The sequence below is a fragment of the Rattus norvegicus genome, chromosome 8 (assembly GCF_021556685.1).
Source record: "Rattus norvegicus strain SHRSP/BbbUtx chromosome 8, alternate assembly SHRSP_T2T, whole genome shotgun sequence".
NCBI lineage: Eukaryota > Metazoa > Chordata > Mammalia > Rodentia > Muridae > Rattus > Rattus norvegicus.
This window is the reverse complement of record NC_141541.1, coordinates 127,538,517-127,609,034: the sequence shown is the minus strand read 5'-3', so window position 1 is coordinate 127,609,034 and position 70,518 is coordinate 127,538,517. Positions and strand designations below refer to the sequence as shown.

The 70,518-nt window shown below is 47.5% G+C and overlaps 3 protein-coding genes, 1 long non-coding RNA gene and 3 other non-coding genes across 18 annotated transcripts; 1 reads left to right on the top strand and 6 right to left on the bottom strand.

Moving 5' to 3' along the window:
- Nucleotides 1–7,132: 7,132 nt before the first annotated feature.
- Mobp (myelin-associated oligodendrocyte basic protein) lies at nt 7,133–32,684 on the bottom strand. 3 transcript variants are annotated; one of them, NM_001389272.1, is given in 5 exon segments: nt 14,453–14,892; nt 15,103–15,312; nt 27,419–27,495; nt 31,778–31,813; nt 32,629–32,684. In NM_001389272.1, coding segments are annotated over 2 exon segments (513 nt in total). In that variant the 5' UTR covers nt 15,309–15,312; nt 27,419–27,495; nt 31,778–31,813; nt 32,629–32,684; the 3' UTR covers nt 14,453–14,585.
- A 10,710-nt stretch (nt 32,685–43,394) lies between these two features.
- Nucleotides 43,395–45,850, top strand: LOC134480248 (uncharacterized). Its single transcript, XR_015628117.1, has 2 exons — nt 43,395–44,222; nt 44,479–45,850. It is a non-coding gene; the product is annotated as an uncharacterized LOC134480248 (long non-coding RNA).
- A 1,309-nt stretch (nt 45,851–47,159) lies between these two features.
- Rpsa (ribosomal protein SA) lies at nt 47,160–51,018 on the bottom strand. The gene is made up of 7 exons (NM_017138.2): nt 50,989–51,018; nt 50,218–50,384; nt 49,555–49,673; nt 48,356–48,601; nt 47,810–47,938; nt 47,544–47,709; nt 47,160–47,319 (listed from the first exon to the last, which is right to left on the bottom strand). The coding sequence occupies exons 2-7, from the start codon at nt 50,348–50,350 to the stop codon at nt 47,225–47,227; spliced, it is 888 nt and encodes a 295-aa protein (NP_058834.1). The 5' UTR covers nt 50,351–50,384; nt 50,989–51,018; the 3' UTR covers nt 47,160–47,224.
- On the bottom strand, nt 48,157–48,305 carry Snora62 (small nucleolar RNA, H/ACA box 62). Its single transcript, XR_015628275.1, has one exon. It is a non-coding gene; the product is annotated as a small nucleolar RNA SNORA62/SNORA6 family (small nucleolar RNA).
- Snora73bl1 (small nucleolar RNA, H/ACA box 73B like 1) lies at nt 49,279–49,481 on the bottom strand. The gene has a single exon (XR_015628277.1). It is a non-coding gene; the product is annotated as a small nucleolar RNA SNORA73 family (small nucleolar RNA).
- On the bottom strand, nt 49,898–50,053 carry Snora6 (small nucleolar RNA, H/ACA box 6). The gene has a single exon (XR_015628274.1). It is a non-coding gene; the product is annotated as a small nucleolar RNA SNORA62/SNORA6 family (small nucleolar RNA).
- A 2,908-nt stretch (nt 51,019–53,926) lies between the features above and the next one.
- Nucleotides 53,927–65,952, bottom strand: Slc25a38 (solute carrier family 25, member 38). 10 transcript variants are annotated; one of them, XM_087561568.1, is made up of 9 exons: nt 65,731–65,952; nt 62,240–62,337; nt 61,908–62,029; nt 61,006–61,090; nt 58,645–58,785; nt 58,221–58,400; nt 57,625–57,799; nt 55,481–55,647; nt 53,927–54,650 (listed from the first exon to the last, which is right to left on the bottom strand). In XM_087561568.1, exons 6-9 carry the CDS (start codon nt 58,284–58,286, stop codon nt 54,528–54,530), a joined length of 531 nt encoding a protein of 176 aa, XP_087417694.1. In that variant the 5' UTR covers nt 58,287–58,400; nt 58,645–58,785; nt 61,006–61,090; nt 61,908–62,029; nt 62,240–62,337; nt 65,731–65,952; the 3' UTR covers nt 53,927–54,527.
- Between the last annotated feature and the right edge of the window lie 4,566 nt (nt 65,953–70,518).

Sequence of the window (70,518 nt, the reverse complement as noted above, 5' to 3'; positions counted from 1 at the left end):
CTAGGGTGGGGGACTCAGGAAGGGCTTGGCCAACTGTGGAGAGAAGAGAAGCTACTCTTCCAGAGTATCTCCAGGATGCTGAAGAACCCGTTTCCTTCAATCCGTTCTCCTGTTCTTTTCCAGCAAGTAAGCCACATCCCACAGCCATCTCTGGGGCCAAGCCAAGATCCTGTGATGCCCACTTCTGACCCTGCTAGGCTTGTTGGTTTATCAGAACAGTAAGATTCTGCGTTTGTAAACAGTTGACTATTGAAAAAAAATCTTCAGTGTAAACCTCGCCTGGTAGGGTTCAGGGCTATGCTGGTTTCTCAGAAAGCAATCTAGGGGTGCGCGAGCGCTTTCTGGGCAGCCCTGCTGGGTTGTCATCACGAACTTCCCACTCTGGCGCTCTAACCAGTCTTGCCTTCTTCCAGCATCTAGGATCACAGGTTGATTCCGATGCCAGAATATCCCCGAGATGTGGCAACTGTCCCCCATGGGGCCCTGGTCCTTCTTGTTGGAGAATCACTTTAGAATCCAGAGGAGCAAACATCCTTGGTCCGTGTTCCAAATAGACTTGTGCAAAAATACACGGTGGTCAGAGGTAACTATAGGGACAAAGTAGATAAAACCTCTAAAAACGTGTCCATGGCGGCGCTGAGTCAGGAGTGTGGGCCTGTCATCCCAGCACTCAGGAGGAGGAGACAGGAAGATCATGAGTTCAAAGCCAGCCTAGACTGTTTATCGAGATCTTGGTTCACAGATTCTTCTGGGAATTCCCACTTCATCTCCGTTTTAGTCCCTTGGACTTGACTTTAGTAAAGAACTTTATTAATCTAATTTTTCAACTTCTGAGAAACATTTTTATCTCATTTTTCAATTGTTAAGGACCACAAAAAGCTGCTGTCATCCCCCCCAGACCACAGGGCTACATCTCAGCGCTGACCACTGCCCTATCCCCTCCAGACCACAGTGCTACATCTCAGCGCTGACCACTGCCCCACCCCACCCACAGATCATAACACTTTCATGCTCAGACATCCCTAACTTTGCTCCACAACATCCAGGTTCTACAAGTCTCAGGTCCCCATCATTTCAACACCAATTTCTGAAAGGAAAGAAGCCCCAGTTTCTTAGGGAATCCCCCAAAAGCAAAGAGCTCAGAGCTGAGGAGATGGCTCTGTGGGTTAAGTACTTGCTGCCAAGTCAAATGACCTGAGGTCAATGCCCAGGACTCACAGGGGAGAAGGAATCAGCTCCCGCAGGTTGTCCTCTGACTGCTACATGCTCTGACACACACACTCACACACACTAACACACACACACAAATACACAAACACAATATTCACACGCAGATACACAAACATACTAACACTCACATACATTCACACATGCAGAAACACATTCACACACAAACACACTTACACATACAAACATTCACACTCTCACATACAAACATGTACCAAAACACACACAAACACACTAATACCCATATACACAGATGCACAAACATATTAACACTGACATACATTCACACATAAACATGCACACTCACAAACACAAACACACAAACACATACACAAACACATTCACACTCAAACACACTAATACACACTCATACACATGAAACACACATAAACACACTAATGCTCACCCAAACACAAACATGCTAACACATACAAGCACACTAACATGCACACTCACAAGTGTACACATAAACACACTAACATTCACACACAAACACACTATCTCACACACACACACATTCACACACTCACACACAAACACAGTAAACAAATAAACCAACGTGTTTAATAACTTTATGACTGAGCGCTAGAGCCTGGAGCAGTGTGATCAGATAGCTTCTTGACTAATGATAAAGATAGTGACAAGGGGTAGTGAGCTGTGTGTGACCGTCGTGTGATGGCTGGAGCGGGAGAGTCCGCAGAGGGAAGGAACCAGCACGGTGTGGGGCAGCGGGGATAAGAACAAAGTGTCGGGATACCTGGTGTATTTCGTATGTACATGAAAAAAATCACTAGCAAATTCATTACTTTGTGTGCGACTTTAAACACAATTTAAAAAACACAAAAGAATAACGGTGGTCAAATGTAAAATAGAAAACAAATAGGTTGCAGGCCAACCTAGTCTATAACTGGGAATTCTGGGCTAGCCAGGGCTACATAGTGAGACTCTGTCAATAAAAATAGTTTTTTAATCCTGTCAGATTTCTCCATTGAAGCTCTGTAAACTGAATTTATCTTATATATTCTACATAGCTCTTCTTTGGTAGTGACGCCAGGTATTAGAAACACATTTTTTATTTTGTTTATTTTATGTGCATGAGTGTTTTGTCTACATATATGTATGTGTACCATGTCTATACAGTGCTCATGGAAGTCAGAAGGGGGCATCCAATGCCCAGGACCTGGCTTTATGGACGGTTGTGAGCCACCATGGGGGTGCTGGAAACTGAACCCAGATCCTTTGGAAGAGCAGCCAGTGCTCTAACCACTGAACCAGCTCTCCAGCCCATGACTTTACTTGCATAGAGGCCCACAGGTAAGTAACTATCTGCCTTGCACCAGCCGGTGCATGCGGATGATGATAGTGAAGGGTAGAACACGAGAGAGCAATTAACCATGTGTGCGAGCCAGTGCGGCCATCTTTTCCCATTCATATCGTGAGTATCTTCGCGGTGGGAATATTTACACTACGGGAATTAGTAAATGCTAGGACGCTTTCTCTCTGGAGACCCCCAACAACTCTGGGCACATGCCTCAGTTTCTCCCAAAACGTAAGGATAATTAACATTCAGAATAATGTCCCGCATTGTGGCTTTGAATTCCTACTCAGCAAATTTACGGAGAACGGCTTTTGGAGTTGTACGAAATTTCCCCAGCATTTACTGGGGAATGTCCCTCAGAACCAATGTTAGGTAGAAAAACAGCACCGAACGACCACGACGCGACTTAGTGACGGATCCCAAGATGCATTATGTTTAGTGACCCACCAGCGTCAAGCAAGCTCCGGATAGGCTTGATCCATCCCCAGGTTTTATTTCTACAACAAACAAAATTTAGTAGTTTCTGGTTATTCCCATTAATAGGCTAATGTCCAACGCTGTGCATGTGTTAGCGCGCTCTGGGTTAATGCGCATGCTCTGTGTCTCGGGGGTGGCGTGGAGGGCGGAGACAAGCAAGCACTCAGGATGGCTTTGCTTTGCCAAAATGAAAACTAGATGAAAAGGCGTGAAGTTTCCTTAGTGGGTTGGTTGAGGCTCGCCCGTGGATTTGTCTCACCAGTGGGCTACTGTGTGCTCCTATCCGGTTCCCATTCTTCTCAGCTCAGTTACCATCGCGAAGATAACGGCCCTGGGCCGCTCACTGGAACCTGGTCCTCAGAAAGGTTGTCACGTAGATGTTCATTTAGCACCTTAGTTTCTGCATGTAGTTTGTGTGCGGTTAAATTCCTCTGCCTCTGCCTTGGCACTTCCACAGGGCCACAGTGTCCTCGGGAGAGGAAGCCATGGCTGCCTTGGGATGATATTTGGACTGCTTCTTCTTGCTGCCATGCAACACTCTAAGCCATCTCTTGCTTCCTTCTGACTGTCTTCCTCACCCCCTGCTCCATGCTCCGGACAGTTTCCACTGACGTGACCCCCATTTATGCACTTGATCTGAACTTTGCTGGGTCTGGTTGTGAGGCAATGGTGGCCTTTGGGGTCTTTGTGCATCTGCCTGGGCTTGGCCACCCTGGCTCCCAGCACGAGGCCATTCTGGTGTCCTTACCGTTCCTTCCTGAGTTCCCCCCATCATAATACTGTCTGTTTTACATCCCTCCACATTCCCCAACATTCTAGTGTCCTTTCCTACCTGCCTGTTCCTCAAAGGAAAATCCCAGAGCCTTATATTAACTTATCCCCTTTTCTCCCGTGTCAGGAGCCATCACAAGCCGGACTCTGTAGACCAGACCCAAAGTTAATTCAAAACACACATTTTTGGTGTTTAAGATTTATGCAGCCTCGGAAACAGCCCAGGCTGTTCACAAACTTCGAATTGACCCTCTCCTAACAAAGGTATGCCCTGCTGGTATGGTTAAGCCAGGCCTGTGTAGCTTTTAGCCTGGGTTATTTCCTCAAGCCAGAAATTATTTCTTATACTTTTATTTCTGAGAGGATAATTTCTAGTGTCCTTTTGTTCTGCTGTCATTTTTAAATTCTATTGCATTCTAGAAGAAAGAATGAGATCTGTGGCTTCTCCTTATGTAAGCAATAACCAGTACAGGATTGTGGGCTGTCAATATGTATGCATAGGCTCTTATTCTGGATTTACTGCCTGGTGCTTGACTTTTATAGTCCTTGGTTTGCTTTCTAGATTTACCTGCTCGGCATGGGTCTGTCTGACAGATTGGCTTTTAACTGCTCTTAGGACTTTGTGGACATACCAAGATTGACTCTCTTGCTCTCCCGTGGACCGACATTTTGGTTAATCTCATTCTACCTCTCTTAACTACAAACCACGATCTTTTAAACAAATTTGGGCATTTCTCCTTTCTCTAAAAGGGTGTGAGTTTTCCCCAGGATGGATGCCTAAAATTACAGTCGCTTGATTAGAGGTTTTAAGATACTTTGCCTTGATAGTGTCCCCAGAGTACATCTCAACGGTGTTGCGACAGTGTATAAATCCCCATCTGTGGCTTCTAGGATTTTTCTTGCGTCACCGCCAACACTTGACAATTTCTTTTTTATATTTGCCATTTGGATGGTCGCACACCATGACCTTGTTTTGCACATCCCTGAAGACACAGGAATCTTCAGACTGAACAACCTGAGCGGGCAGAATAGATACAGATGATCTATGCTTAGGGACCTTACAGCCAACGTTCAGAATGACAGTGACAAAGAGGAAAAGTCTTGTCAAAATAACTGAAGGTAAAAAGGAATCTTACCATGGAGGGTCAGAAGGTGGACAGAGATGCCTCTTCGGCGGTTATAGAGGGAGGTGATGGAGTGGCATCGTCCAAGTGCTGAGGGGAGAGAGAAACGATCAGAACTAAACGGGGACGTTCGATCCCCAGTTCTCCTGGCAGCTGCACCCCTGCATTTCCCGTTGGCCTCCTACATTCTTCAGAAGTGGGTACTCCTCTTTCATAGAGAGGACAGGCATATCTGTGAAGGGAGGCAAACCCCCGAGCTCGATAGCCTTTGGTCATACAATTGACCCGTGGATAGGGAGGTCAGCAAGGGGCAAGACCGGTGGAATGGCATAGCTCTGAAACCAGCTCAACCCTGCTCCCTCCGCCCTGGGGATGTAGCTTGTTGCTTCCTGAGAAGGAGCCTATTCCAAATATAAACAAAAGAAGAGGCACCAAATAGGACTCGGAAAATAAGAGAAAAACCGTGCGACTTAAGCAGTTATGGATAAAACTGGCAAATGAATCAGGGGGTAAAATGTTTGCCACCACATCTGTCAGCCTGAGCTTGATTTTGGGTCCCATGTGATAGAAGGAGAGAACTGGCTCCCAAAAATTGCTCTCTGACCTACACCCGTTCCTGCTCGTGTGCGTATGCACGCTTGTGTGCATGCCAAACACACCTGTGCACACATGCATGCATGTGTGTACATACATGCACACACACACACACACACACACACACACACACACACACACATGCACACACAGCGTTCAGCCAGCTTCCTCCACTCTGATAGATTCCAGAAACCCAGATCCAGGACTGATGCCAGCCACTTTCAGGTTGGCTCTTCCCTCATCAAGTAAGGAATCAAGGCACGCTCTCACAGACATGCCCGCAGCCCAATCTGACCTAGACAACCCCTCACTGAGACTCTCTTGTGTCAAGTTGACAACCATCGATATATTTAAATTACCATGTTATCAACCAATGTGGGCACCATTGATCAGCGACACGGAAACGAGTAGACTTGTGTCTGAACCTGAGGGTCAGTGCTTCTATTATCGTGTGACAGTGTTTAGCACTCTAGGTTCTATGACAGATGGGCTCCTGTCAACCATGAGTGGGCAGCAGAAATTGGTTCACCCCTAAAGGGCTTTAAATAAGGGACTGACATCTTGAGAGACAATGAATTGTGTATTTATTAAGGTATTTATGAATATATATACATTTACACAAACATGACTTTTTCTTTTACTCATTTACAAATACTGCCCTGGGCTAAACAAGCTAGCTACTTACCTTCCCTGAGTGAGGAAGTCACTCAGTGAGATTCTCCTGTACAGTATCCCCTGGGGGCTTGAGCCATCAACAGTGCCTTAGCCGCTAGCCACCTGAGACGCACTGTCAGTCGATAAATGTACAGGAAAAGTATCTTTCATTTCACAGAGACCGGAGTTTGGCCAGTCAGAATGGGGGTGGGAGGGAGTGGGGAATGAAGTGAACTGTTGGATACATAGCCTCCTTTCTGTCCCCTGAACCTACATGGGAGGAGACTGACTGAGTTCTCCTCTGACCTCCACAAGTGCATGTGGCATGTGCACACATCGTAAATAAACAAATCATTTTTAAAAAAGAAAATTCAAATTCATTCAAAAATGGGGGGAAGGGGGCAGTACACTTCACAGAGATGATTTGGAGTGATTCCTCCTCTCTGCCTTCGTCCACCCTGTGCTCGACACCACCCCAGAGTGAACTGTACACCTTGTTTCCTATGTAAGGTAAGCAGGAAATCTCGGCTTTGGGCAAGAGCTGCCCCACACCCCACTGTTGAACGTGAAAACTCACTGTAACCTACAGTTCTCCCTTCTGCTTTCCCTGACCAGTGAGAAACCCCCTTGAGTCATGGATATGTCTCCCACATTTTTGTCCCCAAGCTGGCCTCATAAATTCTTAGCTCCATCAGCTAATTGTCCCGTGTCTTTTCATCAGACATCCTGCCATCTTTGTCCCCAGAGCATTGCAGTACACTCAAAAGCCCCTGAGTTGAGCGGGAACCCATCCTCTGCTTCCTTGGAGGCATTTACATTCATGAATTCCCGCTGGTCACTTCCATTTCTCGAGGGGGTCACCAGCAATCCCCTGAGAGCAACAATAGATGCCACTCAGTCCTCAAAAGGATTCTTCCTTTCAAAAACTATTTTAAAAACTATTCTTAAAAACAAATAAGCATCTTTCTTTCAGTCGGCAAGAATTTATTGACGTCTTGTTAGTGCCAGACAAGGGAAGACAGGAGAAATCAAAGGGGCAGCCATGGGATTTACATTAAGCAAAGCATTGGAGCGAGAATTAAACAATAATTAAACAAGTGAGTGATGATTCCTGAAGACAAACTAGAATGACGGAGTCGGTGACCGTGGAAGAATCTCTGGGGTGATATTTGAGCCGAGGGCATCCATGTAGGACAGGGAGGTCAGAGCACAAGAGGCCCTAGGAGTGCGCACACAGCCCCATGGTGGATGACACATCCCGTTTGTTCACACGTACAAGAGAGAGAACAGGCAGAAGAAATGGTGTGGTCCTGCTAGGTGTGGAAAGGGCTTCTAAGTCCTGGGCAGGGTGGGCCCATCCTAGAGGAACCATGAGCCGGGTACTCTCTCGTTTCTCTTACCCCCATTTCCATGTGGATGTATGAAGTGTGTGTGCTCATGTTTGCAAGTGTATGTGCAGGAGCATGCAGGGGTGTGTGTGCATGGAGTCCCTGAGTTTGACACTGGGAGTCAGCCTATGTCTTCTAATCATATTCACTGAGGAAGGAAGGGTTTCTCCATCAGTCCCAGAGTTCATGGATATGGCCTCTTGCTTGCTCTGGCATCTCCTGTCTCCAGTTTCTGAGTTTGGATTTAGAGGTCCACTGCCAGGCCTACCCAGCATTCACGTGGGTCACGGGGATCCGAACTCTATCCCCCATGCCTGCAAGGCAGTCATCTCCCGGGCCGTGAGCCGGACTTCCTTGTAAATAGAAACGGCTTCCTTCCCTTCTACTAGCCTCCTAAGGAGAAAATGTTAGGAGGGATGAGGAGTGACGAGGGTGTGTGTGTGTGTGTGTGTGTGTGTGTGTGTGTGTGTGTGTATGCATGTGTATGTGTGTTATGTATGTGTGTATATGTGTGTATGTGTGTATGCGTATATATATGGTATATGTGTGTATGTGTATATATGAGTGTGTGTATGCATGTGTATGTGTGTTATGTATGTGTGTATATGTGTGTATGTGTGTATGCATGTGTATGTGTATATATGAGTGTGTGTATGCATGTGTATGTGTGTTATGTATGTGTGTATATGTGTGTATGTGTGTATGCATGTGTATGTGTGTATGTGTATATATGTGTATATGTGTGTATGTGTATATATGAGTGTGTGTGTGTGTGTGTGTGTGTGTGTGTATGTCTGTGTGTCCTTCTCTCTTTCTCTAGTTCCAGCTTTGTGATTATAACTTATGTAAGTTTGGGCTCAAAACAAGCTGAAGTTGTTGTGCAGCAGACCCAGACGGAGCCTGAATAGACATGGATTTTCTCCAACTCCTCTCCTTCCACCCTCCACCCTCCACCCCCACCCATCTGGGCTGAGTGGGGAAAGAGGCCCAAGTGGATCACCTCTGTGGCCCCTGCTGGGAAGGCATGTGGACTCTGAGTTTAGGCCAGGACTCTGAAGTGGTGGCCTTTTCATGATGACCTTCTACGGTTGAGGTCTTCAGGGAGGCAAGAATTAACTTGGGACTTGGAGGGGCTCTCTAGCATCTGCACTTGGGCAAGAAAACCGAGAGCTGGCGAATATCTCCCCAAGCTAATCTCAACGCCGACACCCACACGCCAGTCCACACGAGTACAAGGCAGTACAAGGCGCTTCCACCTGGCCCAATCTCTGTCCTCACAGCAAGAGTGCAGATGAGGTACAAGCAAGTGCCATGGGGGAGGGTTGGCTCCTATGGTCTAGAACAAGTGTCCATACCGAAGCTCATTCTTTCCCAAGAGTCTGAGCTACAGATCGTGGAAGCAAACTAGAGCAAGGAGACAGAAACTCAGCCCAACCCTGCTCCACATAGACAGTTGAGCACAAACTCCTTCATACCATGGATTGGCCTCCTAGTCTGGGAAGGACTCTTGGATTGCTAGCTCTCTAACACACACATGTGCACACGTACACACACACACACACACACACACACACTACCTTCCTTTATAGAAAGTCAAGTTCCTTTCCCCTTTTTCTTGACTTCTCCCTTACCACAGACCCAGATGTGGAGGGTCAGCCACGGAAAACACTGGAGCATCAAGCCTCTGCCCTTCCCAGGAATTTGAGGAATTTTGACCTGGAGACAGAAACTCTCCAAGCATTCTTTCTAGACCTATACAAGTGCACATGGGACTTGTCCAGGATGCCTCAAGGGAGGTGATGGGGAATGGGGGACAGGGCTGAAGCCACATGACCTTCCTAAATTATATAATTTGAGAGCAGTCAGAGCTGCACTGAGAGTCTGTGAGGCTGAGTGCCAACTGCACTGGGGACAAGTCAAAGTCAGTGTTTAGAGGGTTGTTCTCCCCCAGACTGGGGCAGGAGCTGGTGCTCACAAAGCCCTGTGTAACGCTGGAGACTGGGCCTGCAGAGGGAGAGGGAGGAAGATGCCCCCTTTCCTCTGTTTCTGACACAAGTTACCTACAGTTGACGTGAAGATTTAACGGGATCCCATTCTTATGAGAACATTGCTGCATTTAAGGATCATACAGCAACTCTGTATCTTACTCCAAAAATAACCTGAGCCTTCACCAGTGTGGACGTTGGCTCTGACCACTCCTGATTAAGAAGGTCAATGGGAGGCAGATGTCACGTGATCAAGAGAGGCCAGGCAGAGAATTAGGAAGGAAAGGAAAAAGAGCCAGGTTGTCAACCTGACCCAGGGAGAGAGGGGAATTGGAAGGAGGAGGAATGTGTGTGGATTGACTCTGTAATCACCTTTGCCAAAGACCCTGAGGAACTGTGCACCTGCCAGAGAGAAAAGGGCTCCAGATGAAACCAAAAGACCCATTCCCTGAGCTCTGGAGCCCGAGGGGTCCTTCCAGGACTCTGTGGCTAGAGTAAGGCATGAAGAGCTCCCTCCTCACCTCCAGGCAGGCTGCCCTAAGGCTCCCACACCATGGGGACTGAGGGCATCTGTAGTTGTTACATCAGCAGGTGTCCACCCCTGCGTCATACTCGAGGCCAGATAAGTCTGAGGGCAGATGGGTTGCGGTGAAGCAGTAAATCCACAAGCAGAGGCTGTCCATTCACGAGAAGTCCCTTCTCGGTCACTTTTTTCTTGGGGTTGACCTGCTCCTCCTTCTCAATCTGATTTACGGAGAGAAAAAGAAAAATTCACAAATTGGTAAGTGGTGTCCACTTCCTGCAGAATATTTAATACAACGGTGACTTCATGGACCTTTTTAAAAGATGTGTTTGTTTTTAGTGTGTGTGTGTGAGAGAGAGAGAGAGAGAGAGAGAGAGAGAGAGAGAGAGAGAGAGAAAACCATGAACATGCAGTTCTTGCAGATTCCAGAAGAGGGCGCTAAAACTGAAGTTATGGAGAGTTGTGAGCCACCATGTGGATGCTGGGAACTAAACTCAGGTCCTACAAGGGCAGGAAGGGCTGAGCCCTGAATGAACCACTTGTGACGTTATTTTTCTCCTCAGAAATCCAGCTTTGGAATCCCTCTTTGCTTTCTCAACTCTGGTAATCTCTGGTCAAAACTGAAATGTTGACTTCTTTTTTTTTTCTCCTGAACTGAGTCTAGAAAAGGTATTTATATATATGTTGTCTCCCTGTTTCTATAATATTTGGTTTCCTGACTGGTGGCAAGGGACCCAGAAGAACACAAAGATAGCATAAGTACATCCTGCTCCTAGAACAGAAACAAAAACATTTTATTATTTGTGCAAGAACCTGCCATCGCGGGTCACATGGCATCCACAGCTAGGAAACAGAGAGGCGAACGCTGGTACCCAGCCTGCTCTCTTTGACTCTTTGTTGCCAACTTGCCTGGATTTAGGGTCACCAAGGAGACGCACCACTGTGTTTGTGGACAAGCACCCAGAAAGGTTTACGTGAGAAGACAAGACTCAGCTGGAATGTGTTGGGTGACAGCCCATGGTCTGGGGACCAGGGACTGAATAGGGAGGAGAAAGCAAACTAAGTACCAGAGTTCACCTCTGCTTCCTGGCTGTGGATATCACCTGACCTGCCACCTCGGATCCTCATTCACCATGGTCAACTGTGTCCCTTCCAACTGTGAGTCAAAATGAACCTTCCTACCATGCTTGTTCAGATATCCTGTCACATCAGCGAGAGCCATGGTGACTGATTCCGCGGGGAAAACGTAACCGCGCGCACATCCGTGTATATGAACCCTGTTATAAAATTCTGACCAGGTTTACAGGTCTCTAATTTGATGGGGAACGAGCTACATTCAAAAGAGATACATAACATCTAAAAAATTTGTTACAAATATGTGGGCCCAGACACAAGCACTGGTCACAAGTTTATATCAAAAAGCTTGGACTCAAACCTGACTTTCTTGCTGGGTCAGACTGTGAGGTAAATTATCTGGTCTCATTCAGTCGCCGACGTCAGCCAAACCCTGAGCTGGGCTCTAGAGAGATGAGATTGCCTGAGCCTGATTCACACAGTCCTGGAAGGGAGACACACAGGTAAATAAATCCATGCCCAGCAGAGGGCAGCGTCTGCTCAGCAAGAAGTTTCAGTTCATGAGGCAGAGGGCTATAGCACAGATCCGTAAACTGTTAATGGAAGCCCCCTAGATGCAAGAGAAGAATGCTTTGCTTCTGGGAGACGTCTGACACTGTTGGTCCTGACCAAGCAAAACAGGAAGGTTGGAGGATGGTAACCCACAAGGATCAATCGTCTGTAAAACACCCGATGTCACTCTACGTAGCTTTGAACCTTTGAAGTCACAAAGATTTCCCTTGTAGCAGAACAAACAGCCCAGGAGTTTGTGAGGCTGGAGAGGCAAGTGCCCCAAATCCATTCCCAGATCACTGTGGGAGTGCAGGCTCCCTCCAAGAACAGACCGGCTCTACGTGCTCATCAGAGTTGAACGTATCCCATCAACTGACTCCAGGGCATATTTCTCAGTGAGCACCAAGGTGACGCCAGCATCTAACAATACCCAGCCGCTGCCATAGAGGTTCCAGAAGTGACTGGAACTTCTGTGAGTCTTCTAAAACACATCTGGGGCCACCCTCCAGCTTGACAATAAACCCTGAAGACACCAAGTCGTATCTCAAAACGTGTTTCCAGCAAGGTGGCAGTTCACGACATACCCACGTGGGTAAGCAGACTGAAACAGAAATGCACAGCTGTCTCTGCTGAAAGATACGGGTATAATCTATAGAATCCCAGACTCTACCAAAAAGCTAAGGTAAAACCACGATAGGCAGGATCCAGGCACAGAAGTAAACTATCCTTGTGTTTTTACGAGTCCTAATGAATGGCGGAAACTGAAACTGAGAAAAGATACGTTTTAGTTTACGTGGCATAATTTCTCCAGGCTGCGGACCTGACCTCTAAGGTGACCTCCCACAGTGGCAGCTCCCCAACCTTAGGATCCTGACGTTAAATCCCAAATCTTAAGGACACAGGAAGGAATAAACTCAGAGGGGCAAGCCATGACCACCTCCCATCAAAAAAAGAGACGCTTCTGCCTTCCACAGGGATGCTGAAAACCAAGCCCATTCATTTCTAAGTCGGAGATATTCTCCAGTCCAGGGAGAGCACCGTCTCTAAAGAGTTATTATAGATTCCGAAAAGACCTTTGTCTGAATTCTGACCTAGCTGCCCTGATTGAGTGTAAATTGCTCCCATTAATGGGCCTCCTGCGCCCCTGATTTGAAAGTCAGGTCAACAAATGAAATAAAAGATGTGGTGGTTAAATATCTATTCTAGAATATTACCTTGGGACCTCTGAGATGCTGGGAAGGGAGCTTTAGTATTGGGTTGGGCTCAGGGGGTGCATGAGAGGCACAGGCTGTTAGGAAGCTGGTCCTGTGTTCTTAGCGCCTTAGCAGATACCCAAAGAGGGACGGAGGCTGGGTCAAACCAGCCAGCCTGGGAGGTGTTTACTCTCAACTTCTACATTGTTTCCGCTCACAGACTGAACTCCAACCACCCACAAAGGCATTGCTTAGCTTTCTATGAAGCACTGCCTCTTCTGTACAAAGCGAACGTTCTCAGCCTCCTCCATTTCCTGTCCACTTTTGCATATCAGAAGTTAGCCAACTGAACCAAGCTTTTGACCCCAGTCCCTCGGAGGGACTTAGTCAATGACCGACTGGATTCACTGCTCTACTAAGGTCTAGTGAGCAACAGCCAGTAGACCCTTTGTTCTTGTATCTCACCAACGCTTTCATTTAGGGGTGTCAGAAATGCGGCAGCTGCCACAGAGGATGGGCGTGGTCGCTTATTTAGGGATATTGCAGTTAGAGTTGTTTGCTGTGTCTGAAGACACCACAGAATCATGCGTGAGATTCTCAGGAGGGTTCTCTAAAGCTGCGCAGGGGCTGAGTGAAAAGGATCAATGGATCAGTGGTCGACACAGACCCACCACACAGATCAACCTCCAGATAGTAAACAGCTGCCCACAGTGTGTGTGTGTGGGGGGGCAGGGAATAGAGGAGAAGTTTCTGTCTTTCCTTCAGTTTTGCTGTGGGCCTAAAACTGTACCAAAAAATAAAGTCTATAAAGAAGAGAGGAGGAGGAAGAGAAGGAGGAAGAAGTCACTGCCAAGCATGGCAGTTCACACCGTTAATGCAAGCACTTGGGAGTTTAGAGCAATAGGGTTTGTATAAGTTTGAAGTCAACCTTAGGGACAGAATAAGATCTGGGCTAACCTGAACTACAGTGTGAGTCTCTAAAAGAAGAAAGGAAACTGGTCTACCTAAGGCAGAGCAGATTGGTAAGTGCCTCTCTGTCTATCCTTCTCCTGTACGCCGCTCCAACCTAATTTTCTCTGTGAAGCCTCAGGCTCCCATGGCAGAGCTGGACAATCGCCATTCAGGGCTCCTTTGGTCATACATCCTGGCACGGCAGTATTGGAGTGATTACTGTGTACACCAGGGCCAGCTTCTCTCTTCTTGGTCCTCGGGAATCACAAATCATATTCCTCTCCCCAGTACAGTGAATAGAACCTTATTATCTACAAGGCAGGGCAGTTTTTACTGAGTGGCTGAGTGAACAAATGGATATCTGATGAAATGTGTCGGGAGGGTGAACAAGTAGAGCATCGGGTCCTCTCAGTTCACACACGCCCACACACAGTTCATCCGAGTTAACACTACTCCTCTCTGAGGCACAAGGGGGTTTAAGAAAGCTCAGACACGCAGCCTGCCACTGTAGTCAACACCATGCTGGTAAATTAGTGACTTCCAGTCCTGTGGTTTGACACAGACACGGCCATCTGAAGGGAGGACCAGTAACATCTGGAAAAACAGAAGCCACGCCAGGTCTTTCAAACAGAGGGGGTTTAATGCAGGGAGTAGATTACACAGGCTTGGTACTGTGGAGAGATCCCCCATGTTAGTACTTGCAGAGAGCAGCTACTGACCTTAGGCTAGGGGGGACAAAAGGCAAGAGATGGTGTTACCAGAACCTAGGAGCTCTGGTGGGAGACCCCCCGCGGCTGGTGCCTGGCCCTCTGAGGGGGCTGCTTCGTGCTGGCTGTTTAGACTTCTGAGGGGGCTTCTGCTTGGCTGGTGGTGGTCGGACCTCTGGGCGGGGACGCGGCTGGCGCTCAGTCCTTGAAGGGGACCTTGGCTTGGCTGGAATCGGAGGGGACCTTGGCTTGGCTGGCCTCGGAGGGGACTTTGGCTTGGCTGGCGGCGCTCTGACCACCACAGGGGATGCAGCTGGCTGGTGCTTGGGCTTCTGAGGGGATGTGGCACGGCGGCTGGTGCAGAGAGGGCCAAAAGAAGCTGGAGGCTGCAGCCCGGGCTCTCCACTGTCATCGCTTAAGGGATGCTGGCAGGAACTGGAAACAGCTGGAAAGCCCTCCCTCCCTCCCACCTTCTGTTCGCCCTCCAGAACTTTCTTCACAGGGAGGTGACATGGATGGAGCAGGGGGAATATGGTGTAGACCTGGCCCAGAGCCTGCACTTACCTGGTCTTCTGGCAGGCACAGCAGATCCAGTCCTCCTCCTTCTTCTGGTAAAAGCAACCGCTCTTGCAGATGCTGTACTTGCGGTCCACGATCTCACGCTTGGAGTTGAGGAAGGTGAAGGGTGGGCAGCAGTGGATGCTGAAGTGCTCTGAGAACTTCTGGTTCTTGGAGAGCCTGGGGCCCTCCTTGGCCACTTTTTGACTCATCTTACTGTAAACCATTGATGAAGAGAGGAGAGGGGAGACACAAAACAGCATGTGAGAGAGGGTCCCTTCTGCTCAGCAGCCACAGGTGATGCTGCTCTGCAGAACAAAGATGCACAGCTAGGGTGAGGGCGCTTAATAATGCGCTCTCTCTCTCTCTCTCTCTCTCTCTCTCTCTCTCTCTCTGTGTGTGTGTGTGTGTGTGTGTGTGTGTGTGTGTGTTGTGCATAGTTTTATGACAAGAGCGATGTAGGAAAGGCTATGGCAAGCAAGTGAGTTTCCTGGAGACTGGAGATAGCCCACCGTTTTTGCATGGCTGCGATGGGTGCATTCTGAGAGGCACAGCCTAGAGACTTCATTCCAGGATTCCTTCCTGCTGCTGATATGCCTTTCCTGTCACTATTACATAGCCTAAGGATTCCTGGGCATCAGTCCACCCTATTGGGCAGATGTCCTGCAGAATCAATATGAAGATGAACTTTCAAGTAATAATGCAGTTTAGATGAATTGATGACTTCATAATTCCTGATAATGATTTTGTAGAACTCCTGAATTAAGACAAGGGGGCAAGACAAATTCATGCCCCCTGTAGAATAAAAACTGCAAATAGAGCTCTGTAAACCTCCATGTGTCACTAGCTAATTGCACTAGGAAAAGAAAACAGGCTTGGAACAAATTTATGATCAAGGAAAACATTCCTTCTAGGTTAGGAATGAGGCCACTATCTCAGTAACTAAAGGCCATAAACTGGGATTGGGCAGTTTATTGTAGGTACAAGGATGGAAAATAAATTATTGACTAATCTATACAAGACTTCAAAATAATAAGATGCAAGGCAGATGATTTGTCTCCTGAAAAAACCTTGGTAACTTGTGATGTAAAAACTATTGCTTTAAACTTATAATTAACTTGTGGAGCTAGAAAATGGATGGTAAGTGTTTAGCCAGGTACTAGCCTTAGTGGAAAGAATATAAATGATTCTGCTGTTATTCCTTAAACCTTATCAATCCGTGACATGAACCGTCACCTTAAACTTGCTATGAACTTATGAACGTAAAAGTGTTTAGAAAGCCATATGATCAATTATCCTGTTATGAGCATTCTACCTGATAGTTGCCATGAGGTATACCTTGTTTGACGAGGTATAAGAACTAAGAACAAGATCTTCAAGATCATTCAGCCAAACCAAGAACCTGCAGGTGATGGTTGGTGTTGCTAGACAGCTTGATCTAAGATCTCCTGCCACTGCCTTCCAGAGATGCATTACAGGGTGCTCCACACCCACCTATGGGTTCTTGGGTCTTGAACCCTGGTCCCTGTCATAGGAATCAAGCACCCACCCCTGAGCATCTCCAAGCCTCCAAGGGACCTTGTCAAGTTACACATCTACCTTTTCTCTTCATCAGTGAGCTCTTTGCTTTCATGCCTGTGTTTAGCTTTTCCTAGTCCATCAATTTGCGCACGGACTTGCTGTGTGCTTTGATTTTTCTTTAGGCTTATGTTTGACTAGGAGGCATCCCGTGTCAACCTTCCTACAGAGTACAACTCCAGATATACACCACAAAGGTCAATGTCATCTTTTCAGCTTCACTTCCTTTTCTGTATGGGTGAGTTCTTGAGCTCATCAATAATTTCCAATCTGTTGTCAATATCCAAATGAATGAACTGTTTTTAAAGTTGATGTCTCATTTCAATGCATCAGCTATGGAGAATAACCATGTGATCAACTCTATGAAGTCAGCCTAGTGTGTATTTAGTATCTGTTAGAGTTCCATGTTTGATTTAAAGTACTGCATGTTTCTGGAAACCGTTTGCAATTGTCTAGTGTTCTAGTTAGCCTCAACTGTCAACTGCCAACCTGACACAGCCTAGAGGAAAGGAATCTCAACTGATGGACTGCCCAGATTAGGTTGCCTGTGGCATGTCTGTCGGGGATTGTGCTAATTGATGCTATATAGGAAAGCCACTATGGGTAGCACCATTCCCTAGGCACATGCTCCTGGGCTATGTAAGAAAACTAGCCTAGCATGAGCTTGAGAGCGAGCCAACAATCAGCATCCTCCACAGTGTCTGCTTCACGCTTGAGCTCTTTCACATGGCTTCCTTCAATGACACAGTGTGACTTGGAAACTGAAAATAAGCCCTTTCTTCCCTTAAGTTGCTTTTGGTCAGCGTGTTTTATCACAGCAAGAGAAGGAAAGTATTACACACTGTTTTCATTTTGTGCATCAGCTGTAATCACGATTTAATCCAATTTAATCCACCTGTCCCTAGATCCCGAGAAATAAGATTATTTCCAACCTTTGAACCTCACCAGATAGCTTCTGCCTGATCCCTTCCCACCCAACAACTTCCCAGTTCACCTCCCAGTGAGACCCTGCTCAAAAGGAAGCCTCCTTAGGGAGTCTTTCCAGAACCTTCCCTTCCCCTAATGCATAAGGATTCTTCCTCCCTCTTTGTGAACTGACTTGTGATCTAATTCAAGAAAATATAAAGACAGAAGAAGTGTGCAAACACCCAGAGGGATGAAGTATTAGTGGGAAAATAACTGGGAAAAATTATATTCACAATAGCAACAAAATGCTGAAAAACCCAGAAATAAAGAGAAAAACTAAAATGTCTAAATTTAAAGCTGCACAGATAATAACATGAGTAAATTTTAAAAACTGTAATTGAAAAGATCTAGGCCATAAAGAAACAAAAGTTTTTGGAAGTAAAGAAGTGCCATGCACTTCTTACTAAATCAGCAAGGATCTTAAACAAAGACCTTCAGTCTGAACCAACAGAGCAGATGAGACTCTGGCAGTGCAAGAGCCACGTGGAACTCACAAAGGAGCAAATGCCCTGAAATCCCAAATCACAGAATGGAGAACTGGAAGACGCTTATGCAGTTCCTCCTCCAGACAAGAAGCTGTTTGCAATTGGTGACTTCAAGAGAGGGTAGCATGAAGTGGCATTGGGTATACTGGGCATTCTCAAGGGCAGACCTCACGCTCAGAGCAGCGGGCCAACACAAATCAGACTCCATGTTTCTGGTGGCTGCGGGGAGGAGGAGTTGGGAGAGGTAAAAGATTATTATTGGAATACATTGTGTGAACTTCTCAAAAAAATGAGTAAAAGCATCAAAAATGAAGTAAAAATGTTTTAAAATCTAAAAACAGTAACAACTGTTCTCATACCATATATGGAAATGCATTCCTGAGGGCCAGAGTTTAAAATAATCTGACATGCTGTAATGCCAACACTCAGGGCAGGCAAGCAGGGGGTCATAAATTTAAGGCCGTCCTTGGCTACTTAACGAGTTCAGTACAGCTAGGTCCACATGAGACCCAATATTTTATAATGAATTAATTAATTAAAACAAATTAACATAGTGTAGCGATGGCCCAAAGCGAAACAAATGGCACCACAGAGTAGAAAACAAGAATTCAGAAGCAGATGCACACACGCAAGAAAACTCGATGCCTATCAAAGATGTCCGAGATCAATGTCAGAGGGGGATTCTTCATAAAGAAAGCTTGTTATGTAATTAGTATGAGTTGACATGACTGAAACAATCAAAACCTACCCCACATCTAAAGACACAATACCTGCAGGCAAGAGAAGCAATATCGGAATACAACATATATAAAATACAAAGAATTCTTTCTTTACAATTTTACATGAATGTTTTGCCTGCATGTATGTAAGTGCACCATATACATGCCTGGTGCCCCAAAAGGATAGGAGAGGGCATCCGATTCCCTGAAACTGGAGTTACAGAGGGTTGTGGCCCACAATGCTAAGACTCCAACTGGAGCCCTGCAGTAGAACAGCAGATGCTCTTAACCATCTCTCTAGCCGGGAGTCTCTCAAGTTTTTGTCAGTCTGGTAGGTGAAGTGTTTTGTGATACATGTTAGCTAAGGTAAATTAAGTTTCAGAACAGTTTCAATTTGAAACCCTGCAAGTATAATTTACTGTATCAGCAGATGAAAGGGAAGAAGTAGCCAGTGGTAAAGAAGGAAGCACCCGCTGGGTACCCGGTGATGGCTCAGCAGGGAAAACACCAGCTGTAGAGCCTGAGCACCTGCCTTCAATCCTTGAGCCCACAGAGCTGGCCACACCCAGCAGGGCTACAGCAAAACGGGAAATGGACACAGGAGAGTCCCTGGAGGCTCTGGGTCAGCTAGCCTGGGGTACACGACAGGGAACAGGAAAGAGATCCTGTCTCAAAAAAGGGTGGGGGGCTGGGGATTTAGCTCAGTGGTAGAGCGCTTACCTAGGAAGCGCAAGGCCCTGGGTTCGGTCCCCAGCTCCGAAAAAAAGAACCAAAAAAAAGGGTGGAAGGTGAGAATCGCCACCTGAGAAGTTGCCCTCTGACCCTACATATGCCCACACTCACACACATATCATATATACAGAGATTAGTTATTAATAAATTAGTTAATAAGTTAAATTAAAAAGAAATTGCTCAGTGAAACTCAGTATCCACTCATGGCCACCTCTCATTGTAGTGGGAATGGAATGTGGTGTTTTGAAAGCCTGGTCCCTAGTTGGACACCTGAGGAAGGAGCAGTGACCAGGACCATCACCCAGCGTTGTTTGAAATCCTGTACAAATGTTTTAGTTGAAAAACTGTGCTGGGGAGTTAGCTCAGTCAGAAAAGTGCTGGCCTCTCGAACTGAAGACCTAAGGTTAGTGCCCTAGAACCCACATTTTTTTTTTTTGCTTCTTTTTTTCCAGAGCTGGGGACCGAACCCAGGGCCTTGCGCTTCCTAGGCAAGCGCTCTACCACTGAGCTAAATCCCCAACCCCTTTAGAACCCACATTTTTAAAAGATAAATGGACAACAGCCAGTGTAGCGAGGTGTCTGTCATCCCAACAGTGGGGACCCCGGGGCTTGCTAGCCAGTCAATCTAACTCGATTAGTGAGTTCCATGCAAACAGGAAAAACTCCATCACAAACAACAATGTGAACACTGTCCTGAGAAATGAGATTCCAGGTTGGCCTCAGGTCTCCACACACATAAACAACTACACACACACACACACACACACACACACACACACACACACACACAAATATGTACATATATATATATATATATATATACACACACAAAATATTCTGAGGCTGTCAAAGTCGACAAGCAAACATTAGAGACAGGGAGAGAGAAAGAGAAAGACAGAGAGTCCAACAAGGTTCCTGACACAGTCTGGAGAGATGACTCAGGGGTTAAGGGCATGGTTGCCCTTCCAGAGGACCCAGGCTCGATTCCCAGCACACACATGGCAGCTCACAGTCATCTCTTGATAACTCCAGCTCTGTGGAATCTGGTGGCCTCTTCTGACCTCTGCAGGCACCAGGCATGTACATGGTGCAACTAACATACGTGCAGACAAAATGCCCATATACATAAAAATAACAAATAAATAACAAACGAATTGAGTATTTTTAGAAAGAGATTCCTGACACAGGCCAATTTACAAACTTCAAACATTTACAACTCACGGATGTAATATATACAATAAAAGAAGCAATTCACACTGACCACAAGACCACCGAACATCTATAGGTAGAAACATACCAGATGAATAAATGACAACCTTAAGAAACATAATCAGGGGTGGAGAGATGGCTCAGCGACTGAAGACAAAGGACCGGGGTTCAATTCCCAGCACCCACTTCAGACAGTTTGCAACATGTAACTCCAGCGTCAAAGAGCACAACATTCTTCTCCAATGTCCAGACACACACACAGTGCACACACACGTGCAATTACTCACACAGACACACAAAATAATTTTTAAAAAGTTTTAATCTACAAAACTTTTGAAAACTTAAAGAGAAATATTTAATACCATAGCATGCTTAATGTCGCAGAGTACATCTAAAGGGTTAATGTAATTCTCATCAGTATCAGATTTGCATGTAACTGACAAGGCCATACCATAGTTCCGGTGAAACCATGAAGACCCAAGAACAACTAAGATAGTTTCCAATACGAGATCCGTGTCCTTCTAAATATTAGCACTCACTATGAACTACACCAAAGACATATCCCCACGCAGACAAACATGAATAAGACATCCCCATCATTCAGACTATTGACACTCACTATGAAGTACACTAGCAGCGTGTAAGCTTGGGAAGAGACATAGGTCAAGGAAACAGGGCCGAGAGTTCAGAAGTAGATCCACATATGTATAGTGGCATGATCTATAACTGAGGGATAATTTAAAATGATCAGTGGTTGCCATGGTGATTAGTTTTAATCATCAGTTTAATTAGAACCCTGGAGAGAGATCTACATGAGGGATTTTCTAGATCGTGTTCAGCATATGAGCTTGTCTGTGGCAGGATTGTCTTGATTAAGTTAAGCAATGTGGAAAGACCCGCCCACTGTAGGCAGCACACTCCCTAGGAAGGAGATCACAGACTGTATAAGAAATGAAAAAGTGGGGCTGGGGATTTAGCTCAGTGGTAGAGCGCTTACCTAGGAAGCGCAAGGCCCTGGGTTCGGTCCCCAGCTCCGAAAAAAAGAACCAAAAAAAAAAAAGAAATGAAAAAGTATCTGGCAGTGGTGCTGTAGGCCTTTAATCCCAGGACTTGGGAAGTAGAGGTAGTGGTCTATATAGAAAGTTCCAGGACAGCCAGAGCTATATATAGTAAGACCCTATCTCAAAAAGGAGAAAGAGAAAGAGAGAGAGAGAGAGAGAGAGAGAGAGAGAGAGAGAGAGAGAGAGAGAGAGGAAGAGAGGGTTAAAAAATGCAAAGTGCACTGGGCACAAGCAGGCATGCATTAATTTATTGCTCTGTGCTCTTGACTGTGAACATGATGTGACCAAATGTCCCAAGCACCTGCCATTATGACTTCCCCACTATGATGGACTGTAACTTGAAATTTGGGGGCTAAAGTAAGTAATTCCCCCCCCAATTCACTTTTTCCAGCAACAGGAAACAAAACTAGGAAAGATGAATACTTAAGTAAAATCAAGGCAAACATCCTAGCAAGCACGTGGTGGGAAGTGTGAGCCAGGCAGAGGCACGTGCTTCGTGTACTGAACTCTTTTGGACTCGTGATTTCAAATGAGAGATACAGATGCGGTGGTTTGAATGTGCTTGGCTGAAGACGCGGCACTGTTTGGGGGCGTGGCCTTGTTGGAGTGGGTGTGGTCTTGTCGGAGTGGGTGTGGCCTTGTTGGAGTGGGTGTGGCCTTATTGGAGGAAGTGTGCCACTGTGGCATGGACTTTAAGACCCTCCTCAGTCAGTCTTCTAGCAGTCTTTGGATGAAGATGTAGAGCTCTTAGCTCCTCCTGCATCATGCCTGCCTGGATGCTGCCACGCTCCCACTTTGATGATAATACACTGAACCTTTGAACCAGTAAGCCAGCCCCAATTAAATGTTGTCCTTATAAGAGTTGCCTTGGTGTCTGTTCATAGCAGTAAAACCCTAAGAGAACAGGGAAGTCAAGCCACCTTGAGGGCTGAGAAGTAGGAAATGGGGTGTCAGGACCCCTGACCAAGGTAGACTAGAATATGTTCTTAACTCTGAGACAATATTCTTTCTAACACAGAAAACAGGAAAAGGGGAAGGAGAAGGGGGAGGAGAAGGAAGAAAACAGATCATAAAGACTACTGCTTCATGAGACAAAGAATTCACTGGAAGGTGTTGTCACCCTAAGGAAGGCAGGCACCCAAGCAGTGACTCCTATATGGGCACCTTCAAAGCAACCATCGCTTGTTTTAAGCTAAAACATTATGGTGCATGGTGCATGGTGCATGCAGGTCATTCCCAAAGGTGTTCCTGTCCACCCCTTTAATCTTTTAAACAGTGTTTCATGACTTCAACATGAGCATGCTCAAGAGTGAACTCCTTGGGGGGGGGGGGGGGAAGTGAACTCCTTAACTCAAAACGTTCATGAACGTGTTCCTTAACTGAGCGTGCTGCAGATGCCCTGAATAAAATCCCCATGCTTCCTTTGTCTAAGGACAGCGTGACTTTGGATGTGACTCCAGAGCTCTCCTTGCCTGTGGCTTCCTCTGTTCTTCCATGCCTTGGCTGTGCTTGTTATAGAAGTGAGCTCTCTGAGACATGAACCCCCCCACCTTTATTTATGTAATGCCTTACAGCTACAAGTTCAACATCCTGTTCTGGTGTAGAAGAAAATGTTCTAATGTAAAAGTATCCTAGTTTAGTAATCAGGATTTTTAAATCCAAAATACTCTATGAGTAAAAAAAATTTTAAAGCAGGCAAATCGTGGAGAAGGAATAGTCTTTTAAATAGACTGTATCAATTTGTTTGGGGTGTACGCTTCAGTGTTAGGCGGTCAGAGGTGTACACATCGCTGTGTACGTGGAGGTCAGAGGACAATTTACCAGAGTTGGTTCTCTGCCTCCCAATTACATGCATCCCACGGATCACACTCAGGCTGCTAGGCTTAGCGACAATCCCCTTCACCCACTAACCCATGTTCCCTGCCCAGCGGGCAGTTATCTCCAGATTCGCTTGATTGTAGTACTCAAAAAGAAATAACAGCAAGGGAATAGCAGGTCACAACCATTCTGATGGGCCCACAGATAAGGAAAAAGTGACGTCAGAAAAGAGAGATGCGGATAGCTAATAAGAGGTAAAGAGCAGGGCCCAGAGCAGTACAGGGGCGGGACACAGGCCGTGCAGGGGCGGGGCACGGGGGCGGGGCAGGGGAGGGGCACAGGCTGTACAGGGGCGGGACACAGGCCTGCAGGGGCGGGACACAGGCCTGCAGGGGCGGGCACGGGGCGGGAAGGGGCGGGGCAGGGGAGGGCCACAGGCTATGTAGGGATGGGGCACAGGTTTGCAGGGGCGGGGCAGGGAGGGGCACAGGGCAGTGCAGGGGAGGGGCATGAGCTCAATACTGCCTGCTGTTTACAATTATGCCAGTAACTATCATAAGACAGGGAACCCTGGGCTGTCAAAGAACCCCTGTCACCTCGCCTGCTTGTGCTCAGGGTCCTCGGGGGAGACAGATGAAACTCTTGACAAACTTGAAGAAGAGTTTCAACAGGGCAGAATAAATCCACCTGCTCCCTGAGGGACCATCCTAACTCTCGCTAATCTCTTGGGCCAGAAACTGATGCCTCTCTCTGAGAACAGATTTACACAATAAACACAACAGCTTCTGTGCTGAGCAATCCACTGCAGCAGAAATAGAAGACAGAAGGGTGTCACCACTGGCCGGATGACTAGTAATTCATGCCCGAGAGGGATGCTCTCCCCAGGGACGTGTGTCCTTGATGATGAGTGTGTTTACACATTAATACAATGGAAATTCGGCAGTTGATCATTGTGACAAACCAATGTCAGGTAATGAACTATACCATACAAATATTTATTTTGAATTAGGAAGCCTTCGTGCAGACAGCCACAAGATGCCAAAAATCCAACAGAAATTTGGAGACTATGTGAGACACAACAGAATAAGAGTTCCGTATCCAGTATCCTCAGGCAGTCGCCCATTTGGGAACACAAAGCCACGTTAAATGCCTTACTGTATCTCTTTGTTTTAGCCAACAAAGACAAACGAGTGTGGACTACCCCCACAACTGTCTCACAAGCTATGCCGGAGCCCTTGGTGAGCGTCTCTAAGGAGAGGAATTTATATAACATAAGATTGGCGACTCAAGCACACCGATAAACACACTAGACAAATGTTTAGGTGTGAAAACGTTAGTTACTACAACAGAGCAAGAAAAACACACAAGAAGTATGGTAATCTAAACATTACATAAACAACACACCATTTTAAAGCTAAATTTATACATGTCGTAGTCTATGGACGTGTGTGTGTGTGTGTGTGTGTGTGTGTGTGTGTGTGTTCACGTGTGCGTGCAGTGCCTGTGGAGACCGGAAGAGAGTGTTGGATCCCTAGAACTGGAATTACAGGTGGTTGTGAGCTGCCATATGGGTACTGAGAACCAAAGGTAGGTCCTCTACAAGAGCAGCCGGTGCTGTTAACTGTTGAGCTGACTCCAGCCCCTGGACACTGGAATCTCCTTGGGGACCTAGGGTGAGTAGATAATCATGTCCTGGGTCCACGGCCAGCTGAGGCACCTGCTGGACGTGTCTCTAGTTCAACAAAGTAAGTCTGGAGATAAAGTGTTTGAACGTGGTGACGAAGGCCACGTGGGCGGCTAAATGTGGAAAGAGAAGAGACAGTGTGACGGTTACTCTGGGTTCGAAACTTCCTGGGAGACCTCTCACCGGCATGTCCAGCAGGGCACTTCCACGAGGTTTAAGGAAGGAGAGGAGCTCCACCCTGTCTGTGGGCAGCAGCATCCCCCAGACTGGCTCGAGATTAATAAAAAGAAGAAAGCAAGCTGACCAGCAACAGTCATCTCTCTGTGCTTCCTGCTGCCAATGTGATGGGACCAGCTGCCTCACGCTCCTGCTGCCAGTGCCTTCTCTGCCGTGACAGTCTGACCGCATGCTCAAACTGTGAGCCAAGATAAACTGTCTTTCCTTAAATTGCTTTTGTTGGGTGTTGTGAAAAACATCTCTACCTGAGCCTATGGTTTTCAGGTTCCGTGGAGGAGTGGGAGGGAGTCTCAGAGCTGTGAGAGCCTATGAGCCAGAGGCAAGGAGAGCTTCAAAATGGTCACCTGACTTGGATTATGCCAGGGGAAGCTTAGTAGAAGCACAGGGGTGACTGGTGACCACAGCAAGAGTTCTTCCTTACATTGTTGAGGGAATTTCAACTAAGGATTCAGACAGGAAAAAAAAAAATAAGCAACAGGAACCAAACGTTGGAGAATGGAGGGTCAGAGAGGGTCCTGGGAGGGTGTGTGGTTCACAGAGGCCTTTGGGGAGAGGTGCTGATGTTTGGTGATTGTTGATCTGTCCTTTGTTTAGTTGGTGTAATGAAAGAGATGTGAATATGTAAATGCATTTGTGGAAAGATCTACGGAGGGGGAGATGGAACACAGTCAGAAGAAAGTCAGTAACATTCCTGAGGGAAAATGACACTGGGATGCCGAACACATGAGAAGGGGGCTGCTGAACACCTGCCTGCCCTCGTCAGAAGAGGGGAGACAGAAGGAGAGCAATGTTCGGAGGTTAAAAGCTCTTCAGGAGAGTGAAGCTAGAAGCTCTCATCCACTTGCTTCCATGAAGTCAGAGCATCAGCTGAGAACCAGAAAGGGAAAGATCTGAGGTAAAGTGGGGAGAGAGCAGCAGTGTGGACAGCACGCTCTCTGGGTCTAGAGGAAACCCTTAACCATTAGCCTTGATATGGTAAAGTATGGACAAGGTCCACAGCGTGGCAATGGGCGTAGGAGACAGAACAGCTAATACACTGGAGTGTTAGGTCCCTTGTTCCTGTAACTGCCGGAAGTCGAGTTGATGGATGGAGTTGTGGTGGAAAGAGAGCGGGGAGTCCTGCTTAAAATCCCTCAGTGGAGAAGGGTGAGTGAGAGAGACCAGCTGCAGAGCCCACAGGGACACAGCACAAGCTTCAAATGCTGGTTTAACTGGAGAGTAAAGGAGCTGTGAAGGAAAAGATTGCACTGACCTCACTCTGGAGGGATGTGAAGCACAAAATAATGCCACAGAGAGACAGACAGATGAAGCTAAGACAAAGACACAGATGATCCTCTGACTGAAGTCTGGGGGTCTGAGAGAGAGTCTTTTCACAGGAGGGCTATTGTGCATGGTACAGGGGGTTGTAAGCAGACAAATGGTGGCTTGGGTCATGGTCTCTCCAGCACAGAGAGTTTATTTCCAGACTGAGAATACCAGGAAATAACTGGCACGATCTAAGAAGCATTTAAGCTGCTGGGCATGGTGGTGCACACCTTTAATCCCAGTGCCCAGGAGACAGAGGCAGGAGGATCTCTGTGAGTTTGAGGCCAGCCTGGTCTACATAGTGAGTTCCAGGCTAGTAAGAGTTTTGTAGTGAGACCCATTCTCAAAAGATAAAGAAGAAAAGAAAGGGAGGAGGGAGCGAGAGAGGGACAGAGAGAGGGAAAGACCAGTAAGAGAGCACACCTTAAGGGAAGTTATTTCACTCAGTCTCTTGCTGATTTCCCATTCTTCTGTGACGTTCTGAATACCTGTAATCATTCATGCAACAACTTAGATGCAGAGCGGTACCTGTGTTTTCAAGCTCCCATCTGGCAACCAGGACTTCATTCCCAGCTTGTCTCGCTCTCATTTGATTCTTTGTTGCCCTGGAAGTGAGGTGATAGGGCACAAACTGGTCAGTTAGCGAACTAGCTACACGGTTGCAACACTCGGAGGCTCACTCTCACAGCCAAGATGGATCTAGAAAGACGCTGTCTGCTAGTCTGGGAATGAGGAAGGACGCACTGGTAAAATTTCATGCTAATTTGTAGGCTGCCTCATCACTATGGGGAAAAATGACACCCAGCTCATTAATTTAAGTAGAAAACCTTAATTCAGAGTTGGGAGACAGCTTAGTAAAGCAGTTGCAAACCTGCAGGCCTGAATTTGATCAGAGGGTTCTATCAGGGAAGAACTTCCTGGTAGCTGTTTAGAGGAAGGAAGTTCGATTTTACGGGGCACCTTTTCTCCCATGAGATTCTTATATTGTTATCACTAAAATGTAAGGTCTGAGCTGCGTGCACACACTGATCAGCAGGTGCTGACTCAGCGCAGGCCACTGGTACTCAACAAGTATTTGTTGATTGGGTGGATGAATGGATAAAAATGAAATGTGGTGCAAGCTGTTAAAAAAAAAAAAGAAGAAGAAGAAGAAGTCAGGCGGTGGTGGTGCGCAGCACTGCAGAGACAGAGTCTGGCGGATCTCTGAGATCAAGACTAGCCTGATCTACAGAACAAGTTCCAGGACAGCCAGGACTATACAAGGAATCCCTGTCTCAAAAACAAAACAAAACAAAACAACCAACCAAAAAAAAAAACAAAAAAAAAGATCTTTAAATTATTTCTTCGTGTTTTATTAATTTGTTTTGTATGTGGCCATAGTCTCAGCATCCTTTAGTTTCCTCCTGATAACACTGAGTGTTGCCACCGAGTTAACTACACAGCCGTAAGTGGCTAGCACCAGCTAATCAGCAACATTGCTGAGCACCAAGACCTTTCCCGGAGTGGAGTGGGGACTGGGAACCTGAATCTTCACGGAACACTGCGTGTGGGAACAGGTAAACAGAGGCATGAGGAGGAACCACTTCTCCATAGTCTCGGCACTGGGGAAAGCACGGTTGGAGAAAGCACCGTGGTCTGACGTCCCCACCGCAGTCAGAATCTGTAATTTAGTGGGTTATTCACTCGTGAGACCCTAGTCGCCTTATGCGGGAACTAAGTCTTCTTGAAGGGACTCAGATCCTAAGGGGAACGGATGTAGTCTTTTCAGTGAACTTGGGTCACAATATAGGTCAATAATTAATAGGACCATGGTTCCCTTCTCCTGGGACCTGTTGTAACCCTGTCTCATTATCCCATAGCATCCTTCTAGTGGAATAAAAACAGAATCCAGGTTGGTTTTAAGGAGACTGGTGCCTGAGTTGCTGCACGGAAAAAAAAAGCTGCACCATTTTTACCAAATACTGAGGAATTTTAATCAAATGTTTCTGGGTCACCAGAAGAGCAGGAACCAGGATAAACTGCTCAGCCAGCAGAAGGCAGTCCCTCCCGGAACCCAAGGGATCAGTCTAATCCCAGGAGCCCAGCCACCTTCTAGATGGTCAGAGCAGGTTAACTCAACCACAAAACTCCCCTGACCACCCAGACTTCACATGTCCTGAGCCAAAATTCTTTTGACTGAGAAAAAAGAGACTTTGTGTCTCCATTTTCCACAACAAGATGGTTCATCATGGGGTATATAATTAATTATTATAAAGCACTTTATCAGGTAATTAGATATCAGCTGCAGAAATAGCTCATCAATTAAGAATACTGTTTGCTCTAGCAGAGGATAAGGGTTTGGTCCCCAGCAACAACCTTATTAGTCACAACCATCCTTAACTTCATATCTAGGGAACCCAAGGTTCTCTCCTGACTTCCTTGGACCTCAGGCAGATCCGTGGTACACATACACACGTGCAGGCTAAACACCATACATATAAAAATAAAATAAAATAAAATAAAATAAAAGCCTTTGTCAAGCCATGCAGTAACTTCTATGTCCCAAATACAACAATCAGGATACCTAAGGCTAGTACCCGACCTGAACCCTGGCAGCTCAAACAGTCTGGGCATGGCTTTCTGTCTTCACAGGCTGGTCAAAGAGACTAGTGAGTGAAAAGCAGGAACAGATTTATTCACTGTGGCCAGGTGTGGTCCCAGGGTGGTGTGGCCAGGTGTGTTCACAGGGTGGTGTGGCCAGGTCATTGAGTGTCATGGTCATGTGTGGTCATAGGGTGATGATGTGTCCAGCTGTGGTCATAGGGTAGCCTCTTTCTACACCCTCACCTAGAATATAGGAGTATTTCATAGCTCACAGATTTTGAGAATAAGAAGTCTTGACACATCTTAGGAACATCTTGAAGCTCTAATTTTTCCCGCCTAGTAGAGGTCTGGGGAGGGTGTGGCATTGGAACACAGAGGAGATCCTTGGTCATGAACCTGCTGAACTTATGAAGCTCAAGGGCGCACAGCTGTGATGTTTGTTCATAGCAAGAGAAGGCTCAGCTGTGCACGTTTATAAGTTTCTGTAATTTCCATGAATAGATCTTAGGCGCTCCCTTAAAATCCTACTCATTCTTCCACAGAGCCCGAATTAAAAGCTTCCATGATCAGATTTGAGTATAAACTTCCATAGGTACAGTCAACCTAGTCCCAGCCCAGCCCAGCAGGATTCCAGGCTGTGAGAGGCAGGTGTCAGGTGTTATCTACACATTCTTCTGCCTCCTGAGCCTTCTATACCCTGACACCCAATGGTTTTGACTGAGAAAAAGGAGGGATTTAATACCATCCCTTTCTACCCCTGAACGATTCATCACAGGAATGCATATCTGTTTCTTGTTGGAAATAGGATCTTTAACCCAGACTGGTCTCCACCTCCCTGTGTGGCTGAGGAGGAACTTGAACTTCTGATCCTCCTGGCTTCGCCTCCGGAGTGCTGGGATCAAGGGTAGGTGCCACAGGCTTAGACAGTATATGCAGTGTTAGTGATTGAGCCTGGGCCTCTGCACACACTGAACGGGCACTGCTGACCCAGCTATGCTCCCAGCCCCGTAATCCTATAAGCACAGAATGCACCATCAAACTATAGGCAACTCTTTGGATACAGCAGTTTTCCCAGCAAGGGTGAGGTCTATGCTGAATACAAATGCTGGGACCATGGGAGGAAGTATCTTGGTCAAGAGTTTGTTGGGACCTGATCTAACCATTATTCCAACCCAACCCCATCACTCAGACCAAACACACACCGAAAGAGATTCGACAGTGTAACAGCTCAAAGCTGCCAGTGTAGCTCAGTGGGTCAATTACGTGCTATGCAAAGTGTAGGATCTGAGTTCAGATCCCACCAAGCATCTGTGTCCACTGGATGGAGACAGGCAGATCCCAGCAAACAAGTCTAGGTCAAATAACAGGAACCCTGTCTCAAAAACCAAGGTGAAATCATGTGCATTGACTTCTAACCTCTACACATGTACTCAGAAACCTACTCATGTATATATATTCATAATGTGTATGCCTGAACACACACACACACACACACACACTCTCACATGCATGCACACAAACCAACAAGCTCATCAGAGAATGGTTGTCCTGGGCACATCCATAGGCTAAAGGAATCTAAAGAGACAAGATAGCCAAAAGCGATGTGTAAGCCTGGACTGGCTGCTGAGAGCACTAATGAACTCGGGGACCTCCAGCTTAGATGACAGACCAGCACGCACAGTGTTAGCGTTCTGACGTTATTGGTGTGTGCCTGTCTTGGATGGCTGAGGAGGGTGTGAGTGGCATGTGCTTGCACATTAGAGAGAATGACCAGGCCAATGTGGTAACGTGTCACCAGCATTTGCATAAACTAGGTCCAGCCGGAATGCCTTATTCTGCTTGCAACTTTTCTATAAATCTGAAGCAATTTTGAGAGCCACTTGCCAGCAATCCCCTGCGTCCTAAATACTCCCCAAACGGCAGATCTGTTCACCTGGCTGCCGCCCTGCTTTGTTCACAGCTTTTGAAACCTTTTCTCCACTCTCTTCCTAATACTTTAGCCAAGTGCATTGCCTCATTCCCCTGACACATGATCTTCCTTTTACTTTTTCTCTCACCCGCAGACTGAAGATTGCCAAGATTTCTGAGAGATTCTGTATGAGGTGAAGCATTAACACAGCTCCACTCAGGGTGAAGATTTGGTCTTCCTGGCCACGCACCCCCACAAACAAGTCCAGCTGTGTGTCTAAGGGAAGCAACTGTTCCCAGATGAGAAGAAAACTCACTTTATTTCTTTTTAACTTTACTCCTTTTAAAATGTTTTTTGTTGGGGCTGGGGATTTAGCTCAGTGGTAGAGCGCTTACCTAGGAAGCGCAAGGCCCTGTGTTCGGTCCCCAGCTCTGAAAAAAAGAACCAAAAAAAAATGTTTTTTGTTGGCATATAATCTTTGGGTTTTGTTGCAACATTTTTTTTCTTTTTTTCAGAGCTGGGGACCAAACCCAGGGCCTTGGGCTTGGTAGGCAAGCGCTCTACCACTGAACTAAAACCCCAACCCCTTGTTGCAACATTTTTGCACACACATATAATGTATTCCAGTCACATCCCTTCTCTCTGTCTATTCCTGCTCCTGAAGACCCCCCTGCCGCCCCACACTTCCCAACTAGCCTCCCCTCTACTTCCGTGGGGTTTTCTTTTTTTAGGGGGAAGAGTTAAAATCCAGTGAGCTTCATTAGGGTTGCTTACAGAAGCATGCACCCATTCTGCTGCCAGGAGTGTGGGCAACTTTGCAGTGCTACATGGTTACATTAACTAAAGGCAACCTCTCTCTTCCCCATTAACCAGTAACTGTTTGGAAATCCTCAGAGAGGAGGGAAACCCCACAAAAACTCATTTTTAAGTCATGATAATCAATAAAAGAAGAAATCGGGACTAGGGAAAACACCAATAACACCATTGATCTTTCTCCAACAACAAAGGTATCCAAGCATGAAACTCCAAGGCCTTTCCAGGAGCAGATAAATCCGGGATGTTAAGAGGAATGTTCCTGAGGTTTCCTTTGCCCAGATCAGAATAAACCACTGTTCTCTTTTCTTCGGTCTCCATTGTCCTCCCTCCCCAAACTGTCATCATGACAGGCTTCCCCTGTGACACACAGGAGTGTGCACCCTTCCCATGTGAGGTATAGCGTGAACCAGAGCCTCTGGGATCCTCTTACCTGCAGGTATTGGCTGCTGTGAAAGGTTCCTGTGGATAGCGGGCCCTGGTGGAGCTGGGCAACCTCAGTACATGTGGAATATATAGGGAGAGGTTCTACGTCTGGGTTTTCAATACAGACGGTGTTTTTGATGGGTCCTCAGCCAAGATGTACTTTACAACAAAAGCTACACAAAGGCCGCACAAAGGCCACACAAAGTTTAACAAAAGGCTAAAGAAAGACCAAACAAAAGCTAAAGAAAGTTGAAACAAAGAGTGAAACAAAGAGAGAACAAAGGCCAACAAAGACGGGAACAAAGGCCAAGACAAAGAGTAAAAGAAACATCTGAACAAAAGCTAAAGGCACGTCACACAGGCACGCACCCACCCAGCATCCACACCATAACCAACCTGCTCACTCCAGCATCCCACCACCACATAATCAACACCCCACGCAAAGCCTCACCCTTCTCCAAGGCCCATTCCCCCCACCACTCTACACCACTCTACTCGTGCCAAGTCCTCCATATCAATGCCGGCTCATCCCACAGAATGGCCTTGAGCCCGCTGTGCTAGAGACATGGTGGGATACACTTACATCTTTCCACAATGCATTAACTATATGCTTTCAAGTATTATTACACCAGCTTCCTTGGCTGCCATTTACTTGGTAATCCTGACTTCCTTTGATAGCAGGCCACTGGCAAACACGGGTTTTATATGCCAAATTTATAATGACTAGTATTAACTCTCAGATCAAACACTACAATGTCATGCTACAATGTATCTCCAGCTATGCGGGTTATAAACTAAATTCAAAGGATTAAGGAAGCCACAGGGCTAGAGAGGCTCTGCTGTAGACAAAGCTGTAAGAGGGGAAAAAAAGAAAGAAAGAAACCGGAAAAAAGAAAAAGGAGAGAATCCGGCAGCGGTGGAGAGGTCATCTTGTGTGCTCTATGGATGCTTCATAAAGGCGATTAAAAAGGCAAGAAACAGACATGGGTATGAGTATATTTAGAAGATATGTTTATAATTTTTATGTTATAATTTTAATTGAACAATAATGCTTTTTTGTTGCCCCCCCCCAAAAAAAACAACATTTTGCCCTAGGAAAGGTAAGTTTTATTAGCCAATTCAAGGACCTAGAGTTGGGGACAGGGCAAAATTGTTTTTCTTTTATGCAAAAACAACAACAACAAAAGGCTATGCTCATGACAGCTAAAATGGGGTAGGGTTTTGTGTTACGCTGAGCAACCAGCCTGTCTCCTTGGAATGTGGGGTTTTCACAGGAAAACTATGGCAACTCATGAGAGCTAACTTTAAAATGGGTGTCACGCGGGTATGGGCAACTGGTCTCTATAAACATGGGCTTCCATGGGAGAATTGGCAAAAGTATATTTAACCACAGAGATATTAATCTCCAAAGATGGGGAAAAGAAATAGAAATTGATGTTTTCAAGGATACATGTAGATAAATAAATAAATCTAGGCCTTCGACCTCAATAGTTGGGAGACAAAGGCAAAGACAGGTAGGTTTCTTGTGAGTCTGAGGCCAGGCTAATCTACAGAGCAAATCCAAATTAGCCCAGCTAGCTCAGTTGATAAAACATAAAAATCATAATCTCAGGGCACTGGGTTCAGGCTCCAGTGTTGATTAAGGCCTATTGTAAATAATAAAAGTGTTTTACCCAGGAACCAAATGGTCAAAGATGGGGTAGAGACCCTGGATTGAGATTAAAATTTTCTATAGGTGTGTTCCTGGGACAGAACACTCTGACCAAAAGGGACTTGGGGAAGGAAGTCCTTAAACACCCAGCTCACAATTTATCATGGAAGGAAATCATGGCAGGAACTCAAAAACCTGAAACAGAGACCAGAGAGAAATATTGCTTCTTCCCAGGTTCATGCTCAGTTAGCTCTCATACAGAGCCCAGGACCACCTACCTAGGGAATGGTGCTGCCCACCGTGGCTAGGCCCTCCTATATCAATAATAGTCAAAGACACACACACACACACACACACACACACACACACACACACAACATAAAAATGTAGTAAAAAAAATAAAGAATAGGGGCTGGGGATTTAGCTCAGTGGTAGAGCGCTTACCTAGGAAGCGCAAGGCCCTGGGTTCGGTCCCCAGCTCTGAAAAAAAAAAAAAAAGAACCAGAAAAAAAAATAAAAAAATAAAGAATAACCAGGCCCGAGGACACAGGTAAAATATGCTGTAGATGCAGTACCCTTCCCTGGTTCCCATAGAGGATTCATAATACAGCAGTAATGACAGTCAGGTGGAATTGCATCCCCTATATGTGTATGTGTCCCCTGCTCCCAAATCCCCATACTGAGGACCCAAACCCAGAACCTCTATGGCTGACTTTATCTAATGGGGCCTTACGGAGAAAACCAGGATAAAATGGGCCATTGAGATGGGACACCATCCAATAGGACAGCTTTCAATATGACATGTGACAGGAAAGACCGTGGGAGGGGCCAGGGAGAAGATGATGACCTCTGTGAGCTGTGGGAGAGGCCGTCAACAAAGTCTTCCTCACAAGCTTTGGAGCCAGCCCTGCTGATACCCTGACCTCAGCTTCCAACTTGGGAGAGACGTGAAGGCAGAGTCACCTGCTGTCTTGGCCACTATCATAGACCTTGCATGTTTGGCTACAGCAGCCCTTGAACAAGCCTGTGTGCCCCAAGGGCCGGCAAGATCTACTGCTACGGTATTGATTTATCTGAATAGCTCTGTGTCATGACAAAAGGCTCCCATAGATCGCTGATTAAGTAAAACACCAGAGCACCTTACAACCAGACGCCAACTTTCTTTGGACTACTTAATTTTCCTTACTTTTGTTTTCCTTTGTTCATTTGTATAGAACATTTGGGATTGGGGGAGGGTATTTCTTTTATTAATTATTTAAATTGGAGACCATAGACACTCTTACCAGCTCATGCTCAGCTAGTTTTCTTATAAAGCTCAGGACCACCTACCTAGGGAATGGTGCTGCCCACCGTGGCTAGGCCCTCCTACATCACTAACAGTTTAGGAAATCCCCCACAGACATTCCCACAGGCCAATCCCTCAATTGAGATTCCCTTCTCAGATGGTTCTAGACGGTCTAAAGTGGATAATTAAAGCTAACTAGGGTGCTCGCTTCGGCAGCACATATACTAAAAAAAAAAGCTAACTAGGACAAGCTGGGGTTGCCATGTGTGTGGAGGTCAGAGGCCCATGGACCTCCCACATACATACATACATACATACATACATACATACATACATACATAATGTACTGGTGGGTTTGTTATTTTCAACTTTGTGTGTCTCTATTTATTTTCACTGTTTGAGACAGGGTCTATGCAGCACTGGCTGCCTTGGAACTTGCTATGTAGACCAGGCTAGACTGAAACTCACAGAGATCTACCTGCCTCTGCCTCCTGAGTGCTGGGATTTTACCCAGCTTGTCATTTAAATTTGTAAGAGTTGTCTTATGATTTGAAGCAAGTCAACTACTGCGTGGCCCTGACTGTGTCCTAACTCATCGGATGGAAGCAGATGCAAGGGGGCTGGGGATTTAGCTTGGTGGTAGAGCGCTTGCCTAGCAAGCACAAGACCCTGGGTTCAGTCCCCAGCTCCGAAAAAAAAAAGAAAGAAAAAATAAAAAAGAAAGCAGATGCAAGACGGTGACATCCATACATTCGTTTTGCTGTATAAATATGAATGTGAATGTTTATCAGAGGATAAGCGACAATAATAAATTGATTGCTCAGACCTGAGAAAAGCAAGGTTATGATGTTCCTCATTTGCTGTCAGTCTGCTTTGGGCCTAGGTCTGTCCCCATCTACAGTGCTGACCTCGGCCTCACAGATTTCCAGCTTCTTGAGTAAACAGGGGACTGTTATGCCAGCCACTCAGACAAAGCTCCTGTGTGTCCCCAAGCTCCACACCCAGCCTCGCTGTCTGCCTCCCTTACACTCTGCAAGGGCCCAGTCACAATTGTTTCTGGTCAGCAAGGGCCTATGTGGGAATGGACATCATGTTCCCTAAGCAAGGGACCGTGTTTTCCCGTTCTGCTGTGTTAGAAGTCCCTCGACTATATGTCTGTTATAACGAATCCCCTATTACACTGGAGAAAGAGCCCGTGGGGTGGAGTGGCACTGTCTGGGTCTACCTCCAGGCGAGCCCAGACGAAGGCTGTGCCTGCAGGACATCAGCAAGGATTCCAACTGCCAATGTCAGCTGTCCAGAGATGACGTGCAGTGGGGCAGGACCCCTGCAAATGGAAAAAGGAAGAAAGCAAATTCTCTGTGTTCTAATCCTGTGCTTACCAAGAAGCAGTGTCTGCTGGGTGTTTTAAGTGTTCCTAGAGAAGTAGCCATACAGCCTGTGGGTAAAGATGCTTTGGCAAGCCCAACCCCAACCCACGTGGTCAAGGAGAGAGGGAAATCCCACACACTGTCCTCCTACCTCTACACATGCGCGCGCGCACACACACACATACACACATGCACACACATGCACACACATGCACACATATGCACAAGTGCACACACAGAACACATAGACCACATATACTCAGCGCAGAGACATACAGCGCGCACACACACACATGCACATGAAATAGAATGGGGAGCAGTTGGGCAGAGCCTGAGGAGAGTTGCAGGAATGGGAAGAGACTGGGAGGAGGCAACAGGGACTAGGATGGCAACACACTGCACACAGATAAGAACTGCCAAATGGAATTTAACAGCGGAGGCCTCTTCTCTTGTGCCACACGTGGCTGCTGGTGTTGGGCTCACACAAGCATATTTTCCTTCAGGAAAGCTGTTTGAATGCAGGGTGACTGCATGCTCACACTAAAAGACAGAGGAGGGGAGAGGGGAGTTTCGCCATCTTTGCTTTGTTAACCTTGGACAAAGGACCCTATTTGTAAGTAGAGAAATTCTTTATGTGCCTCTGGAATCCTGTTTGCTAGTCCCCCAAACCAACCAAATAAGTATATGTTTTAGTTATCACTTCACAGCTGCTGAAACCAAAACTTTTTAAAAGACCTTATTTTATAGTGAGGTGCATGTGTACATGTGAACACCGTACCCACAAAAGCCAGAGGACGGCATCAAACCCCTGGGGGTGGTGTTGCCCCAGCCAAAACCTCTTCAGATCACAAAGTAAGGGGGTGGAGATGCACTTGTCTCTTTGTTACTTGCTCTGTTTTGTGGGGAGCTTAGGGGTTATTTTGGTTTGAGTTTGGGAGGGGTTGTGTTTACAGGGTCTCACTATGTAGCCCTGGCTGTCCTGGAACTCACTCTGTAGACCAGGCTGGCTTTGAACTCATGGAGATTTTCCTACCTCTCCTCCCAACTGTTGGAGTTAGAGGTGTGTGTCTTGTGTGACACAACCAGTCTCGTTTTTATTTTTTTTTTCATCTTTATTAACTTGGGTATTTCTTATTTACATTTTGATTGTTATTCCCTTTCCCGGTTTCCAAGCCAACATCCCCCTAACCCCTCGTTTTTATTTTTAAGACTGAGTCTTGTTGTGTTTCTCATGCTGACCTCGAATTCACCACCCTTGCTTGTACAGGTTGGTTTGGGATGTCAAGTTGATACAAATTAGAATCAGCTGAGAAGGGAGTTTCATCTCGGGGATTGGTTGTTAATTGAGCCAACTTTGTGGGCAGTCCTAGGTCCCTGGATAGGGGGTTCTGGGCTGCAGAATTATGCAGAGTCTGGGAGTGTGACTAAGGGAAGAGGTAGCAGGCAGCGTGGGCACGCTCATTTCTCCCTAACTTGACTGAGGCAAACTGTTTCCGCCTCTGCGATTTCCCTGCGATATGGGTCAGTAACCTGGAATCATAAAACTCTTTCTCCCGTGTTGCTTTTAGTCGGCTTTTCTTTGATTTGTTTGATTAGAAATTCTTCCTGCCTCAACTGTGATTATAGGCTTGTGCCACAGGAAACAGAACGAATTCTGGTTAGAAGGGGTCTGTGCGGGCAACCACGGTACTGCACTGCCCTCTAGTGGCTAAAGTAAGTCAGTACCAACGGTTAAAGGGCATAGAACGATGACTATTCAACTAGGCTGGTTCTTCCCGGATTGCCCCTGACCTTATGGCCACTTAAAGCTGTGATATTAACCAAAACAGTTCCCAAACCTCATCAGGTACCACAGCAGGTGACTGACATGCTGACAGAGATCAGGAACTAGTCAGAATCTGGGCCAAGTTCACTGACTGTTCAAGAGTTTCCATGCTGTGGCAGTATTGTTCCTAATCACTGTATTAAATATCCAGGATGACCTAGGCATGAGTTTACCTATCATCCCAGCACGCAGGAGGCTGAGACAGGAGGTCTCTGTGAGTTCAGGGCTGGGGATGTAACTCTGTTGGTACAGTGCTTGTCTAGGATACAGAAAACCCTGGGTTTGAACCACTGAATAAAACCCAGCAGGGTGGCTGTTGTGTGACTTTTCCCTGGGAAACATGTATTCGTTTAGATAAAGCATTAATAAAAAGAGAACAATTCCACCTACCCAAGTCTAGTTCAGTGAGCTAACAAGTTTATGAATGTTATTTACAAGAGTTTGGGTGAAGAGTTACAAGAACATGGATAACTCCAGGGAAGGTGGATCACCACTCCAACTTAACAACTCACAAAACCAGCATCCCTAAAGCCCCAAGCAGTTTGCAGCTTGTCTGAGAGTATATTTGTCCAGTAATTATGGCTGACTTTATAACCTTGGGGAGGGGAATCTCGTGAACCTTGTAAATTTCAGGAGCCTCCTGAGACTTGTGTGTTTACTTCCTGGGTCTTAAGGAGTCCCCTCCTCCCACTCCAGGAGCAATGCAGTTTCTCACAACAGAACCTGTGTCTGTAACACCAAAGCCCTCTTTTTTTTTTTTTTTTTTTTTTTTGGTTCTTTTTTTCGGAGCTGGGGACCGAACCCAGGGCCTTGCGCTTCCTAGGTAAGCGCTCTACCACTGAGCTAAATCCCCAGCCCCCACCAAAGCCCTCTTAATCTTGATATTCAGACCAGACCCTTTCACAGGTACTTCTGTATTTCTTGTGGTGGTCGATGTGTCTTTCTGGTTCAGGTTTCCAACCTGGCTGACTATGGATAATTACTGGTGGGTAATTCCCAGGTACACTAGACCTTGGGAGCAGTGGGAAAACAGCTGATGCTCCTCTACCTAAGTAGTTCCAGAAACTAAAGTCACCCTCCAAGTAGGTTTAAATTTGCATCTCAGTTTCCTATTTGCTGTGAAGATCTCTTTATTTTTATGTATGGGTACTTTTGTGTGTAGGGATTCATGTGCACCAAGTGTGTGCAGGTAGGTCCCCAGGAGGCCAGAAGTGGGCACTGGATATCAAACACACACACACACACACACACACACACACACACACACACACACTCCTTTTTTTTTAGATCTAGACACAGTAGTGCACACTTGTACACTTGTAATCCTTACACTGGGGAGGCAGAGACAGGAGGATCCCTAGGGAATTGATGGCCAGCCAGTCCAGCCGACCTATTTGGAAAAACCTAGACCACCTAGAGCAGAGGATCTCAACCTTCCTAATGCTGTGACCCCTTACTATATACAGTTCCTCATGCTGTGGTGACCCCAACCATAAAGTTATTTTCTTTTTTTTTAAAGATTTATATTTATATATACTTATATTTATATTTATAAGTATATTTATATATACTTATATTTATATATACTGTGTACACTGTAGCTGTCTTCAGACACACCAGAAGAGGGCATTAGGTCTCATTACAGATGGTTGTGAGCCACCATGTGGTTGCTGGGATTTGAACTCAGGACCTCAGGAAGAGCAGTCAGTGCTCTTAACCACTGAGCCATCTCTCCAGCCCCATAAAGTTATTTTCATTGCTACTGTATAACTGTTGTTTTGCTACTGTTACGAATCATAATGTAAATATCTATATTTTGATGGTCTTAGGGGACCCCTGTGAAAGGACTTTAACCCCCAAAGGGGTCATGACCCACAGGTTGAAAATCACTGGCCTAGAGACTCTGTCAAAAAAAGTGATGACATCAGAGCCATGATACTGGGGACATCATCTGACTTGTGCACACACAATCAGCTCATGATACTAGGGCTGTAGTCTGACTTGTGTACACTCACACACAATCAGTTCATATAATTTTTAAGCCACACCAGCACTTGGGAGGCAGAGGCAGAGGCAGGTGGATGTCTGTGAATTTGTGGCCAGCCTGGTCTACATAGTGAAGTGATTCCCAGGCCAGCTAGGGTTACATAGTGAGACCCTATTCTTTAAAAAAGAAAGGAAAGGGTAACATATGCTTTTTAAATTAAGTGGAAAGGAAGCATCACACATATTAATCCCCACCCCACTCCCAAAGCTGCGATGGAGTTAAAGAGGCAAAAGATGAGGCAACGGGACAACTCAACCTCAGCCCAACCCCAGCACTCAGGAGGCTGAGACACCACTTCTGCAAGTTCAAAGCCAGCCTGAGCTACATAGTAACTTTCAGACCAGCACGGGCTGTGTCAGTGTGAAACTCATCTGAAATATAATTTGAAAATTTAAAATATATGTGTATATATTTACGTGATGGTCTGAATATGCTTGGTCCAGGGAGTGGCACTATTAGGAGGTATGACCTTGTTGGAGTGGTTGTGTCACTGTGGGTGTGGGGTTTCATCCTAGCTGCTTGGAAGCCAGTCTTCTGCTAGCAGCCTTCAGATGAAGATGTAGAACTCTCAGCTCTGCCTGCACCATGCCCACCTGTGTGCTGCCATGTTCCCACCTTGATGATAGTGGACCCAACCTCTGAATCTGTAAGCCAGCCCCAATTAAATGTTGTTTTTATAAGAGTTGCCTTGGTCATGGTGTCTGTTCACAGCAGTAAAACCCTAACTAAGACAATTTACATAGTGTACAATATTTTACATATATACATATGTAAAGTATAATATATATTATATAATTTGGGGCTAAGATGGCTTAGTGGTTAAGAGCACTGGCTGTTCTTATAGAGGGCCCAGACTTGGTTCCCAACACTTATGTGGGAGGCAGGCCCACAACGATTCTATACCTTCAGTTCCAGGAGACCCAGTGTCCTCCTCTGCCTTCTGCCAGCCCTAGGCATGCACAAACATACATGAGGCAAAACTCTTACATAAAGCACAAGTAAACACTAGCGTTATATCTAATTGAAAAATTTAAAATGCTACCCATTATTTTGTACAACTAATTGACATTTCCAAAAAGAGTTCTGGCCTTTGGAAGGAGCTCTAGAACTCATCTCTTAAGCCTGTAGCATTTATGCCTTGCCCATTAATGTCTTTGATCTGGAGACTTAAGCCACACCAGATCACCTAATGACAGGAGGCTGCACCATGGCTGTACCCAGAGGAGCAGGACTGTCATCTGTGTGCCTGTCAACCATGGTCAGAAGCTAATTGTAACTCTCCATGCCAAGGCTCAGATACACCTGGGAGAGGCTCCCCAGATACAATGTTCATGTCCATATCCTGGCCTAGGAGACTTCAACCACATTGCTGAGTCGGCTGCAGGGAGCGGAGGGTGGAAGCTTGCAGGTAGACTCCTCTGACCATGCCTCAGGACTTCTCAGGGGATGAACAAACCTGAAAGTGGCCACAACTGCCTCTTAAGCTTGCATTAAAAAAAAAATACATACATACATACATACATACATACATACATACATACATGTGTGTGTACATATGTATATATTTTTATATATTTAATAGAATAAAATTGAAATATAAATAGAATTATAAACATGTAAATATATTATAATTTTTTTAGTTAAATAAAATTTCACTTTATTTTAAAAAATTAAAATAATAGAGTCAGGTGTGGTGGCACACACCTGTAATCCCAGCACTTGGGAGGCAGAGGCAGGTGGATCTCTGAGTTCTAGGCCAGCCTGGACTACAAATTGAGTTCCAGGACAGCCAGGACAATGCAGAGAAACCCTGTCTCAAAAAACCAAACTAAGGGGCTGGGGATTTAGCTCAGTGGTAGAGTGCTTACCTAGGAAGCGCAAGGCCCTGGGTTCGGTCCCCAGCTCCGAAAAAAAGAACCAAAAAAAAAAAAAAAAAAAAAAAAAAAACCAAACTAAACAAATAGATAAAATAAAATGAAGATGGTAGTCGAACTACTTGAATGAATGTAAAGAGAGATTAAGGCCGGTGCCTCAAAGCCGCAGGTGTTTCTAAGGTGTACGTTGTCAAAGTCCCATTTCTTTGTAGTGTGCGTCGTGAATCTGTAAGTTCTCTCCTGCTTCCGCAGAGGTGTGAGTGTTGCTTCCGGGCACAGGATCCTTAAAGGAGGCAGCGCTAGTACAACTCACCCTCCCTCCTGCCTAGGTCATCTAGACACTCCTTGGAAAACCCGTCCTCCATTGTCTGGATTTGTTTCCTTGATCCGTACAACAGAGGGTCACACATCTGCTGGTCTCCTGGTGGCTTCTGCCTCTACTTTCCTCCCAGCCGTGTCAGAACCTCAGCTCCAAATTCCTTCCCAGACTCTGCAGCTCCTTCAGGGACCTTCACACCACCAGTGACTCCTGACCCAACCCAGGACTTCACTGGCCACACCCTCAACTCGTCCAGGAAGGCTTCTGGACCCAAGGGTCAGCCCAGACCCATAAGGTAGGAAGGCTAAAGTCTAGCTGGCACCTTGGGGAGACTGTTGAGGACCCTTGGTGGGGAAGGATGGTCAGGAGCACTGCAGGGAAACCTGTGGGCCCTTGAAGCCCACCGAGGCCACTGTGAACTGGCTGGGAGTGGGAGGTGACGTATGGTGGGTGTGCATTTGTTAGAGGACACGAGGGACAGGGCGGAGGCTGTTGGAGTTGACTGCGGTCTGAGTTGACTGAGAACGTTGGTGATAGGCTGGCGACCGTTAGGGAGAGAAGGGTGTGGCTGGGAACTGATGGCAACTGGGGATAGGCTGAAGGCTGTCAGAAGCTGACCAGTGAACCTTGGGGACAGTCTGGGAGCTCTTGGGGGTGGGAGAGGCTTGGCAGGTGACCGTTGGGGACAGGTCAGGAACTCTCAGGACCAAACTGTAGACATTGGGAGCTGGCTCGGTTGGGGCTACTAGGAATGCATGGAACCCTGAGGTAGGCCAAGGGTGTGTGGATCATCTAGGACAACGGAAGCCAGAAGGTGGGAGCCAAGGAGCAGGCGCAGTGGAGACACATACCCACCGGAAAGTACTGCCCCTGTGGCCTTCACCCAATCTGGAACCTCGCAGGGTGAGGACCCATCAACTTCCCACCCAGCTGTGGAACCAGGACTCATGGGCGAGAGCATCTGGGGCGCAGAGTGCCAGGCCTGGGACTCAGCAAAGCTCAACCAGCATGGGGCTCAGATAGTTTCCAAGTCCCTGAACACGACTGACAGATCCAGGAGGCCCCTGCGAGTGGACTGCTGCATCCACAGAAGCATGAAGCTTTGGGTTGGACTCAGATTCCCGTCATACTGTGATGTTTCCAGACCTTTCTGAACACAGGCTACAGTACTAGAGGTCGCTGACAGGCCAAATATCTGACTGCTGATGCATTGTGTAAACGGCAATCCAGGTAGCTTTGCACCCTGTTCCCCGGAAGTACTGGCCTAGGCCAGTGGTGCTCAGGTCAGGTAGGGGTGTGTGCGTATATAAACATTGTGCTAGTGCTCACTGAGGCCATCAGATTCCCTGGAGGTGGAGCTCTGGCCCTCCGCAAGAACCAGTGCTCTAGACATTGAGCTAGCACCCAGCCAGGAACTTCCCTCACGGCCACTCACCACTTTTCTTTAGTCTTCCTACATTCTCACTCTTCTCCTTCCCCTCCACAGGCACTGCTCCAAGCCCTTGCCTAAGATCTCCGTGGGAGCCCAGAGGACAGCAGAACCAACCTTCTCTGACCCTCACACCCAGGGCCTATATCTGAGGAGTTGCTGCAGAATGAAATTCAGGAATTAAGGAGAGGGATGGTCAAGTTTACAAGAATTCACTCTGCAGCGCAGTTCCTGGCACCTGACCTGCTTTCTACAGAGAAAACACTCGGAATTCATGCCCTGAAGAGCATAGATCCAGGCCCCGATCCCAGCACCTTCGCCAGTCTTCAGAAAGTGAATCCTAGAGGATGGTGACTCGGCCAGGGGCTCCCCTTCTTCCTCTCCCCTTACAGGCTCTTCTCCATTCTGGCTAAGCATGGAACAAAAACTTTGTTCTAGATCTACCAGTTCCATGTCTACGACCAGTGCACAAGAACCAAACTATTCTGCTTCTGCTAACTCCTCCATCTTTAGTCTACCAATGACTTGGTTCTTAGGATTCCCTGACACTTGGAATCTCCCTGTTCCATTTAAGTGTTACTTGACAGTCTCAAGTTCAGAGAAGGGACAACAGATAGTGGTTCTGTTGTGTCTGAGAAATAAGGCCAGCAACTGTGTGCCCTTGCACTGAACTGTGCCTCTTGACTGGCATGCTAAAGTGATGTCCTTTGTAAATCCTAGGGCAGAAGCTGAGTCAAACTCAGGAGCTCTTCTTAGTTCTCTCCATTTTTTTTAAGTTTGCCAATTTCACAAGTGTTATTTCCTCTCTGATTACAGCACTGTTGACAGCTGCCGTTTGTCCAACTGACGTGCAAAGCCTGGGAAAACATGGCAGTGGGGTGTAGCTTTGGCTCATCCTGGATGGGCCTCAGACTCCAGTTGCCCTGTTGAGCTCCTCTAAGGTCTACCCTGGGCTAGAAGTGTCAAGGGCAGGAAGTGCAGCCCTAGGGACTTCCTCTTTGTAGCCATCAGCTTCAAGGGCCTTGTTCTCTTCCCACTACCTTTTACCTTCATTTTTTTCACATCCTCCCCTCAGGGTTTGTGTGCTCCCCATGGAGAGGCTTGGCCATTATGAACATAGCCTATCAAATTTAGAATGAGTTAGAGACCAAACTTCTACCTGGCTGGGACCTCTCACTGGGAACTTCCTCTGGGGACATTTAGATGATCTAAGAGCCACCTCTCCTAGAGCCCCTTTGTTTTAAACCGGATATAAAGTGCTTGGTGCACACACATGCACCACCTTCACAACAGAGGCCTGTCTCGGAACTGGAGCACTTCCTGGAGGTGGTTCCTAACTGTCCAATCCTACCTTGTGGCTGTGCAGATGGGGTCGGCCCTTATCATGTACTACTAAATAGCAAAAGAATAAAGCTGCCTGTTTATAATACCCAAGAATATTGAATATTCAAGGGATGGACCAAAAAAAAAAAAGGCAAAATTCCCAAAAAATGTCATTGTCCCATGCCGAAAAACTTGGTATTCCTGCAGGGACTGCAGTGCTCTCAACTCCAGCCTAGCCACAGCAGATATACAACACACATGTCTAAATCAGAGTTCCGCCTGTCAGTCTGAGGCAGATCACCAGGCCAGCAGCAGAAGCAATTTCAGTACACAAAATGTTCAAGAGCTCCAGCAGGTGGAAGGCAGGGCCACAGTTCCTGAAGGAATCACCTTTGATTTGCTATTTGTTGTACAATGCACTTGCCACCTAACATACCAGACTAGACAATACTGAGACCCATGACTGTGGACTCAGGCATCATCTAGAGAATTAACCCCACTACCATTTAATGTCTTAAACTGTTCATTTTAATGCCACAAACACAAGAATGCTATTTTTGCCATGTTCTAACAAACTTTATAAAAGCTAGGAAAGCACTTCATAGCCAGTTAGTCCTTATGTACCTGTAATACCACAAATACTTGTGAATTCCACAGGCAGCAGGAGGAAGTGCGCAGGATACAGAATTATCTACCCTCTTTCCCCATGCATTCTCAGACTTTCCACAAACCTGTCTTAAGAACTATGGTTCCCAGTCTTGAGTTATCGGCCCATTCTTCATTCTTCCCTCCCAGCCCCCCCCCCCCCAGCAGCATGGCAGGCTAAGGACCACCCTTCCAGACCAGATCCTCTCCACAGGCAGCTCAGTAGGGGATGGACACACACCCCTTACTGGGTAAATTTAGGCTCCTTCTAAACTCCTGAATACTTAACCCTTGCAATGCCACCTCACTGCAGCTCATGGAATGTCATGCCTACACCACAGCCTCGGTAGACTGTCTATCCTTACCTCAGGACCACTGGACAGTCCTGTCTAGGAGTGCCAGCCAGTATTAACTTTGTTCTGGGACATATCTCAATCTGGTCATGTTCAGTGGCACAAGCCTTCCCTCAGTGTGAAGGCAGAAGGATCTATGAGTCATGACAGAACAGAGACCCTGTGTTAAAAGAACACCCCACCTAGATCACATGTATGAAACTTCCAGAGGCACCAAGCAGCTCATGACCGTGAAGCTAAGGCCCACAGTAGAACATTAAACATACATACTGTTACTGCAGTTTAGTATTCCCAAGCTTAAGTAGTCAACACAAACAGGTCAGTAGAACCTGGAGAGAAATGTCCCCTTCCCTAGCTCATGCCTGTTCTATAGCCCAACACCAACCCAGGTGTATTCTGCAGTAAAGAGCACAGAGGCAGCTTTCAGGAACTTTATTTTCCTTCCACCTTTTTTCCCTTCGCTCAGGCACCTGCAGAGGAGCTCAGGACCACTCAGTGGTGGCTCCAACCCACTCAGTAGCCTGTGCTGTGGGAGCTGCTGACCAGTCCTCAGTGGCCGGCTGTGCACTCCAGTCTTCTGTTAATAAAGTACAAAAAAGGTCATCAGCTCTAGGAACAGAGTAACTTTTCCCAAGTCATCCCAAAAGCAATGTGTCAAGACACACTGCGCCCACCGGCACACACATCAAAGCACACCCAGAGTCAGAACAGTAACGCTCTCGTGGCCACTGAAGGCTTCACCATTACTCAGTCTACACTGCTCAGCTCCCTGCAGCCTGATGCCCTGGCCTTGATACACACCTGTGGGGAACTGCTGAATGGGCACAGAGGGCACCTGCACACCCTCAGACCAGTCGGCCACCTCAGGCTGAGCAGCAGTGAACTCAGGCGCTGGTGCCGTCCATTCACCCTGGAATTCCTCCTTGGTCACAGCCTTCTCAGCGGCAGCCTGCTCCTCCTTCTCAATCTAGTTTTTTAAAAGCACAGAATGGACAAATTTAGCTTCACTGAACCACACCAAGGTGTCCCATCTACTTAGTGGCCACCAGCATTTAATAGCGCCTTACCTCCTCTGGGTCCCTGTAGAAGTAAAGATCAGGCATAACCTCCCATGGGTGCTCCCGGGAGATGGTTCCTCGCATGCGGAGTACTTCCCTGGCCAGCATCCACCACATGAGACCCACTGAGTGAGCTCCCTGCAAGAAAGGGGGAGTCACTAAACATAAGGCCACTCCCTTACCTCACAGGCCCTGTACAGAACACCCCTTGGAACCACGTCTCACATTCCACACACCCAGATGGCAGCACACTGCCCCAGGTACAGGAGCACTGGGCACACCTCATAAATTGACTCCTCCCCCCAAAAACTAACATTCACTTAGGAGAATACACAGGCCCATAGTTCATACATCAAACTTGTAGCAAAGGTTACTATCAGACCCCACTCACTGGACCAGAGTGGGGTGTTAGCGAAAACCTTGCCGCTCGTTTAGCACACTACCTACACTTAGGAGTTCATCGACCAGCGTGTGACCTCAACTCCAAGCTCTAACAATGTGCAGGGGAGCCCAAAGGCTTCCCCAGTGCTGTCATCAACTCTAAATCCAAGTTACCTTGTTGTTGCATGGGATGGCAATGTCCACATAGCGCAGGGGAGAATCTGTGTTACAAAGAGCAATGGTGGGCAGGTTGACGTAAGAGGCCTCTGTGAGGGGCTGGTGGTCAGCCCGGGGATCAGTCACCACTAGAAGCCGGGGCTCCCTGAAGGCTGCTTGGATCTGGTTAGTGAAGGTCCCAGGTGTGAAGCGGCCAGCAATTGGAGTGGCTCCTGTGGCAGCGGCAAACTTCAGCACAGCTCGCTTTGAAGGGAGATTGAGTCAGCGTTATCACGAATGCTTTCATAGGGAAACTGTAGATACTCACTTCAAGTTACCTATCAACACCAAAGCAGCACTTTATTGAAGCACATTCTTAGGCTAATTGTAACACTTGCATGTCCATATGCTTAGTCTGAGGCACCTGATTCATCTATGAAGCAGATGATGTTGGTGATTTCAAGCTTTTCACATGCCCCATGCCCCTCAAAGGACCACCAGCAAACACCTCTGACTTCTGGACAAATTTATCAGGACACAGAGCAAGCATATCATCCCTCGTTTCCCTGTAGTGGACAGTTCCTTTTTATTTAATGTAGGGGTGGCTTGCTTTCAGTGTATGTAAGTGTATCACACACCCACACCCACACGGAGGTCTGGTACTGGACTGAAACAAACTGAACTGTGGATGGCTGTAAGCCACCTCAGTAAGGTACAGAACTGACTAGGGGACTCTTGAATCGACTCTTTACCAACTCAGCCACCAGTGTACCAAAAACTGTCTTAACACTCCATCTCATTTTTTTTTTTTACAACCGATATACTCAAGCTAGCAAAGACTCTTCTTGGCTGGCTATTTTGTGGCTGACATTGCTTTACCCTTAAAGTCAGCAACAGTTTCCTCCTAAACACACAGCACTGCCTGCCACTGAGTGACATAGGACTGTTTCCTGCATGGTTTGCCTCCTCAGTCATCGTCCACAGGACTCTGAGAAGTTGTAGGAATATGCAGGTGCGAGCACGAAGCCCAGCTTCATCTCCAACGTTGTGGAAAGGGACTGTACATCACTGGGCAATGCCTCTGCTCCCCGACGCCACTAGGACAGAGCCCGGGGAGAGTGACCTCCCGGGTTATCCACGTTGGAAACTCTTGTGTACTCACTCCCAACGTATTCTGCACATTTTTGCCCCCAAATAAAACAGCCTCTCCCACACACCTGGCCAGTGTTCCTGGAGGAGATGACGCTGACATCAGCAGGGTTCTCAATGGCAACAATAGCTCGAGCGGCTAACAACAGCTTCTCCCAAGTCCTCTTCAGGTTGATGATGTAGATACCTAGGCCAGCAAACGGGATTCTTGTGGGGGCCTTTCCAAGACAGGGTCTGTGGAACCCTGGCTGTCTGCAGAACAAGCTGATCAGAGATTTGCCTGTCTGCCTCTTGAGCACTAAGATTAAAGGCACCACCACACCTAGCCACAAGTGGATCTTTAAAGTGGGTGGCCCAGATTTGCTAACCTCATTGCTCTGTAAAGGGACACTGCAGGAAAGCAGAGTATGTGTATGTGGCAGTGACCACTACCAAACTCCAGTCATAGAGGCAAGCTCTACTGGTGTTAGCGAAAATCCTGCCGTATGTTCAATGTAGCACACTTCCGACACTCAGAAGTTCACTGGCCAAATCTGGCCTCCACCCTGAGCTTTAATAGTGTGCAGGTTCAGCCTGTCTCTTCCCTTCTGTCAATCCTCCATGACCCCTGGCCCTTCCTACAAAACTCTCTTTAATACAACTCACAAGCCAGGGCAGTATTTCTCCAAGCATTCAGCACCAGCACTACCCACTAGGACAACTTATCAGGACTATCAAGAGCAACAGCTGACCGTCACTTTTCCTTTTGTAGATGTACTGCTCCATCTGAAAGTCAAGGTTGGTGCCACCTAAGTGGGTTCCTGCAGCAAGGAATTTGAGGACATCCTCCTCCTTCATCTGCAGGACGTCAAGGCCTCCGGACATTGTGTAAGTTTCCCTTTTAAGTTACGATGGGAACCTAAAAAAGGAATGTCGTCCATTTTTCTCTTAGATTAGAACCCACAAGATTACGCTGCCTCCGGAGAGAGGGATTAAAGGTTTTTGTATGCCACATGGCTCGGTACGTCTTAGTGAAGCTGACTGTATTCTTATTCCTCCGTCGCTTGTAACTTTTCTGGCCACCTAATCACTAAGAAAAGTGGCTTAGGCAGCAAATCACAAGCATTAAAACTGGCCAGTAGGAAGTTAGCGCTTACGTTGGCACACTGGTCAAAGGGTACTTACTAAAGAAGTTTCGTCTATGCACAGAGAAGGCAGCCATATTTGGTGTGCTTCGGGTTTTGTATTTTGAAAGTGATCGAAAGTTTCCGCCCCATCTCTACGCGCCCCACGAACACTTTTCCCAGCATCTTGCCGACAGGCCTCTCGAGCCTGGCACGAGCCGCAGAAGGGCCTCGGAGTAGCGCCCGCCCCACCTCACCACGGGCCACCACGTGGCGCCGCCGCCAGTAATCAAGCAGCTCCGACACACGCAGCCTCGGGACCCTCCCCGCACATCCATGTGGCAGGAAGCTCGAGAGCAGGGCGTCGAGAGGCGCCGAGGACCCCCACATGAGACTCACCAAGAACAACGCCGTACGGACCCGTTCCAGGGTAGCGCGGAAAGGACGGGTGGCCGGAAATGACGTCCTTAAATAAGCCACAGAGAGCCAATAGCAACACACGTTAAACAGAAAGAGGGCAGAGCTTCCGTTACGGAAAGGGAGTGTGGCGCACGCGCAGATTCAGCGAGCGGGTCCGCTGCTGCGCACGCGCGGAGCGGAAGTTAAAGTGGCCGGCGCCTGCTCGGTTCCAATCGTGGTGTAAATCGTGGGGTTGGAAGCCTGAAGCTTATTTTGATGGAAGATTTCTAGAAATCAGGCCTGTGTACAGCAAGCACAGCCTGAAGGACTGCTGTGTGGTCTATGGAGGACGGTTTACCGACGGGAAATTCAGACTTTATCGCAGAGATGTTTTCTTGAAAGTATAAAGTACAGGACTGTACGCATAAAATTAGTTTTTGGTCAAAGAGAAAATGCAGTTCGTAAGTTTATTCTATCTAATGGAATACTATGCGGCCATTTAAAGATAGATAGGTCCTGTGACACAAAAGAATTGGAACGAGAGGACAACTACGAACAAAAATGACACCCTGTGTGTGAAAGAGGTCGGTCAGTGAAAACAAAGTATTTTCCCTCACGGCTGGCCTAGGGCATGGACGGTATTTTCTCCCCCATTTCTTTGACACTATCAGCACCACAGCTGAGTGAAGAACAGACTTCAAGCCTGGGCCACCTGTGTCAGAACTAATTAGAGGAGCACATACCCACCAGGCCCTCTGCTCCTTGAAGAAAGCACTGGCTCCTTCCTACATTTGGGGGACAACAAAATGGTGGTTACCCAGTAAGCTATTACAAAAGTATTGAAGGGGATGGGGAGGAATTTGAATGAGTCATTTATTTACAGTGCATTTATACTGTATTCCGTGTCTCAGGTAATCTAGAGATGATTTGGAGTCAACGGGAGAGTTGTGGTTATTAGAAAATACCAGTTTATATTAGTGACTTGAGCACCTTTGGGTTTGGCATCCATAGAAGGTTCTGGAACAAATTCCACAGATCCTGAAGGATAACCATATAGGCAGACAACAAAAATAATAAATCAAAAACCCAGAGGGCTGTGGGTTCAGTTCCGTGGTAGAGTGCTAACATCATAAGGCTCTGGGTTTGTTCAGCTCCCAGTACTTCAGAGGGATAAATGCTCTGGCCTGAGTGTGGTAATACATGCCTGCTCATTCTAATACTCTGGAGGCTGGGGCAAGAGGACCAAAGTTTGAAGCTGTAGTAATGCCCTGTCTTAAAAATAAATATAAAAAAGTAAAACTAAAAAGAACAAAGTATTGGGGTTGGGGATTTAGCTCAGTGGTAGAGCGCTTGCCTAGGAAGCACAAGGCCCTGAGTTCGGTCCCCAGCTCCGGAAAAAAAGAACCAAAAAAAAAAAAAAAAAAAAAGAACAAAGTATTTAACTTGCCATATCACGAATGTGCATCAAGATATTTTGACAAGGAAAGCAGAATATTCTAAAATCTATTAAGTGATGTGTTCAGGCCAGGTAGTGGTAGCATATGCCTGTAGTCCTAGCCAGCACTTGGGAGGCAGAGGCAGGAGGATCTCTCTAAGTTGGAAGCCAGCCTGGTCTACAGAGTTCCAGGACAGTCAAAGCTACAGAGAGAAACCCTGTCTTAAAGAAATAATAATAGAAAGTGAGTGGTGGGTCTGGGATTATAAGGGGTGGATGAGGATATTGGGGTGTGTGTGGAAATGTTCTAAAACTAGTTTAGGGTCATGGCTGTACTTTCAGACAGGGTCCAACAAATGGAGGATGACTGAGCTCCAGTTCTGTGTCTGGCTCCCATTTTGGGAATGACAAGCCTGCATCCCACACTGAACCAGTGTTCTGTTTGCTCTGTTGATGCAGATGAACCCAGAACCTTGCATGTATAAGCACTACACTCAGCCACACATCCACCCCAAACCACCAAACTGTGGGCTTCAAACAAGTATGCAGCCTCTTTAAATACGTAATCTAAAGGCACATTTGTTTTTCCTTTGGTTTTTGAGTCAGGGTTTCTCTGTGTAGCCCTGGCTGTCTAAAACTTGCTCTGTATTACAGGCTGGCCTTGAATTCTGAGATCTTCCTACCTCCTGCCTGCTTAGTGCTGTGATTAAAGGCGTGAGCCACCATGCTCAGCTCCAAAGCTGTTTTTTAAAATTAAGTTTTAGGAGCTGAAGAGATGGCTCAGTAGTTAAGAGCACTGACTGCTCTTACAGAGGTCCTGAGTTCAAATCCCAGCAACCACATGGTGGCTCACGACCATCTTCTGGTGTCTCTGAAGATGGCTACAGTGTACTCACATATAATGAATGTCTTTAAGTTTTAGGGACTTACATGGCAGGTCAAAAATTAAGTCACCCCTAGAACTACTTTGCTATTCTGAGGGAGACATACTATTTAGGTTTGCTAATTAGAACTTTTATATAGAGAGAGATAAATACAGGGTTTGATCGTGTAGCCCTGGCTGACCCAGAACTCGGGAGTCCTACCTGTCTCTACCTCAAGTGCTAACAGTGTGTTCCTTATATGAGCACACTGTCACTGTCTTCAGACACACCAGGAGAGGGCATCAGATCCCATTACAGATGGGTGTGAGCCACCATGTGGTTGTTAGGATTTGAACTTAGGACCTCTGGAGGAACAGTCAGTGCTCTTAACTGCTAAGCCATTTCTCCAGCCCCCCTGCTATGGTTTTTGTTTTTCTGTTTTTCAAATGCTGTCCATCAGAGTACTCTACTGTGCTCATTTGAACTTTAACTATGGAGAGTGTGGGATAGCACAGATTGCCAATAGTACATCTGAGCCTAGGAAGGGCAGTCCTGGTCTCTGGGCTACAGGGGCTCCCTAGGAACAAAACTAACGTACATCTTGCTTTTTGTTCTGTTTTTGTCACAGACAAAACACATCTCCACCCTGCTGAAGTCTTTATTTTAAAAGTATTACATCTGTTTGTTCATTGGGTATGGGTGCTTGCCACAGTGCTCGTTTGGAAGTCAGAGGACAACTTGCAGCAATTCTTTCCCGTACCTCGTGGGTCCAGGGCCAGTGCAGCCTCTGTCAAGCACCTCTCCTTGCTGAGCCATCTCTCTGGTTCACCGCAGCTCTCTTAGGCCAAGTCTTCCCTAACTTGAGACTCCTGCCCTCAGACATGGCAGGAGGCCCACACCTCTCTACTGTGGGATTCCTTCATTACCAACATTCTAAGTTGCCCTGTAATGTAGGCAGGTAGCTGAAACAGAGCGACCTAGCAGAGGCCTCCTCTCAAGTAGCATTGTGGGGCAGCCAAGCTTCCAGCCCCTCGTACAGCACTGATGGGGAGTGTGCATGGAGCCATGGGCACTGACAACTCCAGCCTGTGGCTCCAGCTACCTATCTGCTCTCTTTGAATGCAGCACTTGTGCCTGGCTCTTGAGATGTTGTGTTCTTCCCCTGACTCCAGGAGAGTGAGCTGCAGCAACCATGGCAGGAACCAGCCGGACAGCAGATCTTCCTTTCCAGCCCTCTCTCGTCAGGACTTGAGGCCCATCTTGGCCATCATCTCTTCATAGACAGTCCATGCCATAGCAGCCATCAGAGTTCTACGGAGGGCCCGGGGAACACTGCCATGAAAGAAGCCACGCAGCCCATGGGTCTGTGATGGAAACAAGTGAGAAATCGTCAGAAGCAAAGGGCAACACCAGCACCAGATGGGGTTACTCCATTTTAGAACCTTGTTGTTTAAATGTCATGCCAAACCTATGAATTGTGAGCCTAAGGAGATAACCAAGGAACCTCTACTTTTACTGTAATGTTGAGGTCCACTCCTTTAGATCTGCACTCCCTACAGAGACTTCTTAGTTTAAAAATCAATAGTTAGAGCTGGAAGTTATGGAACACACCTTTAATCCTGGCACTCGGGACTCAAACGTAAATTCTGAGTTCAAGGCCAACCTGGTTTATATAACAAGTTCCAGGACAGCCAGAGCTGTGCAATTTAGGAACCAGGAAGATCAGGAGCTAAGAGCACTTGCTGCTTTCCATCGTGAGCACCCACAAGGCAGCTCACAACTGTCTATAACTCCAGTATCAGGTGATGCAATACCCCTAGCTTCCACAGGCACACACACTTGCTCATATAGACATACATACACATATGCACACACACACACACAAACACGCACGCACGCACGCACACACGCCCGCATGCACCTAAATAAAACAAAGAAATTTTAAGAGAACAGCAGTTAAAATCAGACCCAGACAGCTAAAAAGCTCTCTGTACTGGGAACTCTTAGCTGGAAATCTTTACACAGGGTTGTGTGTATAGTGTTTTTGGAACACCATTACTGCTGAGCCATTGCTGCAGCCCCTGGGAAGCACAATTCTAATGCTCCCCAATGTTGCTAACACACTGGGAGAGGGATGTCCAGCTGCCTGAGAGACAGCCCCAACCCAAGAGCAGCACACACTTTGCAGCCTTACCTTGAGAATGAGGGTGGCCACTTGGCCAATGCACTGACACTTCACTGTGGAGAGCTGCATATGGGTTTTGATTACGTCTGCAGGTTGAGTCACCAGTGAAGCCAGAATGCCAGCAAATACCCCACAGCTGAAATTAACAAGGGGCATCAGAGCAGCATCCAGCTCGTCTGAAACAGAACAAGAGCAGTCTGAGGTTAGTAAACGTAGGTTCTTCAGATACACGGTGAAGAGGCAGGATTACCCAGTGTGCTCAAAGCAGATCTGACAAAGGTCTGTGATGTGTCTGGATAATGGTATCTGTCGCTGACAGCTATGGAGCACCTGACTAGAACAATGCAGGTGTAAACACTCCCTGACTGGACAGTGCAGGTGTGGATACCCCCTGACTGGACAGTGCAGGTGTGGACACCCCCTGACTGGACAGTGGAGGTGTGGACACCCCCTGACTGGACAGTGCAGGTGTGGACACCCCCTGACTGGACAGTGGAGGTGTGGACAACCCCTGACTGGACAGTGCAGGTGTGGACAACCCCTGACTGGACAGTGCAGGTGTGGACACCCCCTGACTGGACAGTGCAGGTGTGGACACCCCCTGACTGGACAGTGGAGGTGTGGACAACCCCTGACTGGACAGTGGAGGTGTGGACACCCCCTGACTGGACAGTGCAGGTGTGAACACCCCCTGACTGGACAGTGCAGGTGTGGACAACCCCTGACTAGAACAATGCAGGTGTGGACACCCCCTGACTGGACAGTGCAGGTGTGGACACCCCCTGACTGGACAGTGCAGGTGTGGACACCCCCTGACTGGACAGTGCAGGTGTGGACACCCCCTGACTGGACAGTGCAGGTGTGAACAACCCCTGACTGGACAGTGGAGGTGTGGACAACCCCTGACTGGACAGTGCAGGTGTGGACAACCCCTGACTGGACAGTGGAGGTGTGGACAACCCCTGACTGGACAGTGCAGGTGTGGACAACCCCTGACTGGACAGTGGAGGTGTGGACAACCCCTGACTGGACAGTGCAGGTGTGGACACCCCCTGACTGGACAGTGCAGGTGTGGACACCCCCTGACTGGACAGTGCAGGTGTGAACACACCTTTTACTAACTTGATAGGAAAACTTGAGTTTTTATTCATCAAGAAGATTAATATATTTCCAATATTTAAAAATTACCGATTAATTCCAACTTTAAGAGACTTTTATAACTAATGGGTGAGAAATTTTTTTTTACTTAATGTATATTAATTGTACAAGATGGGTCAAGCCTGGTGATTCATCTTAATTCCAGTGCTCTGGAGGGGGAGACAGGCTGATCTCTGAAAGTCTGAGGCTAGCCTGGTTTACAACAGTGAATTCTAGGCCAGCCAGGATTATGTAATAAGGCTGGGTGTCAAAACAAAAACAAAATACCACCTGTTTGTTTCCTTCCTGTCTTAAATTTCCATTGTAAATGAGGTTATAACCTGCAGGCTCACAGTTGGTCCCTGGGGAAAGGAGCCAGTCTCCGCACACACTAACTGCAGCTGGTGAGCAGTCACCAGGTAACATGTTCACTTCTGCAGCTGTCCCCACACTTTACTAAGTTCAGGTCATCCTGCAGAACGGGTTTCAGGCAACTCTGCTGTGTTTGGAGAGAGAGCATTTACCACCCACAGATGTGGCCCATGTGTGGTCCACAAGCTCACTGGTGAGAAAAGTCTGCAGCAAACACCTCAAGTTCACAGTTCTACCTCCACCCAAATGAAGGGCTCAAAGAACAGGGAATACAGAAAGGGAAGGAAGTGAAAATATTTTCCTCAGGTCCACAGCTATCAGTGTTCCCAAACTGGTCTGACAGGGACTCATACCAAGTATACACTGACAAACAGACTTGCAGGCTGTTCCCCAAAGCTGCTGTCCTAGAATCCCTCAGGTTGTGTCTGTGGCGTGCTGTTGCAGAACCTTGATAAAACACACTTGTCTCTCACCTAGCCTTCCCTCTTCCCTTAGAAGACACAAGGCTTCTGTTGGGGCAGAGTCTGACACCCTACCTCTGCATCCCAGCTCCAAAGTGGCTCCATTCCTAAAGTGCTAATACCACCCCAGAGAAAAAGGCAAAACCCCAGTGGCTCTGCTACTCCTCTGCCCACCTCGTTTACCTGCGCCATGGAGCACTGTGGCCCTGGTCTGGCTGTAAAACATCAGGTAGAGCCCCGAGAAGGGGGCGTCACGAAGCAGAGTTGCTGTCAGGCCCCTGAAGAGGCCACGGCTGCCCTCGCTACAGTAGATGCTCCGCAGGGCTGCATAGACGCTCTCGTAGCTGTAAGCCCCACTCTGCAAAGGGAGGGCAGCTTTAGTGACAGCACAGGCTGGTGGCATCTGAGCAGTGGCCTAAGCAGACTTCCTGTCACATACCAGCTTTGGTGCACATGGCTTGCCCTGCCTACAAAGGTGAGTTATCTTTTATTTTTTAAGAATTATTTATTTATTATGAGAACACTGTCGCTGTCTTCAGACACACCAGAAGAGGGCATCGGATCCCATTACAGATGGCTGTGAGCCACCATGTGGTTGCTTGGAATTGAACTCAGGACCTCGGGAAGAGCAGTCAGTGCTCTTAACCACTGAGCCATCTCTCCAGCCTCCAAAAGTGAGTTATCTGAACATATCTGACTCTAAGTCAGACTATGCACCCAGGGCTGACAGCAGTGCTCATTACCCAGAACCCCCAAGGTTCTACAACTATGAGACTCACCTCATAGCGTGTCTTGACCACTGTGATGGGTGACATGCAAACTCCTGCCACAGAGCGAGATCCCATGCCCAGGATGACCGATTCCAGGGCAGTGGGAGGATGGCCTCGCAAGAAATACTGCTTAGAAGAATACAGGGTGCCAAAGTAGATTCCAACGCCAGGGACACATCTCACAATGGACTGCAGGGACAGGCAGAGGGAAGAAGGAGGGAATCAAAGACTCAAAACTGCAAGATGCCTCTGGAGGTCCCAGGGTGATCCACATGCAAAGTGTTTATGGTGTGAAGGGAGCCAGTGAGAAGGGCAGGGACAGGACAGGCAGCAGCCAATAAAGAGTGGATTAAAGCAGTTACAGCTGTAGTTAGTCCCCACCCCACCCAACACCCCCACTCCCGAAAGCTCTAGCAATCAGGGAACACCCCACCCTCTGTGATCTTTCTGCTGAGGGGAAGGGTGTAGTTTAACATCACTTTCCATCTTCTAGTGGCTGGAGGCTGCTGTGGGGAGGGCGGAAACCAAAGCCTGGGTACTTCCGGCAAGGTGGGTCCTTAGGGCCACAAAAAGCCTTTGGGCAAAGAAATAAAGGTGTGGGTACCCCAGCCCATGTTCACAGTGGTGGCAGAGGGAAGGCTACACTGACGGGCAGTGGATGCCAGCTTTGGGGCTGGTGCTGTGCCAACAGTCGTACTTTAGGAGGAATGAACACTCTCCTCATACCTGCTGGGGTGGCCAGACCAGTGGATGACATTGACCCCTATGCACACTACTGTCTCCACTGTCCAAGCACACGTGATAAGCCTCATTTACAAACAAGGCACAGTAACTAATAAAACATGCATGACTGCAGCCTCCCTCACCTTACATCCCACTGCCTGCTTCTCCCTCTTCCTGTGGTATTGGGAGCTAATGAAGGGCCTGGGTGAGAGGAGACAAGGTGAACAACACGGGCACTTAGTAGGTCAGGCTCCTGCTGACCCTGACCTGCCATGGGGACCGAGCCATGTGACCCCATGGCTGGGCTGAGGAGCAGGTGATGCTGACAGATGAAAAGTTGACTTATTTCTGAAACTGCTCAGTACACCGCCATGTCGGGTGTCTTTCCTTCAACTCATCAGAGCTGCTGCAGGAGCCACAGCCTTCAGGGCTCACCCAAGGGCGATCTGATCCCACAAATTTCGATAATATCCACATGGCTGGATCTGACCCGTTCTCCACCTTCTGATGTGTGACTTGACAAACTCTTCCCATCCCTTGCTTTGTTTCAGACAGGGTCTTACTCCACAGCCTTGGCTGGCTGCTACCTCAGATCTCCCTGCCCCTGCCTCCTGAGTGCTGGAATTATGCCCAACAGTTACTTTTTAATTATATGTATACGGATGTGTCTGTACTTGGGTTTGCATGTGTGTATGATAGAACAGTCCAGAAAAGGGGGTTGGATCTCCTGGACCTGGAGTTACAGGCAGTTGTGAGCTGCCTGACCTGGGTTTTGGGCGAGAACTCAGGTCTCCTGCAAGAGCAGTGCATGCTGTGGCTGCAGGCCCCACTGGTTGGGCCTCTGAGAAGAGCTCACGGCTTCACGTCTGATGACTTGCAGTCTCCTTTCTGCACAATCAGGTCAATGTGCCTGAAATGTGGCAGCAACTCCAGCTGCACACGTGGCCTTTTCCTGCCCAAGCCCGCTTCCAAATACAAGAAACTATCTCTCACTTGTGCTGAATTCCAGATGATCTCTTCAACAACTTCCAGATGTTGAAGTCTTTGAGCTCAATTAGACCATATTTTCTGCTCTTGTTCTGCTCACAGGTGCAGTGCACTGTGGTGACCTAGCACCAGCCACACACTGAGGCTGTGACTGATCTGAACTATGACAACAAAACAAGTGTGGGTTTCTTCTTCCTTCTCCACAATGTCCTGGCCACAGTATTCCTTCCTCCTGAAGGGAGGGTTTTCTTTCCTTCTTAAGATCTTCCACCTTTTCCCAGAAAGCCCTGCCCAGCTTCTTGTTGGCACAGCACACTGCAAGCCTCTTGTGCACCGAGAACCTCAGTAAGTAAAATATGGGCTGCCTAAGCACAAGCCTCGTGCTCCCCAGCAGGTGATCTGTTCACTCAGCAGCTACAGGGAATGAAGACAAGTGGACCGTGGCTAGGACATGCCGCAGGGACAACAGGGCTTGATTAAAAACCTATCAACTCTTCACTGTAGAATTGGACAGGACCGACTGGAGAGCAAAACCACAGAACACTTTGAAAGGGAACTGCCCCTCACACGCCACTTGTCTAGACACCCTGTCCCCACTTGGCGGTGCCCTTTAGAGAGGCTGCAGAACAGGAGGTGGGAGGTGTGGTTGCTGGCATGGTCACCAGAGTGAGCTATGTCATAGGGCCATCTATAGCTAGCCAAGGCTCTCTGCTTCCTGCTTGCTGAGGTGTGACCAGTTGCCTCATGCCCCTCCCACAAGGCTGCTGAGAGCTACTCCAAGGTCTTTCCCACCATGATGGACTACATCCTCACACAAGCCCAGAACAGTGTCTTCTCTCTTAAGCTGCTTCTATCAAGGAGCTGGTCACAGCAGTGTAAAGTAACCGATCCACACAGATGGGGAGGGCTCCTGACTCCCATGCCATGGGAAGCCTGAGTGCCTGGTGAGGAGGGTGAGGAGGGTGAGGAGGAGGAAGAGGAGGAAGAGGAGGAAGAAGAGGAGGAGGAGGAGAAGGAGGAGGAGGAAGAGGAGGAGGAGGAGGAGTGGTGCCATAAGAGAGCCCAGATCTGAAAGGCAGCTTACAGGAGACATCCCTTTCCAAAGGCCCAGAAGACTTTCTGTGCGAACCACCTTCAAGAACACAGACAGCATCCCAACACGCCTGGGCCTGAAGGAAACAAACGGGACAGGACAAGAAAAGAAATCTATTAGGCATCCTCATCCCAGACTTCCCCACTCACAGAGCACACAGCAATCTCTATGCTGCGTCTTAGACTTGCTTTTAGAATTTTATTACGCACAGTGTGTGTATACATGCATACGCGTGTGGAGGTCAGAGGACAACTTGCAGGAGTCAGTTCTTTCCTACCAAGTGGGTCCTAGGGATCCAACTTAGGTTGTCAGGCTTGGCAGCAAACACTTTTACCAGCTGGACCATCTCACCAGCCCTAGAATTATTCTTGACTTCTATGACTTCATGGTTTGGCAATACATATTTACCTATTTATTCACACCACAAACAGTGGGATAGATTCCACTTTCAGACACTTTGTGCAGTTCCCATATTGCTGAGAGACACAAAACACACATTTAAAATGGATGTCACTTCCACACAACCCAGTTCCAGGCATCATAGCTATAACAGAGCAAGCTGGCACAAGGGAAAAGTGAACTTCACCCAGGGAGGCCCTCTGGGGCTGCTCAGAAAGATCCCATCTAATCAGCAAGATTAAATTATAATATGTATGTATAGAAAACCACACTAACTTTTGTCTTCAGAAAACAGTATCCGCAAAGCACATGGCCCAGTACTCAGGAAACACAGGCAGAAGGATTGCAAGTTCACAGTCAGCATGGGATACACAGAAGAAAACTCTTGACTCAAGCAAACACAACAACAAAAGGAATTCGAGCCTAGCTTGTGTTTCTCTAATGTAAGGAAGTAATTTAATCCTGGCTCCTCCACGAAGCAGGGCAATGCCTACCCTACGTCTGAGGGCTGCAGGGTCTGCAGGCGGGTTTTGAGGAGGTCCAGAGGCTGGAAGAGGAGCGTGGAACAGGTTCCGCTGATGGAGCCGCAGAGGAAAGCCTTAATCACTGGATGTAACTGCAAGACAGACAACACGGCATCAGCAAACCTACCCACCATGCCCAGCTCCCTTCTCCACATAGGCATCTGTGGTTTCTCTTCTGAAACCCTTCAGGCACCACCTATCACAGCCCTGTTCTATCTCTCCGTCTCTGAAAAGTGCACAGAAGAAAGGGCCCTCTGGTCTCATTATTCACTTTAATAATGTTGGTTCCCCTATTTCCTTACCACACTTCCTTATCCGGCACGCCTGAAAGACTACTGACCGTCTCCTTATGCAACATGGAGTTTTAGCTGCCAGCGCCCAGGCTACCTGGTTATAGGATCTGTGGATAGTTATAGAAGCACGTCAGAGCCATGAAGCACAAGCTTGGCCACGTGTGCAGCACTCCATGTAATTTTGTGCTTAACACTCTGCCTTTCAAGCTGTCAAGGAGGCATGTGGTGGGTGGGAGAGGGGGGAGAGGCAGGTGGGTCTCTGAGCTCCAGGTCAGCCTGGGGTACATAGGGAAGGAACTCTGTCTGGAAAAAACAAAAGTACTCTGCCTCCCTTCTATACCCCCCATCTCGCTGGGCCAGAGTAGACCACCAACAACCCTGCACAGCAGTCACTTCTGGCTTATGAGCCACCCTCCCTCAGCCTCCAAAAACTGGCTTATCTTCCGACTCCATACAGATGGGCGGCTCTCTTTCAGATACCACCCTCAGGCACACCCAGGAGCCTCAGTGCAGGGTGTAGGAGCTTCCTTAACAATGTCCCCTTTCCAGAACACAGCAGAATCCCAAGAACAACAAATAGGCACTTGGAAACTCCTTCTCCTCCGAACAGGACACTTGGCAAGCCCATCTGGAGACCAGCTCTTCCCTCATTTAGTGGCATCTGCACACTCCCCCACCCCCACTCCTGAGATCAGACAGGGTGCATCCCGGGAGGTATGGTCATAGTCTACTGCTTAAATAACTGGCCCACCGTAGCCCTGATGGCTCATACAATGACTGTGAAGTCTGCTGCGTCAGATTACCAGGAACCAAACTGTCATCTACAGTGTCCATCTCAGGGAAGAGAACACCTTTACTTCTATCAATCACATCTGGAGTGAGTGTTAAGACCACCGGGACTAAGTAAGTGCTGAGGGGTGAATACTGGACCTGACGACAGCCTAGGGTACCAGCAGGGGCTCTCAGAAGACAGCAGGCAAACCCAGGCAGTGTGTATTTCAACACATCTGCTGTACTGGCAGCCAATGCCCCATCCCCAGAGATGCCTGGTTCTTCCACTAATGAACACTCCCAAAACTGCACCTCAGCCTCACCTGAGCCTTTACAGCATCGGGGAGTTCAACCTCCTCACACACCAGGTTCCTCTCTTCCTGAGACATCTCTCCTTTGCCTGGAAACCAGTCCCAGAGCCTCTGTTTCCAGCGCCACACTGTGTTTCCATTCCCTCCTGCCAGTCACCCTTCAGGCCCTGGGCTTGCCATCTAGTCAGAACCTCCTGTAGTAAGGCTCCTGGAGACTCAGTCTAGGCCCCACCTTCTGCCCTGTCCTTAACTTACTTCAACTCTTAGGTATATTTGATATCAGTGACTACCTCTCTAAGTACTGGTTTCTTCCACTAGCACCCCACCCTACCACCCCACCCCAACTGGCTACAGGTCTCTGTTCCCTCTGCCTGCTCCTCAGAACTGCTGCATCTCAAGTCTCATCAGTCTGCAGCCCTCTCAGAGCAGCCTCACCCATGACCAGACTTCACAACGTTCCATTCTATCCTCCCTCCTATCCACTCTGCCACCCAGTGTCCCCTCCTGCCCATGGCGATCTCAAAGTCAACAGTCCAGACTGGAAACTTGGGCAACAACCCTCCACACCTACTTCTTCCCCAGCCCCAGGAGACTCGCTCTGCCTGCTGCTTCCTGACCTCTCCTGATGATGCCCTCAGTCTGCCCTATTTGCCCCTTCAGCCCCAACAGCAGGAAGACACTCTAAAGACGGAATCTGTTCGGGAACGAGCAGGGGTTACAAACGTGGTGGTGTGCGAGGAGAAATCAGACATATCGGTGAGTCCTCCTCCCTGGCCAGCCCCAGCGATGGACCCATCCTCTCATCTCTCTGGCCACTGCTTACTCTCTTCCTCCAGTGAACTATCCTGTCACATCCCTCCGCCAGCTCCAGTTTCTATCCTTCCATCCACACCGAACCGCTCCAGACAAACCCAAACTGCCCTTGCTCAGATGCCCCACAGGCACCTGAGTGACATTTACAAACGTGCTTATCTCTCTCTCCCTCACTTCAACCTGCTCCTCAGCAAGCCCCTCCCAAGGGAACGCCCATTCTGGGCTGGGCCTCTACAAACTTGCTCATTCTGCTTCTTCACCTCCTTCAGCAGCCCTGGTTCAAAGGTCCACAGTTTCCTTCCCTACTGACTGATACAACCTTTTTACCTCAATCTTTGACCCCTCCAATCTACTTCCTACCCTACAGCCAGGTCATCTTTAAAAACTGCAAACTGGAGCCTCAATTCCAATGAGACGGCCCAAAACAAACAAACAAAAAACCAGGTAAGTTTAACAGCCTTGTGACCTTTGTATGCTTACAGCGCATCCTTTGAGAGTGGATTTTGTGGGTCTGTTGTACTTGTTTTGAGACAGTCTCATGCTCACACAGCCTGCCTCTTCATGAGCCACCGTGCTGGCCCTGGGCTTAGTTTTCTTATAATGATGGAAAAGAAGGTGCTTTCCTGAAAGCCTACACCTCTGACTTCAAGACAGATTTGATTTATTTTAGTAGCTCAACCTTACTCGTAGCTTAAAAAAAGTTGAATATTCCAATTTTTTTAAAGTGTGAGAACAGATTAAAACAATCAGAAAGGGCTGGAGAACAGTCAAACGTGAACAGTATTCTTCCAGAGGGACCATAAGGTTCCCAGCATCCATACGGAAAGGGGAGTTCACAAGCACCGCTAACTCCAACTCCAGGAGATACCAACGCCCTCTTTTGGCCTTCTTGGGCATCTGCACTCTTGTGCACCTACCCCCACACACAACATAAATAAGAGTAAAAACCAAAAGCACAGTGAATAACTAGGACTACGCCAAACACGATGCCAAATAGTTCCACAATTTCTACCACCCCGCAGCAAAACGAAAAACAACAAAATCTCTACGTCCGACACACATCAGAAGGGGGAAGATGGCCGACCAGAGAAAAGGTATGCAGTTTTGAAAGACATGGTCCTGGAGCCACAGAGCCAGACATAGGGGCGCACACTCCTTTAGTATTAGCAGTCTGGAGTTCGAAGCTAGCCTGGTTTAAACAGCGAGTTCCAGCATAGCCACACAGTTAGACCCCACTCAAAAAACCAAGAATTGTTCCAAAAGGTATCCCCCAAAGCTGCGCGTCCACGCCCCACTGAAGCGCATCCTGGCCCAGGCCCACCCTGAACAGCCCCACCTCCGTCTATGATTGGCTGTGAAAGACTCCGCCCCACCCCGCCCCCGTCTCCACCAATGGCAGCCCGGCAGCGCAGCCAACCCGACGGAAGGGGCGTGACCTTGGCGAACCTGGAAAGCTGAAGCAGCCACCTGCAGGGAAGCGGGCAGTCGAAGGGAGGCCCGAGGTGCCCGGAGGCGCTTTTATCAGTTACCGTTAGAGAGTTTTAGAAGTAGAACGTTCTAGAAGCACTGTCCTGCCCCACAATGCCCGTGTTCCCACGAGCTCACCATGAGCGTCTCCACTGTGTCCTCTACATCCTGCGACGGCAGCAGCGCCGAGCGCGCCTTCTCGATCACGGGGGACGCGAGCCCGGCCCGGGCGACTGAGAGGCTCCGAGGCTCCGCGCTCACGCCCATCCCTCCCCACCCTGCCGCCCGGCCGCCCGGCCGCCCGGCCTCGGGTCTCAGTACCCGAGACAAGCCGCCCTATATTTCCGGGGGAGGGGAAAGGAGGAGAAACCAGTCAAAAAGGTGAGATCCCGCTTCCGGTGACGTATACATCCGGCGACGAAATCTCATCGCCACCTGGTGGCTCCACCCAGAACTACAGGGTCCGGGGTTCATATTTGCGGAGTTAGAAAGACTTGTCTCCTGCTCGTCGCTTTTCTTTTGGTAGCTAAAGCTCTTTTAGAGATGGGTGTCTGGCTGAGTTTTCATTGTATTTAATTTATACTTAAGACCTGAAGCATGGTGGAATGCCTTCTTTTTAGACACGAATTTTTAAAAATACCATTCACATTTCTCCTTTTTTTGTTTTATTTTTGCTTTTCAAGACAGGGTTTCTCTGTGTAGCCCTGGCTACCCTGGAGCTAACTAACTGTGTATCTGTTTATAGACCAGGCTGACCTTGAAGTCATAGAACTCCACCTGCCTCTTTAATCCCAAGTGCTGGGGTTAAAGGCATGTGCACCATGCCTGGCTTTTATTTTTACTTATATGTGTGGGTATGTACGTATGAGTGTAGTACTTGCAGAGGCCAAGAGCTCATAGGCAGTTGTGAACGGCCCTACCTGGGCGCTGGAAACCAACCTCAGGTCCTCCGCAAAACAGCAAGTGCTTTTCCAACCGCTGGCTCTCTAGCCTCGTCTTTATGCTTTTTGTTCGTTTGTTTTGTTTTGATTTTCGAGGCAAGGTTTCTCTGTGTAGCCCTGGCTATCTTGGAACTCGCTCTATATGCTCACTGGAGCATGGTCAAACTCCTGGTAGCCACGCCCCAAGGGCCACCCGCCACGTCCCCCAGAAGCCATCAGCTGTAGAGAGATACACTTTGACATCCGCATCACTTTTTTACTTCTTGATGACTTCCTCTCTAGGCTGTCACTTTTGGGGAGTGGGGTCACAGAAGGCTTTTTTATTCTGCCTTCTCAACTGTGCTTGGACTCATCTTGGATATTCTGCTGTCTCCCAGAATCATGGAGGTCCCGAGGCTATAAGGAGGCAGTGTTAGAATCCAGCTGCTGCTGAGGCCACAGGGAACAGGGGCTCCCACAGAGACACTCCGAGTCCTAGCTAAAGGACTTCCGGGTGCCAGGATCTTCCATCGGGGGAAGTGAGTCTCCATCAAAGGGATATCGATGGCCAGGCATCCTGCCTCCGACCTTTGCTTCCTACCTGGAAATCAGAGAGCCTTGCCACAGCTTGTCCTGTTGACCTGGCTAGTTTAATGTCAGCTCGACACAAGCTAGAGTCATGTGGAATCACAGTTCAGAAATGTGGCGTTAGTTAGATGACAGCTTCAGCGTCCTTTCTCCCTGTAAGAACCTGGTCAGCAAGCACCTCCGATTCCTGGAGCGCCCCCCCCCCCATGTTAATAAGGCATCTCAGTACCTTAGCCTTCAACTGATGACCTTTGCTCACTCTGTGCTGGGACCAGACCCATAGGGTCAGGTACTGAGGTGGGCAGCATAGGATGACCAAAGGCTGATGACCCCTGGCCTTTAATTCTCTCTTACTGTTCTGGGGGCCAGAAGCTGATGACTCCTGGCAATTAGCTCCTACTAATAGCAGCAGGGGATTAAGAACAGACACTTAGTTACTTGGGATCTTTACTCCTTAACTCTTCATGAGCCAGAGACAAAGAAAAAAGACAAAGTCATGAGCACACACGCACGCACGCACGCACGCACGCACGCACGCACGCACGCACACGCACACACATCCACACTCGACTGGGCCTGACCACCTGTTTCACCAATTTCACAAGTGAACATGCATACTTATCTACATACACATATACCTACATACATATGTATGTACATACATACACATTGTACATACATGTAGACAGGCATATACACACACATATATATATACACATTTGGTGAATGGAGCAGAGCCCAACAGCCACACTTTTTTTCTCTCAGCATTTTGTACCTTCTTAGACAAAAGTTCTTTAGAAAATTACCTCATAGTTGAAATGTTACACAAAGGGGGAGTCACAGAAGGATGTTGATGGTAAGTTCAAAAGCGGTGTTTCATTCTGTAGCTCATAAGTTCAGAGCAACAGTTCACGTGGCCTTGCTTATCACAGTGCACACCTGTGGCCTCATCCTTGGACCTGACCTAGAATGAAAGTATTTGTTTGATCACGAATCTACCCCAAGCCTATTTTTCTTCTTAGTGTAACTTATAAAAGCTCATTGAATTCTTTATTATTCCGTCTTTACTCACAATTCTAATGAGGAGCAGGCACATTCTATTCTTTTTTTAAAGATTTACTTATTTTATGTAGGTGAACACACTGTCGCTGTCTTCACACACACCAGAAGAGGGCATCAGGTCCCCATTACAGATGGTTGTGAGCCACCGTGTGGTTGCTGGGAATTGAATTCTCGACCTCTGGAATTTCAGTCAGTGCTCTTAACCACTGAGCTATCTCTCCAGCCCGGCACATTCTATTCTTAATTCTAACTTTATTACATCTTTCTGGCAAAACAACAAAAACCATCTCCTTAAACTTTCTTCTTAAAATTATTTGAATTAAACCAAGAATTCTATAAAGTCAATAATTCATCTAAATAGCATTAATTCAGGAAAGTTCATCTCCATATTGATTCTACAGGAGATCTGCCTAATAGGGTGGGCTGATGCCCAGGAGTCGTTAGCCTATGTAACAGGGACAGGAAAAGCATAGAGAAGCAATCCTGGGATGAAGTCTCTGGGATCCATGCATCTCAGAGTGCACCCATTGAAGCCATGTAAAATGGTGGGCCATCTCCAGGAAACTCACTTGCTTGTCATAACCTTTACACATGGCTTGCGCTAACCCTGGGTATTCCACCTCCTTCAGCAAAACTATATAGCCCTGAGTTCACCTCAAATAAAGTTGATCTGTCTCCCTGAAGCTGATTCCAGAGTGTCATCATTTCTGTTCATACTCATGGGCCATCTGAAACCCTGTTCCTTGATTCTGTTCCCTTCATCCTCACGGGCTGGTGGCCAATGACCCTGGGAAGAAGGGAGACCCACAGTTACCCTTGGAGCTGGAGTTACAGGTGAACTGACACGTAGGTGCTGGGAACTGAACCTGGGTCTTCCAACGAGAGTGGTAAGCATCTTAACTGCTGAGCCGCCTCTCCATCCACAGCTCTCCCTGATTCTTAATGATCCTCAAGAGCTAGCTCCTCAATTCGCCCAGCAAATAAATAAAGCCTGGATCTGGGATGTGGCAATGAACAAGACAGGCAGATGATCTGACCGTACCCCAGACACTGTTGGAAGTGTCTGCCCGCTTGCTTGTTAATATGTATTCAATTGCGTAGTCCAAATGTGGGTTTGCCAGATGAACCCAAAGCATCCAGCATGTGTTTCATAGGTCGCACATTCCAATGAGCCATCCTGGAGTCTAGAACAGCTCTTCAGCCTTCCCCTGACAACAGGCTCTTACCCGGAACCACTCTAGTGGGAGAGAACTTGTGCTCCTCCTGTTGACTCTGAGTTTATGAAGCTAATGAACCCTAAAGGATTTAAGCTTCCCCAGGGATCTCACGCGGGAGGTGGGGTTGGGGGGGACGACCAGAGATCTCATACTGGGGAAGGGAAAGACAGCCCTGAGAGCAATAAGAAGACTTGAACCCACGTCCAGCAAGATATCACACACAGTTCAGCCACTTGTTGGACCACCAGGCAGGAGAGACAGAGCCCAGACAGTGATGAGGTGTGAGACCACACCTGACAAGGATGGCTTAGCTCTGCATACAGCTTTCCGTCTATTTAAACCCAGGACCCTGAAGATGGACGTGGAGTCTCTAAATCACATTTTTTTGTTTCTCTCCCCAGTATCACCACACTGAATAAGCCTCTGACTTTTCTCTGTTTTATAAAACCGGAGAGGGTGGAGGCATGGAGCGTGTGTAACTCCACTACGACTGGAGTTACAGGCAGTTACGAGGTGCCAAACCAACCTGCCAAACTCCGCCCCTCTTGCAGGAGCAGTCCGTGCCTTTAGCCACTAAACCGTCTCTCCAACTCCATGACTTGCCTTGTTTAATCGGCGTGCTTGGGGAGAGTGACTGAGTGGAGCTTTCTGGGACCCCAGGAACAACATGACATGTGGGCGGGCACACAGATGCACACTGTGGGAAATTCTTTGCAACTGTGGGCAGCTGGTGGTACCGCTAGTCAGTGAACAGCAGGGGGCGATAGAGCACAACTTCTTTGTTCTAACCAATTCCTCGGCCAGCTAGCTCTCCAGCTTCGCTCCCTTTAACGGGTAAGGAATTGGAAGTGGCAAACAGTTAAATCAGTTATCCCAAGTTTGACTAAAAAAAAATAAAAATAAAAAGCCCTATTGTTTATTTTATTACGTAAAGATTTATCGTTTAAATGTGCGATGGGAGTTGACGGGTTACATGATATCAGGCAGCTGAGTGGGCAGGCAGGACTGATGGCCCCCCTGTCTCCACTCTCACCATCCCCATCTTAGCTGTGGCCCACTGACCTTCAGAGCTTATCTGAGGCTGGCTGTAAGTGATGCACCAGGACCAAGTCATGTCCTTCCTTGCCCCATCAGAAAAT

Excerpts from the sequence above, each read along its gene's own strand:
- Rpsa (NM_017138.2), bottom strand. The coding sequence starts at position 50,350 with ATGTCCGGAGGCCTTGACGTCCTGCAGATGAAGGAGGAGGATGTCCTC. Across the intron at positions 49,674-50,217 it reads CTACAAAAGGAAAAGTGACG|GTATCTACATCATCAACCTG; the intron begins GTCAGCTGTTGC and ends TTGCTGGCCTAG. Across the intron at positions 47,939-48,355 it reads CCATCCCATGCAACAACAAG|GGAGCTCACTCAGTGGGTCT; the intron begins GTAACTTGGATT and ends CCTTTCTTGCAG.
- Slc25a38 (XM_087561564.1), bottom strand. The coding sequence starts at position 63,390 with ATGTCTCAGGAAGAGAGGAACCTGGTGTGTGAGGAGGTTGAACTCCCC. Across the intron at positions 61,091-61,907 it reads CTGCAGCCCTCAGACGTAGG|GCCCAGGCGTGTTGGGATGC; the intron begins GTAGGCATTGCC and ends TGTTTCCTTCAG. Across the intron at positions 54,651-55,480 it reads TGGCCACCCTCATTCTCAAG|ACCCATGGGCTGCGTGGCTT; the intron begins GTAAGGCTGCAA and ends TTTCCATCACAG.